Raw genomic sequence first — 72,089 nt, 5'->3', positions numbered from 1 at the left:
CCCCTGTGCCATTTCATCACCCCCTGTGCTATTTAATTTCCCCCCCCCCTTATCACCCCCCTCCTCCGTATCATTTAATTTGACTGTGCCATTATATTCCCTCTCTTGATCCGCCCAATGCTACTTCATTCCTCTCCCATGAACCCCCTGTGCCACATTTTTCCCTCCAATGATCTTTCCCTGTGCCATTTCATCCCCCCACTTTATCAACCCATGTGTCACATTATTCCCCCCCCCATGCACCATTTATTTCCCCCCTTTATCCCTCTTGTGATCTCCGTGCCACTTTATCCCCCCCCAGCTCTGATCCCCTTCTGCCATTTTATCCCCCTCTTCTGATCTCTGTGACACTTTATCCCCCTCTCTGATCAACCCCTGCCACTTTATTCCCCTCCCTGTGTGAAATAATCTACCCCTGTGCCACATCATTTCCTTCTGTCCTTCTCCCCCTGAGCCCCTGTTGTACTCCTCACCTGGCCAGCAGGTTCAGGTGTAGTGGCTCGGAGTAACATGCACTGCTCACTGATTTAAAGCGACCAGTGAGGCTGTGGGCACTGACGAGTGACGCTCCTGACGTCACACAATGGAGATTGTCAGGAGCATCACTCATTAGTCGGCATCCTCCACTGCTCACTTTAAATCAGTGAGTAGCACTGGTGGATGTACAGAAGTAGAAGACCGCTGTTTCTGTTCTGGGACTGCTGCAGAGGGGTGCAGCGGGGTCTCGAGCTGCAACACTGCAAAAAAAAAAAAAAAAAAGTGTGAAAAAATAGTTAAAGATCATTTAACACCTTCCCTAATAAAAGTAAGAATCACCCCCCTTTTCCCATTTAAAAAAAAAAGTGTAAATAAAATTAAACATATTTGGTATCGCCGCGTGCGGAAATGTCCAAACTATAAAAATATTTCATTAATTAAACCACATGGTCAAGTCCAAAACAGCGTATTTGTGGTCACTTTTTATATCATGAAAAATTGAATAAAAAGCAATCAAAAAGTCTGATCAATATAAAAATGGTACCACTAAAAACTTCAGATCACGGCGCAAAAAATGAGCCCTCATTTTTCCGTACACGGAAAAATAAAGTTATAGGTGTCAGAAGATGACAATTTTAAACGTATACATTTTCCTGCATGTAGTTATGATTTTTTTTTTACAGGTAATACAAAATCAAACCTATATACAGTCATGGCCGTAAATGTTGGCTCCCCTGAAATTTTTCAAGAAAATTAAGTGTTTCTCACAGAAATGGATTGCAGTAACACATGTTTTGCTATACACATTTATTCTCATTGTGTGTATTGGAACTAAACCAAAAAAAGGGAGGAAAAAAAGCAAACTGGACATAATGTCACACCAAACTCCAAAAATGGGCTGGACAAAATTATTGGCACCCTTTCAAAATTGTGGAAAAATAAGATTGTTTCAAGCATGTGATGCTCCTTTAAACTCACCTGGGGCAAGTAACAGGTGTGGGCAACATAAAAATCACACCTGAAAGCAGATAAAAAGGAGAGAAGTTCACTTAGTCTTTGCATTGTGTGTCTGTGTGTGCCACACTAAGCATGGACAACAGAAAGAGGAGAAGAGAACTGTCTGGGGACTTGAGAACCAAAATTGCGGAAAAGTATCAACAATCTCAAGGTTACAAGTCCATCTCCAGAGAACTAGATTTGCCTTTGTCCACAGTGCGCAACAGTATCAAGAAGTTTGCAACCCATGGCACTGTAGCTAATCTCCCTGAGCGTGGATGGAAGAGGAAAATAGATGAAAGGTGTCAACGCAGGATAGTCCGGATGGTGGATAAGCAGCCCCAAACAAGTTCCATAGATATTCAAACAGTCCTGCAGGCTCAGGGAGCATCAGTGTCAGCGCAACTATCCATCAACATTTAAATTAAATGAAATGCTATTGCAGGAGACTCAGGAGGACCTCGCTGCTGATACAGAGACATAACAAAGCAAGACTACATTTTGCCAAAATGAACTTGAGTAAGCCAAAATCCTTCTGGGAAAACGTCTCGTGGAAAGATAAGACCAAGATAGATGTCACGCGAGCGCTCCGGGTGCTGCTGCCTTCCCGGAGCGCTCATGGCGTTCCTCTGGCTGCAGCGCTCCGGACGGCATTGCTGACCGCGAGCGCTGCTCTCTGGTCCCCGGAGGGGATGTGATCCGAGGCACGGCTCGTGTCCGCCCTCGGATTGCGCCCCGTCTCTCTCACCTCTCGCTCCCGTCTGCTTCCTCCCGGCACGCGCGGTCCCGCTCCCTAGGGCGCGCGCGCGCCGACTTGCTTAAATTTAAAGGGCCAGTACACCACTAATTGGTGCCTGGCCCAATCACGCCCTAATGTATAAAAACCCACTTCCCCTTCCTCTCCTCGCCGGATCTTGTTGCCTTGTGCCCTGAGAAAGCGTTATTCTGTGTCCCAAGCCTGTGTACCTAGACCTTCTGCTGTTGCCCCTGACTACGAACCTCGCTGCCTGCCCTGACCTTCTGCTACGTCTGACCTCGCCTCTGTCTAGTCCTTGTGTACCGCGCCAGTCTCAGCTGCCAGAGAGGTCGAGTCGCTACTGGGGAACACGACCTGGTAGTTACTGCCGCAGCAAGTCCATCCTGCTTTGCGGCTGGCTCTGGTGAACACCAGTAACTGCTTAGAACCGATTCCCCAGTACGGCCCGCGTCATCGCCTCTCTGGTACAGGGGATCCACCTCCAGTGTCATCACCAGCCGCTAGCCCGGATCCTGACAATAGAGCTTTTTGGTAAAGCACATTATTCTATTATTTACCGAAAATGGAATGAGGCCTTCAAAGAAAAGAACACAGTGCCTACAGTGAAATATGGGGAGGTTCAATGATGTTTTGGGGTTGTTTTGGGTGCCTTGAATGTGTACAAGACCATTAAATCTGAGGATTACCAACGGATTTTGGGTCGTACTGTACAGCCCATTGTTAGAAAGCTGGGTTTGCGTCCAAGATCTTGGGTCTTCCAGCAGGACAATGACCCCAAACATACATCAAAAAGCACCCAGAAATGGATGACAAGTTTTAAATGGCACTATTGTTTTAAATGGGCACTGTCAGAAACAAAACTTTTTATATGTTTATCTTGGCAAAACATTAACCTTTCTAATATACTTTTCTAATATACAAAATTTTATTTAAAAAAAAGACCATTAGGGGTCCCCATACCATTCAGAACATAACCTTAACCAACTGCAGCATCATCTTTGTCTCAGCTGAAGTACAGGAAGTAGGGGCGGGACTCGCACTCCTCTATGCAAACTTCTGTTTTGTCTATCAGACTTGTGCCTAAAAACAGAGAGGAAGGGATTACAGAGTAGCCTTCAGTGATTGGATAAAGAGACACAGCACAGCACAGTAGACTCGGGGATGAAAAGAATGCATGGTAAATAAAGGCGGGCTCAGTGCTTGCCTCAGACATGCTCCTTCCTGAGCAGTGGATGTCAGAATGAGTGAGCAGCAGAACAGAGGGATTTTGTGAGCCAAATACAGAAGCTAGAAACATAAAAAAGACATGTAAATCATCTGTATGACCTAGTGAGTAACGTATAAAAGCATAATTTTTTTTCTGTGATTTGACAGGTTCTCTTTAAGTATATATGTTAAAAAGTATAGCAGATGCACACAGCTGAGGAGTCATATTGATGCATCCCTTATGATAAACATATGGTGAACTCCGCATATGATTGAGAAAGTGTTCAGATGGGTCAGAGGCCCGCCTTTCTCTAGGTCGGTCATTTTGTTTCTTAAAACAATTATTAACCCCTTAAGGTTAAACCCAGGGTTTTTCAGTTTCTGCACTTTAGTTTTTTCCTCCTCACTTTTTAAAAATCATAACCCTTTAAATTTTCCACCAAAAATCCATATTATGGCTTATTTTTTTTGCGTCAACAATTCTACTTTGCAGCGACATTAGTAATTTTACCCAAAAATTCACGGCGAAACGGGAAAAAAATCATTGTGCGACAAAATCAAAGAAAAAACGAAATTTTGTAACTTTTGGGGGCTTACGTTTCTACGCAGTGCATATTTCTGTAAAAATTACACCTTATCAATATTCTGTACGTCCATATGGATAAAATGGTACCCTACTTATATAGGTTGGATATTGTCGTACTTCGGAAAAAAATCATAACTACATGCAGGAAAATGTATACGTTTAAATATGTCCTCTTTTGACCCCCGATAACTTTTTTCTTTTTCCACCTACAGGGCGGTATGAGGACTCATTTTTTTCGCCGTGATCGGAAGTTTTTATCGGTACCACGTTTTGATCAGACTTTTTGATCACTTTTTATTTATTTTTTAATGGTATAAAAAGTGACCAAAAATAAGCTTTTTGGACTTTGGAATTTTTTTACGTGTACGCCATTGACCGTGCCGGTAAATTAAAGATATATTTTTATAGTTCGGACATTTACGCACACTGCGATACCACATATGTTTATTTTTATTTACACTGTTATATTTTTTTTTATGGGAAAAGGGGGGTGATTCAAACTTTTATTAGGCAAGGGGTTAAATGACCTTTATTAACACTTTTTTTTTGCAGTGTTATAGCTCCCATAGGGACCTATAACACTGCACACACTGATCTCTTGCACAGATCACTGGCGTGTATTAATACGCCTGTGATCAGTGTTATCGGCGCTTGACTGCTCATGCCTGGACCTAAGGCACGGAGCAGTCATTCGTCGATTGGACACCAATGAGGCAGGTTAGAGCCCTCCCGGTGTCCTGTAAGCTGTTCGGGATGCCGGATTTCACCGCGGCGGTCCCAAACAGCCCGACTGAGCAGCCGGTTTACTTTCACTTTCATTTCAGACGCGGCGGTCGGCTTTGATCACCGCGTCTGAAGGGTTAATACAGGGCATCACCGTGATCGGTGATGTCCTGTATTAGCCGCGGGTCCCGGCCATTGATAGCCGCCGGGACAGATCCGATATGACGCGGGGACACCGCGTGACCCCGCGGCATATCGCGGGAGCCGGCGGAGGACGTACATATACGTCCTTCGTCGTTAAGGGGTTAAGCTGGTTATTGCCTCTAGAGAAGTCTTATGCAAAGTCTTAAGGTAATGTGTAATGTATAGTGCCTTTAGGAAGTCTTTAGTTTGCACAATGACTTGCGAAATCTATGCTGACATCACAGGGAACATCTGTCATAAACAATAAGCATAAAGGGGTACTCCCGTGGAAAACTTTTTTTTTTAAATCAACTGGTGCCAGAAAGTTAAACAGATTTGTAAATTACTTCTATTAAAAAATCTTAATCCTTCCAGTACTTTTTAGGGGCTGTATACTAAAGAGAAATCCAAAAAAGAAATGCATTTCATCTGATGTCCTGACCACAGTGCTCCTGACCTCTGCTGTCCATTTTAGGAACTGTCCAGAGTAGGAGAAAATCCCCATAGCAAACATATGCTGCTCTGGACAGTTCCTAAAATGGACAGCAGAGGTCAGCAGAGAGCACTGTGCTCGTGATGTCAGAGGAAATGCATTTCTTTTTGTGATTTCCTCTGTAGTATACAGGCCCTAAAAAGTACTGGAAGGACTGAGATTCTTTAATAGAAGTAATTTACAAATCTGTTTAACCTTTTGGCACCAGTTGATTTAAAAAAAAAGTTTTCAACAGGAGTACCCCTTTAATAAGATGTTACTGCAAAAAGGAGTTTATTGTAAACCAGCTTGTACATAGCTGAGACAATACTCGGATGCCTATATAAGTATTCTTAGCATATTAAGAACATTTCCCAAAAATTTCGGCAGGTGTCTTGCAACAATAAGGCCACCAGAGTGTGGTATCAATGAGTGGCCAGCTCCTGGAGAGCCAGCAGGACAGGCCAACGATCCTCTATGTCAGTGGTCTCCAAACTGTGGACCTCCAAATATTGCTAAATTACAACTCCCAGCATGCCTGGACAGCCATAGGCTGTCCGGGCATGCTGGGAGTTGTAGTTTTTCATCTAATTTTAAAAAGTATAACAAAATGATCTAGTGCAGTGTGTTATTATTCAACCTCTTAGTTACCACAAGGTACAATTCCTTTACCCATAGTCATACATGTTGCTGTAACTTTGATATTAACTTTGCTTTAAAAATGCTCAAAAGTCCATAGATACACTCCTAGGTGACCTAACAGTGTTATACAGGGGTTATAGGGCTCTTAGAGTTATACACACATTTATGGGCAATCAGTGATGTACAGGTTCAGACAGAACTAGTTAGGTCAAACCAGATCATTGGGGAACCAGCAGGACCAAACTTTTATAACGTCTGCTCTAGTTAGAACTCATTGTGTTATATATTAAAGTGTACCTGTCTGATGCCACAAAAAATTGTGTTACTCAGTACCTAATCCTGACCATGTACATCTATTTTTTATGCCTCTATCATCTATAGTTATTATAAAATCCATCTTTTCATTAGCTCACAGTGTTAGAAATCCTCTCAGGGGAAGGGGCGTGTCCCCCCTTGTAGTGCTGAGAGGTGATTGGTGTGTCTGTTCATGCAGCTTTGTACATGAATCATCGCTTGTCCATGACTCATGGACAAGCCTGATGCTGCTGCAGGACTGTTTTGTGTCCTAGTAGGTATGGAGACCCCTAGTGGTGGGATTTTCAGGAGCCATTTTCTTTATGAAATATTCAAACTTTTTTAGACAATCATATATTACAAAAGGTCTTGAATTTTTATAATTAACAACATATATCTTTGGATCTGACAGTGCCCATTTAAATTATTCACATGCATGCATATGTACAGACTATAACAAGCATTTAGGCCCCTTTCACACTGCCGTTGGTGCCCAGCAGTGTGACGGCTGCTGCAGAATAGCGGAAGAAAAATTACAGCATGTGCCGTCTTTCTCCCGCCATTCCTAATGCGTCCCGGCGGCACCCATAATAGTAAATGGGAGCCGCCTGGACCTGTTATTTGCCGTTGCTCCCCGTTAAGAGAATGGCCGTTAATGTCAGAAGAAAAAAAAAAGTGACTTTGACAACCGTTCTCGACGGGGAGCAACGGCAGTGTGAAAGAAGCCGTAAACAGTAACAAAAAACAATATGCTAAAAACCATGCAGCATTAGATGTCTCAGCAGTGCCACCTGGTGTCAAAAACAAACTCTACATCACCAGCAACATTGTCTGATCTGGTACATTTGGTCTGAAATTGAAAAGAAACAATACCTGTTCTGGATTAGCCTAAAGAGACAAAGCTAAACTACAAAGAATAATATATATATATATATATATATATATATATATATATATATATTTTTTTTTTTTTTTTTTTTTCAATATCTAACTTAAAGTGTGGCCTCAAAATGGTCCTTGTCACATAGTAAATTCATCATAATTCGATCATCAGTTCAATAGAAATTGGAATTTATCAGGACTTGAAAGCAAATAACTTCCGCATGAAACTGGTAAATTTTTGCACAATGGTTTAAATTTTTGTCCACAACTAAGGAAAGTAGGACATTTTGGGGACAAATTAGGCTTGGGCAAAAAAATTGCGACTTTTTAACTCTAGTGTTCTTGTTTCAAGCATTGATAAATACAGTTATAAAGATATTTTGCACTTTTGTTTTTTCCTCCTCACCTTTAAAAAATCATAATTCTTTCAATTTTGCACCTAGAAAATCCATATGATGGCTTATTTTTTGAGCCACCAATTCTACTTTGTAATGACATCAGTCATTTTACCCAAAAATCTACGGTGAAACAGTAAAAAAAACTTTTTGTGCGACAATATTGAAAAAAAAAAAACAAAGAAAAAAACATTTTGTATCTTTTGGGGGCTTCCGTTTCTACGCAGTAAATTTTTCGGTAAAAATAACACCTTATCATTATTCTGTAGGTCCATACGGTTAAAATGATACCCTACTTATATAGGTTGGATATTGTCGTACTTCTGGAAAAAATCATAACTACTTGCAGGAAAATTTATACATTTTAAAATTGTCATTTTCTGACCCGTATAACTTTTTAATTTTTCTGCGTATGGGGCGGTATGAGGGCTCATTTTTTGAACCGTGATCTGAAGTTTTTAACGGTACAATTTTTGTATTGATCGGACTTATTGATTGCTTTTTATAAATTTTTTCATTATATAAAAAGTGACCAAAAGTATGCTATTTTGGACCGTACGCCATTGACCGTGCGGTTTAATTAATGATCTATTTTTATATTCGAACATTTCCACATGCGGCGATACCACATGTTCATTTACACTGTTTTTGTTTTTTTTAAATGGGAAAAGGGGGGGTGATTCAAACTTTTATTAGAGAAGGGGTTAAATGATCTTTATTCACTTTTTTTTTTTCACTTTTTTTTGCAATGTTATAGACTCCATTTCCTCCCAATGTTACTTTATTTGTTACAGATTTTTTATTTTTAGCTATTGTTTTTTAGATAATTTAGTTTCAACTTACTGGTCTAAGTTGAAATCTGTTCCCTAAAATGATTACGTAAAATATTGGCCTGTAATTTAAAATCCTGATCCAGAATACAGATCTTCCTGATGCGCTGGTATTGTCCAAAAGGGACATTTTTGGTCCACCTTGGGTAATGACAGCTAGTATATTTAAAAAATGTTTACCGTATATACTCGAGTATAAGCCGAGTTTTTCAGCACGATTTTTCGTGCTGAAAACACCCCCCTCGGCTTATACTCGAGTGAACTCTCCACCCGCAGTGGTCTTCAACCTGCGGACCTCCAGAGGTTTCAAAACTACAACTCCCAGCAAGCCCGGGCAGCCATCGGCTGTCCGGGCTTGCTGGGAGTTATAGTTTTGAAACCTCCGGAGGTCCGCAGGTTGAAGACCACTGCGGCCTTCGACATCATCCAGCCCCCTCTCACCCCCTTTAGTTCTGTACAGTACTCACCTCCGCTCGGCGCTGGTCCGGTGCCGCAGGACTGTCCGGTGAGGAGGTGGTCCGGTGGGATAGTGGTTCCGGCCCCAGAATAGTCACGTTGCCTTGACAACGACGCAGAGGTACGTTCATTGCCAACGTACTTCTGCGTCATTGTCAAGGCAACGCCTCTATTCCGGGCCGGAAGCGCGGAGAAGAGGCGCCCCCAGTGAAGATAGCAGCCCGGAACCACTATCCCACCGGACCACCTCCTCACCGGACAGTCCTGCAGGACCGGACCAGCGCCGAGCGGAGATGAGTACTGTACAGAACTAAAGGGGGGCGAGAGGGGATGGATGATGTCGAAGGCCGCAGTGGTCTTCAACCTGCGGACCTCCGGAGGTTTCAAAACTACAACTCCCAGCAAGCCCGGACACCCGATGGCTGCCCGGGCTTGCTGGGAGTTGTAGTTTTGAAACCTCTGGAGGTCCGCAGGTTGAAGACCACTGCGGGCGGATGATGACAAGAGGATGATGAAGGGGGGGGGGTGTGGGATGATGAAGGGGGGGTGTGGGATGATGAAGGGGGGGTGTGGGATGATGAAGGGGGGTGTGTGGGATGATTACAAGGGGATGATGAAGGGGGTGGGGATGATGACAAGGGGATGATGAAGGGGGGTGTGGGATGATGACAGGCGATGATGATGAGGGTCTGGATGATGACAGGCGGTGATGATGATGAGGATGTTAATGATGGGGGTCTGGATGATGACAGGGGGGGATGATGTATTTCCCACCCTAGGCTTATACTCGAGTCAATAACTTTTCCTGGGATTTTGGGTTGAAATTAGGGGTCTCGGCTTATACTCGGGTCGGCTTATACTCGAGTATATACGGTACATCCTCTTGTTTAAAATAGTTTTTAGTTAAAATCTGATTTTCCAAATTTTTAAGAATTTCTAAGTTTCTAAAAACTTCTTTTTTCCACTAGAAAAACATAAGGTAAAAACCAGTCCCCATTCATTACATTTAGGAGGGTTAACAAATAACCCTGACTATAGATGACTTCATTAAAAGAGAAGATATTGTGGCAAGGAATAAATAAAATAGCATATCTAAAATACAATCGACCTGAATTTGATCTACTAATTCATCATTTTCCAAAAAATTTCTTATTGCAGCTATGCCCTTGTCCTCTAAAATATTTAAATAGAGGGTGCTGACATTTAAAGTAAAAAAAAAAAATTTGAATTAAACCTGCAGGCTTGTAGTTCAGCAATTAGTTGGGTGGAGTCTTTTAGAAAGGCCAGAAGCTCCATAACATATTGTTCATATAATGCAATAGATGACTTGTTATTGCACCAACACCCAATATAATTGGTCTGCCTGGGGGCTTGTCTTGATTTTTATGTACCTTAGGTAGATAATAAAAGGTGGGTAACTGATAAGATTTTATTTACAAAAAATCTTGTTCTCCTTGATTCAATATATTATGATCAATAGCATACTGTATCAAATTATACAGTATATGGCATAGCATTACACAATGTTAAATCTTACAACATGACGACATACGCTTAAAGGATAGGGGATAAGATGTCTGATCACGGGGCTCCTGCCGCTGGGGACCCATGCTATCTCTCCTGCAACACCCCCATGACATCACGATTCTCCGTCCCCTGCATCGCCCGTCATCAGCCAAAGAGTGATCCTCGCTATGTGCAGCTCAGAAATGGGAGTGCTGCAGGAGAGAATGTGGCAGGACCCCCGTGATCAGACATCTTATTCCCTATCCTTTGGATAGGGGATAAGATGTCTAGGGGCTGACTGCCCCTTTAAGAACGTACGCTGAGCCTTTGTCTGTAAGTGACTCCTCGCTGTGTGTTTAACGTGTACTATGGAAGATTTACTAATACAACAAAAAAATATGGATGGAGAGTGCCATTGATTCATTATCTACTTACCTGATGCGTCTTAACTTGGTCATGTGATCACCAGTCTAACCCACAGCAAGTTACAGGCTCAATGGGGAAGATTTATCAAAACCTGCCAAGAGAAAAAGTAGCTGAGTTGCCCATAGCAACCAATCAGATCGCTTCTTTCATTTTTCCAAGGCCTTTTCAAAAATGAAAGAAGCAATCCGATTGGTTGCTATGAGCAACTCAGCTACTTTTCCTCTAGACAGGTTTTGATAAATCTTCCCCCAGTATGTCAGAATAGGATGTCAGTCCTGGGTCAGTTTACCTCCCGTGAACTATGAGATGACATTGTGGTGGCCCGGTATAGGAGTTGCACCCCTGTACCCTTGATGCACTGTCAGGCAGCCTCCTTGCAGTGTCCCCTGGGCCCCCCTGCATCTATTTCCCTTGTACAGTTATTGTTATGCTATGTAATGTATATAAAATGTTGTAGCTTTAAGAAATGTGTCGTGATTGTAACCCAGTGAGGTACCAGTTACCTAAGGGTGACCTATGGGACCCCCTACTCTCCCCCATATAAGCCCTGGGTAGAGCTAGTTCTCTTCTCTTTGAGTGTTTGCTGAGCTACCGTGAGGTCAAGTCCTGTCAGAGGAGGCCAAAGGAGTCCAGAGGAGGCCAAAGTCTACCACGCAGCCACTAATCCACAAGTCCACTAACCCCCAGGTCCAAGTCAATGCCTGGTAAGCTACAAACGGGGTATAGTCAGTCTCAGTCAAGTCAGTCCAAGTCAAGTCTGTATCAAGTCAGCGTGGCCTCCATCCAAATTGTCCAAGTCCACTATAAGTCCCAGCAAGCCCTGTGGTCTCTGAAGTCACTGGTCACCTCCGTGGGCCTAACCAAGCTGTATAGACTGTTACACCTGTCTGACTCAGTAAAGCTGCCCTTGTTCCGTTACTTGGCGTTGGAGTCATTATTTGCCCTGTGCCTAGCCCAGGATCCAGTGGTATTCCTTCGAGTGGTGTAGAGGATAAACCATGCCCTGATGTCACGAACACAAGGGGTTAATGCCATCTGCCCCTAGGGTAATTCCATCTGCCCTGCATCACACTCTCACCACATCATGATCACCTACCAGATCCCTCCTGCTAGCTCCCAGACCCCTTCCTCCCCTCCCAGCTCTATCTGTATACTGCTGCTGCTATCTCTGGGATCAGGATATATAGTTGATATACAGCTTTGCTGAGTTTGTGTTCACACATTTTGTTTCTTGCTGTTTTTGTTTCTGTTTTTTTATGTGATTTTTCCAAAATTGTGGCAAAAAAGTATAATTTTACCACAACTGTGCAAATAATGGTAAAAATGATCTGTCATTTTTACTGATATTTTTTTTTTAAAAGCAGCAGAAAGAACCAAAATGCAGTAAAAACATGTAAAAATGAAGTAAACATACAATTGTGCGAACACAACCTAAAGGCTTGAAATCTTCACAAAACAGCTCAATTGTGATTATATTACTTTTGCTTCATGGCAATATTTTTTTCTAAATAACACAAATATATAACACAAAATATATCAAAAATCCACATGCTGTGAACTGACCCCGATCCAATTATAAATCTATTGTGTTCACCTGGCTGAACTCCGGCATCAGTAGCCTGATTAGAGTACCAGGTGCAGTGATCATTTGACTTACTCTTTCTCTGCAAAGCCAGGTGATTTATAAGACATAAGGATTTATCAGTCTTTACAGTGATGGATTTGCCTCCAATATGGAGCCTATCCCATGCCTACCACATCAGCATAAACAGGTAAGCACAAGGCATGCATACAAAACTCTACATTATTATGTAATCATAGCCCATACTGCAGTATATAAGAAAAGAAAATTCCCAGAGTGGTACTTTAAAGGTCAGATCAAATTTTACAACAGCCCCCCCCCCCCCCCCCAAGAAAAAAAAAAAAAAAAAAAAAAAATATATATATATATATATATATATATATATAAATATAAATATATATATATATATATATATATATATATATATATAAATAAATAAATAAATATATATATATATATATATATATATATATATATATACGGTATGTATAAATATATTTGAAAATGATCTAAGGTTGTAATATAGAAACTCCATATACTGTCAGAAAAAAATAAGAACTACAAACTGGAATGATCATGTTAGCATTTATAAGGAATTTTTAGAAAATACAAAAAATAAAATAATTTTTGGGCCCGGAACAGAAAAATAACAAACTATCAAATACATTTAAAGATGTTTTCTCAAGAAGACAACTGATACGCCTTATGTGATAATGAGGACCTATCTCTGAGTGCCAATCTACTGTATATAAATGGGTTCCATTCTGGCAGACTCCAACTGACCAATTGCTGGACACAGTTGTAATGAATGCTGACAAGTTTATTTTCTTTCTAAAGGTGTTATTTACAAACAAGTAATATAGTAATCAAGCAACAATAAACATAAGACAATTCATTCAATTTAGCCAGGCTCTATAATAATAAAGCCTAAAATAAATAGAAAGATTCACAATGGAGAACAGATAGTAGGGGTAGAATCTCAGCAAATACACTGCTCAAAGAAATTAAGGAAATACTTTTATTCACATATGCAATATGTCTACTTTATGTTTGCATCATAAAATTTATGAGTTTTTACTTTTGGAAGACACCAGAGGGCTTCAAAGTTCAGCAGCAATTTTCCAATTTTTCACAAAATTTTCAAACTCACTATTTTTCAGGGACCAGTTCAGGTTTGAAGTGGATTTGAAGGGTCTTCATATCAGAAATACCCCATAAAAGACCCCATTATAAAAACTGAACCCCCCAAAATATTCAAAATGACATTCAGTCAGCGTTTTAACCCTTTAGGTGTTTCACAGAAATAGCAGCAAAGTGAAGGAGAAAATTCCCAATCTTCATTTTTTACACTCGCATGTTCTTGTAGACCCAATTTTTTTTATTTTTACAAGGGGTAAAAGGAGAAAATTTATACTTGTATTTGTAGCCCAATTTCTCTCGAGTAAGCACATACCTCATATGTCTATGTAAAGTGTTCGGCAGGCGAAGTACAGGGCTCAGAAGCGACAAGGGGATTTTGGAGAGTACGTTTTTCTGAAATGGTTTTTGGGGGGCATGTTGCATTTAGGAAGCCCCTATGGTGCCACAACAGCAAAAAAAAAAAAAAAAAAAAACACATGGCATACCATTTTGGAAACCAGACCCCTTGAGGAATGTAACAAGGAGTTAAGTGAGCCTTAATACCCCACAGGTGTTTCACAACTTTTTCATATGTAAAAAAATATATAATTTTTTTCACTAAAATGTGTGTTTCCCCCCCAAATTTCACATTTTTGCAAGGTTTAATAGCAGAAAATACCCCCCAATATTTGTAACCCCATCTCTTCTGAGTATGGAGGTACCCCATAAATTGACCTGAAGTGCACTATGGGCGAACTACAATGCTCAGAAGAGAAGGAGTCATATTTGGCTTTTTGAGAGCAAATTTTGGTCGGGGGGCATGTCGCATTTAGGAAGCCCCTATGGTAAAAGAACAGCAAAAAAAAAACACATGGCATACCATTTTGGAAACTAGACCCCTTGAGGAATGTAACAAGGAATAAAGTGAGCCTTAATACCCCACAGGGGTTTCACGACTTTTGCATATGTAAATAAATAAAAAATGTTTCACTAAAATGTGTGTTTCCCCCCAAATTTCACATTTTTGCAAGGGTTAGTAGCAGAAAATACTCCCCAAAATTTGTAACCCCATCTCTTCTGAGTATGGAGGTACCCGATAAGTTGATCTGAAGTGCACTACAGGCGAACTACAATGCTCAGAAGAGAAGGAGTCATATTTGGCTTTTTGAGAGCAAATTTTGCTCAGGAGGCATGTCGCATTTAGGAAGCCCCTATGGTGCCAGAACAGCAAAAACTCCCCACATGGCATACCATTTTGGAAACTAGACCCCTTGAGGAACCTAACAAGGAATAAAGTGAGTCTAATACCCCACAGGGGTTTCACGACTTTTGCATATGTAAAAAGAAAAATTTTTTCAATAAAATGTGTTTCCCCCCCAAATTTCACATTTTTAAAAGGGTTAATAGCAGAAAATACCCCTTAAAATTTGTAATTCCATCTCTTCTGAGTATGAAGGTATGAACTACACTAACTTTACAGCTTCTGTAGCATAGTCAAATAAAAAAATTCCTGGAATACCCCTTTAAGTAAGTAATAGACAGACCCCTATTTTTTATATTCAGAGACTCTATAGCGACAGGGACTGTTCCCCAGGACTGGCGCATGGCAAATGTGGTGTCGATATTTAAAAAGGGGTCAAAAGGTGACCCCCAGGAATTAAAGGCCTCAGGCCTCCTTTCAGATCCACCTCCACCTGGAACCCATGCAGCTTGAAGACCATCTATTAGTCCGGGCTGTGAGGAGTCTCGTCACTGTGTCAAATAGGAGAGTGGCAGTACGGTTAGTTAACTTGTCTGATTCTGCTACTGTCTTACCCAAGTACACTCCAGTGGCCCAGTTGTACCTCCTCGAGTCAAGAAGTATGCTATGCCCTACAATGTAAATCTTCATCTATACCTGAGCCTTAAAAAGAAATGCTCTGTACTGTACTGTGCTCACTCTTAGTTGGCCCTGGATGTGTTGTCACTACACAGCCTTTGGTTGGTAGAAACAAGGCTTTACAAAAATAATGTTGGCACTGGGGGAGATTGATCAAAACCTGTACATTCAGATTGCTTCTTTCTTTTTTAACAAAGCCTCTGTAAAATGAAAGACGCGGTCTGATTGTGGCTATGGGCAACTGGGCAACTTTACCTCTGCACCGGTCTTGATAAATCTCCCCAACTGTGTTTCATCTAGCACCTTAATCCATTTGTTCTAGGGACTGTGAGGGTCTTCATAATCAGAAATGGACCCACCTGTCATCAATGTCTCCTCAATCCCCTTTAAGGACTCCTTAATAAAAGACAAAGAGAAGCCGAGTTTTCAGCTGTTGTGTGCGGTAAAGTTACATAGTTAGTATGGTTGAAAAAAGACATACGTCCATCAAGTCCAACCAGGGGTTTGAAGGGAAGGATGTAAGGGGATAAGGGAAAGGGATGTAGTTTTATAATTCTGCATAAGCATTAATGTTATTTTGTTCCAGGAATGTATCTAACCCTGCTTTAAAGCTGTTAATTGTTCCTGCTGTGACCAGTTCCTGAGGTAGACCGTTCCATAAATTCACAGTCCTCACGGTAAAGAAGGCGTGCCGCCCCTTTAGACTAAACCTTTTCTTCTCCAGACGGAGGGAGTGCCCCCTCGTCCTTTGGGGGGGTTTAACCTGGAACAGTTTTTCTCCATATTTTTTGTATGGGCCATTTATATACTTATATACGTTTATCATATCCCCCCTTAAACGTCTCTTCTCAAGACTAAACAATTGTAACTCCTTTAATCGCTCCTCATAGCTAAGATGTTCCATGCCCCATATTAGTTTAGTCGCGCGTCTCTGCACCCTTTCCAACTCCGCAGTGTCCCTTTTATGAACAGGCGACCAAAACTGAACAGCATATTCCAGGTGAGGCCGTACCAATGCTTTATAAAGGGGGAGTATTATGTCCCTGTCCCTCGTGTCCATGCCTCTTTTTATACATGACAATATCCTGCCGGCTTTGGAAGCAGCAGCCTGACATTGCATGCTATTTTGTAGTCTGTGATCTACAAGTACACCCAGATCCTTCTCTACCAGTGACTCTGCCAGTTTAATCCCCCCTAAGACATACGACGCATGCAGGTTATTAGTACCCAGATGCATAACTTTACATTTATCCACATTGAACCTCATTTGCCAAGTGGATGCCCAGACACTTAGTCTATCCAAGTCATCTTGTAACTTATGCACATCCTCTATAGACTGTACTGTGCTACAAAGCTTGGTGTCATCTGCAAAGATAGAAACAGAGCTGTTAATACCATCCTCTATATCATTGATAAATAAATTAAACAGCAGCGGGCCCAGTACTGAACCTTGGGGTACACCACTAATAACCGGGGACCAATCAGAGTACGAATCATTTACCACCACTCTCTGGGTACGATCCATGAGCCAGTGTTCAATCCAGTTACAAACTAAAGTTTCCAAGCCCAAGGACCTTAACTTACCTGTCAGATGTCTGTGAGGGACAGTATCAAACGCTTTGGCAAAATCCAGAAACACTATATCCACAGCCATTCCTCTGTCAAGGCTTCTACTCACCTCTTCATAAAAGCAAATTAGATTGGTTTGACAACTTCTATCCTTAGTAAACCCATGCTGGCTATCACTTATAATATTATTATCCCCTATGTATTCCTGTATGTAATCCCTTATAAGTCCTTCAAACAATTTACCCACAATGCACGTTAGACTTACCGGTCTATAATTGCCTGGAGAAGACCTAGAGCCCTTCTTGAAGATTGGTACCACATTAGCCTTGCGCCAGTCCCTTGGCACAATACCAGACACCAGAGAATCTCTAAATATCATGAACAAGGGTACAGATATTACTGAACTTACCTCTCTAAGAACTCTTGGGTGTAGTACATCCGGCCCTGGAGATTTGCTTACATTTACTTTACTTAACTTACCTTGTACCATCTCTACATTAAGCCAGTTCAATACATTATATGATGTGTTACCAGCACTGACCTGGCCAATGTCAGCTCCTTTTTCCATAGTGTATACAGAACTAAAGAACCCATTCAGTAGCTCCGCCTTCTCTTGATCGCCCTCGACAACCTCCCCATTATCATTATTAAGGGGTCCTACATGCTCTGTCCTTGTTTTTTTTTGCATTTATATATCTAAAAAAATATTTAGGATTAGTTTTGCTTTCTTTGGCCACCTGTCTCTCATTTTGAATTTTTGCTGTTTTTATTACATTTTTACAGATTTTATTAAGCTCCTTGTACTGTTTAAATGTTATAGCTGACCCATCAGATTTGTATTTTTGAAGGCTATTTTTTTGTTGTTTATTGCTCTTTTAACCTCATTTGTCAGCCATGTAGGATTTAGTTTTAATCGTTTATATTTGTTCCCCTTTGGTATATATTTAGCTGTATAGTTATTTAGAGTTGATTTAAAGATGTCCCATTTACCTTCTGTGTCAGTATTTGAGAACACCTCCCCCCAGTCTATGTCCTGTAGTGCAGCTCTCAGCCCAGGGAAATTTGCCTTTTTAAAGTTATATGTTTTTGCCTTCCCCGCCTGTCTTTGTTTTCTACATTTTAAGTCAAAAGTAACTATATTGTGGTCGCTATTACCAAGGTTTTCCCTCACAGTTACATTACCAACCAGCTCTGCTTTGTTGGAAATGATCAGATCCAACAAGGCATCACTTCTTGTTGGGTCCTCCACAAACTGGCCCATAAAATTATCCTGCAATAAATTTAGGAATTTTCTCCCCTTTGTAGTTTTAGCCAACCCCCGGCCCCAATCTATATCTGGATAGTTAAAATCTCCCATTATTACCACTGTACCTGCCCGGGCAGCCCTCTCTATTTGTTTATACAGCCGACCTTCTATCTCTTCAGTGATATTAGGGGGTCTGTAGATTACACCAATACTATTTTTTCAGTATTTCCCTCCTTTTGTAATTCTACCCACAGTGATTCCACCTCCTCAGAATCATCACACACTATGGCATCGTTCACACTGACTTTCATACCACTTCTTACATACAGACAGACTCCACCACCTTTTCTGTTCATTCTATCCTTGCGAAACAATGTAAACCCCGGCAGATTGACAGCCCAGTCATGCGAGGAGTCCAGCCATGTCTCAGTGACCCCAACTATATCAATATGTTCCTCCAGTATCAAGGCCTCAAGCTCCCCCATTTTATTTGCTAGGCTTCTGGCATTTGTGAACATACACTTTACATTTCCATTAAGTTTTACACATATAGTCTCACTAATGGGATTTTCAGAGTTATTGGGGTTAATGTCATTTTTTGAGTTATAAGGGCTAATTGTACTATTTAAGTTATTGGGGCTAATGGGATTTTTTGAGTTATTGGGTCTAACGTTATTATTGAAGTTATTGGGGCTAATGGGATTTTTTGCGTTATTGCGTCTAACGTTGTTATTAAGTTATTGGGGCTAACGGAATTTTTTGAGTTAATGGGGCTTATTGTAGTTATTGAGTTATTGGGGCTAATGGGATTTTTTGAATTATTGGGATTACAATTTTTCGGGCTACATTTATTTTTACAGCTGGTTTGTAACGCATGAATCTCCTTATCCACTGTTCTTAACCTCCCCCCACAGGACTCCTCTCCACCCACCATTATGTCCTGACCCCTCTCTAACCTATCCATCCCACTGTCTGCTTTCTTTGCTTTATTATCCTCCCCCCACTCACCTAGTTTAAATACTCTGCCACCCCTTCCAGGATTCTCTCCCCCAGCACAGCAGACCCCCTTCCATTCTGGTGCAAATTATCCGTAGAATAGAGTTTGTACCCCAATGAAAAGTCAGTGATTGTGATTGTGTTAAGAAATACAAAGTGCCATAAGTAGCTACTGAAAACAAATGCAGGTGTAGAGGTGTTAGCACTGCGTGGGTCTGGCCAAGTGGTGTCCACAGCTGTATCTTAAGCATCCCATCTACATAAGTTTTGCAGCTACACAGTTGACTCTGTCACCAGCTCTTAATCCACTCAAACAGAATACCATTTGAGCTGTGAGAAGGACTTGTGTGCATGTTATTCAGCCAAATGTAGTAAGTCCACTAGTACCATCTACTCCGGTCGCAATGGTCGGCAAACAATGGAATGTCTTACTGAATGTTAGAAGTTATAGAAAGTGAGATCATGTCAAAAGCATACTTGCCTTCTCTGCTTGAAGGTCCTAAGACCGCCCAGACAAGACAGCAAATCTGTCCTCATTAACCCCTTCCCGACCTATGACATACCTGTACGTCATGGGTGGCAAGGTGTTCCCGACCCATGACATACAGGTACGTCATGAACATTACTGCTGCTACTCGCGGTATCCCGCAGCGCCCGGAAAGATGGTGGCTATCACTGATAGCCAGCCATCTTACCATGCAACCACGGGGGGTTTCATCCCCCACCCCCCCCAGCGATCGCTGCTATCAGCTGGTCAAATCTGACTAGCTGATAGCAGCGTTTCGCTATGAAAATACTTAGCAGCGCGGTGTGTGAGTTCCGATCACGGGGATCGGGACACACACCGCTCTTCTAAGTGTCCCTGACCCGTCCCCCGGCGTCACTTACCCGTCCGAGCGGTGTCCCGAGCGGTCCCGGCGTCCTCCATGCGGTCCCGGCTGCGCTGCGTCCCGGAGGTGAGTTTCCAGCAGCAGGGCGGCATCTTCATTGGCAGCAGTGAGATCGCTGTAAAGCGATCTCACTGCTGCCTCTGAGAGTTTCAAAACTGCAACTCCCAGCATGCCCAGACAGCCTTTGGCTTTCTGGGCATGCTGGGAGTTGTAGTTTTGCAACATCTGGAGGCCCACAGTTTGGAGACCACTGTATAATGGTCTCCAATCTGTGCTCTTCCAGATGTTGCAAAACTACAAATCTCAGCATGCTCAGTCTGTCCAGGCATGCTGGGAGTTGTAGTTCTCTAACATCTGGAAGAGCACAGATTGGAGACCATTATACAGTGGCTCCAAACTACTGGTGTATAAGATTTTTGGAACAGTGGTCTGTGAAAATGAAAAATTTTTTTTTTGATTTGCACAGTCCACTGTTTCAAATATCTGTCAAACGCCAGTGGGGTGTAAATGCTCACTGCACCCCTTATTACATTCCGTGAGGGGTGTAGTTTCCAAAATGGGGTCACATGTGGATATTTATTGTTTTGCGTTTGTCAGAACTGCTGTAATAATCAGCCACCCCTGTGCAAATCACCTCAAATGTACATGGCGCACTCTCCCTTCTGGGCCTTGTTGTGCGCCCCCAGAGCACTTTGCGCCCACATATGGGGTATCTCCGTACTCAGGAGAAATTGCGTTACAAATTTAGAGGGTCTTTTTTCCCTTTTACCTCTTGTGAAAATGAAAAGTATAGGGCAACACCAGCATGTCAGTGTAAAAAATTAATTTTTTTACACTAACATGCTGGTGTAGACCCCAACTTCACCTTTTCATAAGGGATTAAAGAAGAAAAAGACCCCCAAAATTTGTAAGGCAATTTCTCCCGAGTACGGCGATACCCCATATGTGTCCCAAAACTGTTGCCCTGAAATACGATAGGGCTCCAAAGTGAGAGAGCGCCATGCGCATTTGAGGCCTGAATTAGGGATTTGCATAGAGGTGGACATAGGGGTATTCTATGCCAATGATTCCCAAACAGGGTGCCTCCAGCTGTTGCAAAACTCCCAGCATGCCTGGACAGTCAATGGCTGTCCGGCAATACTGGGAGTTATTATTTTGCAACAGCTGGAGGCTCCGTTTTGGAAACAGTAGCGTACCAGACGTTTTTCATTTTTTGGGGGGAGGGGGGCTGTGTAGGGGTATGTGTATATGTAGTGTTTTTTACTTTTTATTTTAGGTTAGTGTTAGTGTAGTGTAGTGTTTTTAGGGTACAGTCACATGGGCAGAGGTTCACAGCAAGTTTGCCGCTGGAAGTTTGAGCTGCAGCGCAAAATTTGCGCCATCTCAAACTTGCAGCACTCACTGTAAACCTCCGCCCATGTGATTGTACCCTGTACATTCACATTGGGGGGAGGGGGCAAACATCCAGCTGTTGCAAACTCCGAGCATGCCCTTTGGCTGTCCGTGCATGCTGGGAGTTGTAGTTTTGCAACAGCTGGAGGAACACTGGTTTGGAAACACTAAGTTAATTAATAAACTTTCAAGTGTTTTGCAACCAAACTTAGTGTTTCCAAACCAGTGAGCCTCCATCTGTTGCAAAACTACAACTCCCAGCATGCATGGTCTGTCAGTGCATGCTGGGAGTTATAGTTTTGCAACAATTGCAACAGCTGGAGGCACTGAGGTAGGAAACGGACAATGTTTCCCAACTAGTGTGCCTCCAGTTGTTGCAAAACTACAACTCCCAGACTGCCCAGGCATGCTGGAAGTTGTAGTTCAGCAATATCTGAAGGATCAGATGTTGCCGAACTACAACTTCCAGCATGCTTGGGCAGTCTGGGCATGCTGGGAGTTGTAGTTTTGCAACATCTGGAGGTCCACAGTTTGGAGACCACTGTATAATGGTCTCCAATCTGTGCTCTTCCAGATGTTAGAGAACTACAACTCCCAGCATGCCTGGACAGACTGAGCATACTGAGATTTGTAGTTTTGCAACATCTGGAAGAGCACAGATTGGAGACCATTATACAGTGATCTACAAACTGTGGGCCTCCAGATGTTGCAAAACTACAACTCCCAGCATGCCCAGAAAGCCAAAGGCTGTCTGGGCATGCTGGAAGTTGCAGTTTTGAAACTCTCAGAGGCAGCAGTGAGATCGCTTTACAGCGGTCTCACTGCTGCCAATGAAGATGCCGCACTGCTGCTGCAAACTCACCTCCGGGACGCAGCGCAGCCGGGACTTAAATTCCATGAGGGGTATAGTTTCCAAAATGGGGTCACATGTGGGGGGTCCACTGTTCTGGCACCATAGGGGCTTCCTAAATGGGACATGCCCCCAAAAAACCCTTTCAGAAAAACTCACTCTCCAAAATCCCATTGTCGCTCTTCCCTTCTGAGCCCTCTACTGCGCCCGCCGAACACTTTACATACGCATATGAGGCATTTCCTTACACGAGAGAAATTGGGTTACAAATTTTAGGGTGATTTCTCTCCTTTTACCCCTTGTAAAAATTCAAAAATTGGGTCTACAAGAAAATGCGAGTGTAAAAAATGAAGATTTAGAATTTTCTCCTTCACATTGCTGCTATTCCTGTGAAACACCTAAAGGGTTAAAACACTTACTGAATGTCATTTTGAATACTTTGGGGGGTGCAGTTTTTATAATGGGGTCATTTATGGGGTATTTCTAATATGAAGACCCTTAAAATCCACTTCCAACCTGAACTGGGCCCTGAAAAATTACGATTTTGAAAATCTTGAGAAAAATTGGAAAATTGCTGCGGAACTTTGAAGCCCTCTGGTGTCTTCCAAAAGTAAAAACATGTCAGTTTTTTTATGCAAACACAAAGTAGACATATTGTATATGTGAATAAATATGTAATTTATTTGGAATATCCATTTTCCTTTCAAGCAGAGACTTTCAAAGTTAGAAAAATGCTAAATTTTCAAAATTTTCTTGAAATTTTTAGATTTTTTACCAAGAAAGGATACAAATATCAGTGAAATTTTACCAATAACATAAAGTAGAATATGTCACGAAAAAACAATCTCGGAATCAGAATGATAAGTAAAAGCATTCCAAAGTTATTAATGTTTAAAGTGACAGTGGTCAGATTTTCAAAAAATGCCCAGGTCATGAAGGTGAAAATGGGCTGGGTCATGAAGGGGTTAAAAGGGTTATAATTTACCATCAACATTGAATTGGTAAGGGTCTGACTCTGGGTACCCCGTTGATCAGCTATTTCAATGGCTTGTGAAGCTTGGGTTAGCACTGCAGTGTCTTCTTTGTTCCCATTGGGGGAGATATTCAAAAACTATTGTAATTTCTGTTACAGTGATATTTTTTTTTCTCCCCACATTTTCAAAGGTCTCTTGATCGGCTTTGAAATTATGAAAATATATGAGAGCTCATTTTCCTGCCACTTTTGTTTTCTTTATTTTGTTGCCGCCATATTGGCTTTTTTTTGCACCAAAATTGTTGATTTTGGCGCCAAAGTTTACATCTCGGAAAATTCTGGGGGAAACATCTCACGGAACATTCCATGATTACTAGTTCCCAGACAAGCGATAACTGTACAAATTTAACATTTTTAGGGCTTAAATGTGAGTTCAGGTGCAGTGTCCATGAAAAAAAAGAAAAGTCTTTTTTTTTTAATTACATTTTCCCACTAATAATTATTTAATTTTCAACAATTGATTAGAGGGGTTCTCCGGTGCTTACACATCTTATCACCTATCCAAAGGATAGGGGATAAGATGCCTGATCGCGGGAGTCCCGCAGCAGGGGACGCCCGTGATCATGCACGCGGCACCCCGTTTGTAATCAGTCCCCGAAGCGTGTTCATTCCGGGTCTGATTACGGGCGACTACAGGGCTGGCGGCGTGTGACGTCACGCCTCCGCCCCGTGTGACGTCACACTCCGCCCCTCAATGCAAGCCGACGGGGCGAACACGCTCCAGGGACTGATTACAAACGGGGTGCCGCGTGTATGATCACGGGCGTCCCCAGCTGCGGGACTCCTACGATCAGGCATCTTATCCCCTATCCTAGGGGATAAGATGTGTAAGCACCGGAGAACCCCTTTAAATAACACTTCCCCCCCCCCCCCCAAAAAAAAGGGGCAAAAAACAACCACAGACATTTCTGTGATTTCTACACTAGCAAAGAGCTGTTGTGAAATTTTTGATGTAAAATGGACTCTCACCCCTTTGAAAAAGTCATGTAAAACATAAAATTTACTAGCCACGCCCACTTTTGAAAAACTAGTGTGACTAGTGCAAACCTTGGATAATTCTCAGGTAAAAGCCTTTGAATATCTGATGTAAACTTTTTTGCGCAAAAATCCTGGTGTCAAATTTTTGACATGAAGAGTTTTGAATATGACCCCCATTGTGTTTCACACTGGTTTGTAGGTGCACGCTCCATAATATTTATAGCAGCCGTGCTTGGCATTGCAGCAATGTCCCCTTCATTTGAGCTAATAAGCGATCAGTAGATCATCGAGATAGAGTTAGATTTGAATGTAAACAAGCGAGAATAGACAACAATTATTTAGTTTACAGATGTGAAAAATTTTTGGGTACCTTTCTGATAAAGGCAGAAAACCCCACAATGCTCCCTGAAATAACTTGAGGCTGACAAAAGTAATAATGAATAAAAATTCACTGAAAATGAACTGATAAAATCAGACATTGCCTTTGTATGGTAGTTCAACAGAATCATTTAAAAAAACTAAATAATGAAACTGCCCTGGACCAAAATGATGGTTCCTGAACTTTCTGGAATGCTCAATAAGGGCTGGGTTCACATCACGTTTTCCCCCATACGGAAGCGCATACGGCAGGGGGGAGCTAAAACCTCGCGCTCCCGTATGCCTTTCTATGTGCTTCTGTATGTAATTCATTTCAATGAGCCGGCCAGAGTGAAACGTTCGGTCGGCTCATTTTTGCGCTGTATGTGCTTTTTCCCCGGACCTAAAACTGTGGTCAACCATGGTTTTAGGTCCGGTTGTAAAAGCGCATACGGCGCAAAAATGAGCCGACCGAACGTTTCACTCTGGCCGGCTCATTGAAATGAATTGCATACGGGAGCGCATAGAAAGGCATACGGGAGCACGAGGTTTTAGCTCCCCCTGCCGTATGCGCTCCCGTATGGGGGAAAACGTGATGTGAACCCAGCCTAAGACTTCTGCACTTGTTTCCAGGTATCTTGGCCACTCTTTATAAGATATTGCTTCAGGTTTCTCAGGTGTGAAGGTGTCTTCTCCAGGCTGCAGGGTTCAGCTCCTTCCACAAATGTTTAATAGGATTCATATCAGGCCTCATAGAAGCCACTTCACAATAGTCCAGTGTTTTGCTTTTAACCATACTTGGGTGTTTTTATCTGTGTTTTGGGTCATTATCCTCTTGAAGGACCCATGACCTGTGATTGAGACCCAGCTTCCAGCACATGTCGCTCCAGAATGCCTTGATAGTCTGGAGATTTCATCGTACCCTGTACAGATTCAAGGTGCCCAGTGCCAGATACAGCAAAGCAGCCCTATAATGTAATCGAGCCCCCTCCATGCTTCACAGTAGGTGCAGGGTTTTTTCTTTGTATGCTTCATTTTTGCATCCATGAACATAGATGATATGACTTGCCAAAACAGCCGCAGTTTTGTCTCATCTGTACAAAGGACAAACCACAAAGCTTCTGGGAGAATGTCATTGGACAGATAAGACAAAACTGCTTTTTTCGTACCAATAAAAACAACAGGACACGGCACTAAAATGGAGCCTCATGTAGCTACATATAGAGAAAAATAAGAAAGTTGGTCAAAATAGGGCAATTTTAAACATACTTATTTTGTTAAAAAAACTTTTTTTTTTTTTTAATGGAGGACAATAATATATAAAAGGTGTAAAGCGTTCATTTTCCCACCATAAATAATATTTTGTTTGATTGTGCTGTACATTTTATGGTAACATGAAAGTTGTCATTACAAAGTGCAATTAGTCACACAAAAAAACAAGACCTCATATGGGTCTGTGCCCATTAATTTGAATGGGTAGCAAAATCTGCTACAGCAAATCTGCAGCAGATCTGCAGCAGAAATACGCTTGTGTGAACGTACCCTTATGGCTCTTAGAAGTGATCAGAAAAAAATTACAATGCAAAAATGAAAATTTACTGTGTCCTTAAGGGGTTAAGGATTGCTGGACTTCACTTAAAGGCATTATCCAGGAAAAAAGCCATATATATATATATATATATATAGATATATATATATATATATATATATATATATATATATATATATATATATACATACCGCATTTATCGGCATATAACACGCACTTTTTAGGCTAAAATTTTTAGCCTAAAGTCTATGTGCGTGTTATACGCCAATACACTTCCAGGAAAGGCAGGGGGAGAGAGGCCGTCGCTGCCCGCTTCTCTCCCCCTGCCTTTCCTGGGGTCTAGAGCGCTGCTGTCGGCCCTTCTTTCCCCCTAGCTATTGGCGCCGCTGCCCCTTCTCTCCCCCTGGCTATCGGCGCCGGCAATGGGGCGCCGGCACCGATAGTCAGGGGGACAGAACGGGCAGCGGCACCGATAGCCAGGGGGAGAGAAGGGCCGGCAGCAGCGCTCTAGACCCCAGGAAAGGCAGGGGGAGAGAAGCGGGCAGCGACGGCCTCTCTCCCCCTGCCTTTCCTGGGGGTATATCGGGGTATACACGCGCACACACGCACCCTCATTTTACCATGGATATTTGGGTAAAAAACTTTTTTTACCCAAATATCCTTGGTAAAATGAGGGTGCGTGTTATAGGCCGGTGCGTGGTATACCCCGATAAATACGGTATATATATATATATATATATATATATATATATATATATATCAACTGGCTCCAGAAAGTTAAACAGATTTGTAAATTACTTCTATTAAAAAATCTTAATCCTTTCAGTACTTATGAGCTTCTGAAGTTAAGGTTATCCTTTTCTGTCTAAGTGCTCTCTGATTATACCTGTCTTGGGAATCCCCATAGCAAACCTCTTCTAAACTGGGTGGTTCCCGAGAAACGTGTCATCACTTTGGCGGTTTTTTAATCCTTTTTAAATCCTTTTGGCGTTTTTTCACTTTTTTTGCATTTTTCAGATCAATGGTAATTGCAGCATGATGAGCCACTGGCAATTTTTTGGTCATAATCGTGGTGTTTTTCTCCCATAGAAGTCTATGGGAGTGAAAAAACGCCAAGAAAAACAATATGTGTGTTTTAACTTTGGTGTTTTTGCAGGCGGTTTTTATTCTTTTTTGGACTTTAGCGATCCAAAAAATTGACGGAGACACCTTTATTTAATAAAATTTCGTAGGGTTCCATTAAAAAAAAAAGATACAGTTGTGAAGGAAAAAATTGTATCTAACGAAATGTATCTTTTTTATAACAAAATTTTTATTACTTTTTAAACAGGGATCAATTTATGTAGGCGGCAAGGACCTAAAATTGTAGCCGACAATAATAAAAATGTAGTGTGTGTGTGTGTTTTTCCCTTTTTTCTTTATTTTTTTATTTTTTTTTAGGCAGCACTACAGCTCCCAGCAGGTAACACACTGTTTCGTGATGGGAGTAGTAGTACCTGTACTAATAGACAGATCGCCCGTTGCGATCCTCCTGTATAATGTATAGAGGCGGCCGCTCTTCTATGGTCCCCTGCACTGCCGTATATATATACACCTATTCATATTTCCCGCAGAGAACTGTGATTGGCCAGATGGTTCTAGCCAATCACAGCTCTCTGTGGGATATATGAATATGTGTATATATATATAGCCGTGCAGGGGACCAGAGAAGAGCAGCCGCCGCATCTATACATTATACAGGAGGATAACAGCGGATGTCAGGAGTGACATCTTCTGTAATCTTTCCTTAACTGCAGCTACTACTACTCCCAACATGGAGCACACTCTGCTCCATGCTGGGAGCTGTAGTACCTGCATTAATAGACAGATCGCAACGGGTGTCAGAAGTTACACTCCCTCCGATCTGTCTATTAATGCAGGTACTACAGCTCCCAGCATGGAGCAGTGTGTTCCATGTTGGGAGTAGTAGTACTTGCAGTTAAGGTAAGATCACAGCAGGTATCACTACTGACATTTGATGCGATCGTCCTGTCTATAGCAAAGATGCAGAACGGCTGTATACAGCGCTCAAATCTCTTCTCTGTACTCCGGCCACTCACTCATTCATATTTTCCTCAGAGCGGTGATTGGCTGCAACCATCCGGCCAATCACAGCTCTGGGCGGAAAATATGAATGATGTTCTATTCACATCACTGGCCGGAGTATAGTGCAGAGATGCGAGCGCTGTATAGAGCCGCTCGCATCTCTGCTATATTATGTTGATCGCATCGGGTGTCACGACTGATACCCGGGGTGATATGTCTATAGTACAGGTACTACAGCTCCCATCATGGAACAGTCTGTTCCATGCTGGGAGTAGTAGTACTACCTAACAAATTTTTTTTTAAAATAGAGAAAAAAGTGAAACACACACTTTATTAAAAAATAATAAAAAATTTTGTTATACATTTTTTTTCTTTTTTTTTGGTACCCAACAAATTTTGGGTACCAAAGAAAAACTGCCAAGGTGCAATTTCCACACAAATGAAAAAAACGCCAGACGCAGGAAATTGCACTGGTGATTTTTCTGGCGTTTTTTTCTACCCAAAAAACGCAGCACAAAAAACAAGTAGAAACTTAGCCTTAGGGCTCATTCACATCACGTCTGTTTTGTTGCTGGACTGAAAACCGTGGTTTGCCGCGGTTTCGGTCCAGCAACAAAACCGGATAGGGCCATTCAAATGAATGGGGTGCGGCACGGATCCATGAAACATGGTGTGAATTCCCCCTTAGAGCACTGAGCACCCTGTCCTTTGGTGTGTGGAGGCTTGATGGACATGTATATCTCTCTCTCCGTGAATAAAGAATCATTGGGGAGTCCTGGCTTCTTTTTCCTTGTGTGGATTTCATATACTGTTTCTGCAACACAGCACCGCACCGCCTGGACCCCATTGTAGTGGTCTCCATGGTCTCTTTACGCCTTCCTAACCCTACATCACCCACTACTATTGCCATTTGGATACAGCTAAAAGCAGTGCCAGGGACTTCTCTGGTGTGCACCTACCTAGTATATGCCATTAGTTTGGGATCGGTGGGGGTCTGACCTCTGGGACACCCACGGATCAAGATAATGAAGGATGTAGTGATAATGTATTGCAGTGTCCCCTTGTTTCTCCTATGCACCCCATATGATCGATCATTTGGGGGGTCCCAGCAGTCAAAGCCCCTTTGATCATAAAGGGATGACATATCCTGATAACCTAAGGGTTCTGTATACCTGGCACAGATGCCCCACCCCTGCCTGGCACAGAAAGCAGCTCCTAATTAATGTGTACATCCTCTGCCCCCTCAATCCTCCATTATCCCCCCCCCCCCCCATCTCAGTTTACAATGCAACAAGTGAGACTAGGAAATCCCAGTCCCTCCACCTCCTCCTGACACCTCCCTCCCCGGGGACATCACGTGGGGTCGCCTGGGCCAATAGGCGGCCGCCGTCCCGCAGGTACAAGATTCAAACTGTGCCCGTCTCCTGGAGACGACAGCAACACCGGGGAGAGGCGAGCACCGGGCCGCACCGGGGACATGGAGCACCGCATCATAGGCCCGGGCCCCTACAGAGCCACCAAGCTGGTGAGAACCGCGGGAAGTGGGGGGCTGCGCCTGCATAGGACATAGGGCGCACGCTGCATAGGAATGCATTGTGTGGTATCAACTGGGTGACGTCACTACAGTGGGCGGATCCTATTGGCTGGGATTGTACAAATCTATAATAATCTATATATACTAGTGCAGGGTGTCTCCAGCTGCTGCAAAACTACATCTCCCAGCATGCCCGGACAGCCAAAGGCTGTCCGGGCATGCTGGGAGTTGTAGTTTTGCAACAGCTGGAGGCACCCTGGTTGGGAAACACTGTACTAATGCATAGTCATCATCTATGTACTAATCTATAGTTATGATCTATGTACTCATCTTAAAATCTATATACTTATCTATAGTTATGATGTATGTACTAATCTATAGTCATAGTCTATAAACGAATGTATAGTCATAATCTATATCACGGTTTCCCAAGCAGGGTGTCTCCAGATTTTGCAGAACTACAACTCCCAGCATGCCCGGGCAGCATTTGGCTGGAGCTGGAGGCACACTGGTTGGGAAACACTGATCTAGAATTTGTAATTAATATTTTTTTTTTGCTTGTTTTTAAAAAAAAATAAAAAATTTTCAGGGGGGGTGCAGATTTTTTTGCAAAAAATAAAAAATAAAAATTAGAACTCTGATCAATTCTGAGTTTATAAACAAATGCATTGATTTCTTAAAGACCCAGTTAGATAAATGACGCAGTTGAAGAAATGTTTACAACAATTCTGCTGCATTTGGACATAAATGAATCTGTCTGTACTGTTTCTGCATCAGTTTGTGCGGATTATGTTATCGCAGAACAAACTGCGGACCTCTAGATGTTGAAGAACAACAACTCCCAGCATGTCCGGGTATGCTGGGAGTTGTAGTTTTGCAACATATGTGGTTCTGGGTTACTGTAGTAGAAGCAAAACACTAATGTATTCAAGATCCGCAGCATTTATACAACAAAATACACAACGGTGGAAATATTGCAGATTTAGAATTCTCTCGCCTTTGAAAATAGGGAAAATCTGCCCTTAAAGGGGTACTCCACTGGAAATCTTTATTTTTTATTTTTTTAAATCAACTGGTGCCAGAAAATTAAACAGATTTGTAAATTACTTCTATTAAAACATTTTTAATCCTTCCAGTACTTATCAGCTGCTGTAAACTACAGAGGGAGTTCTTTTCTTTTAGAATTTCCTTTCTGCCTGGCCACAGTGCTCTCTGCTGACACCTCTGTCCATGTCAGGAACTGTCCAGAGTAGGAGCAAATCCCCATAGAAAAACTCTCCTGCTCTGGATAGTTCCTAAAATGGACAGTGGTGTCAGCAGAGAGCACTGTAGTCTGGCAGAAAGGAAATTCAAAAAGAAAAGAACTTCCTGTGGATCATAACATCAGCTGATTTTTTTTTAACAGAAGTAATTTACAAATCTGTTTAACTTTCTGGCACCCGTTGATTTAAAAAAATGTTTTCCAGTGGAGCACCCCTTTAATCTGCAGTGTTTCTGCAGAATGAAATGACGGGGGGTGGTTTTAAATCTGTAACGGTGAGTTCACGCGTACAGTATTCTGCGCAGGTTTGATGCTGCAGATTTCAATGTGAACTAAATGACTGAGCACAGCTTCTAATCTGCGGTTACAAATCCTGCGCAGGATACTGTACGTGTGAATACACTCTTATGCTGTTTAAACTTATGCGCAGATTTGGCGCCATTTTTTTAACGCAGCATGTGTGTATCGGCCCTGTGTGAACATATACCGGAGGCCCTGTCATAATGAGTTAGACGTATCTGTCAGCATCACGTTAAAAAGGGAGACCGACATATACTGTAGCGTGCTTCAGCAGGCCCCGTTCTTTTTAATGGGGTTACCTACCCTCCCAGTTTGGGGAGCTCCCTACAGTATAGGTTAATTTCATGTAGTCTTACCTTGCTATTGTAACTAACACAAGCTAGAGGGCACTGCTGTAAAGAAAGACCAATTATGTCAGCATGTACTGTGGAGGCTAGTGTTCTGTCACTATAGCAACGCGGGGTCCTGATGCCTGTGGGTCCGGAGGTGCTGGGAACCAAGAAACCCAAAGTCACTCAATAGCATACATAGAAAGACAAAAAGGTACCCGCACTCACCGCAAGGAAACAGCAGACCGACTTCTATGGCATCTCGGACAGATCCGACTTCAGGCTGACAGCAGGGCGCTCAGTGTGGAGGCGACTGCCGGCAAGGTTTCGCGCAGATCGCGCTTCTTCCGGCCTCATACGAGGCCTGCAAGTTTTCGCGCAGATTTCGCTTCTTCCGGCCTCATACGAGGCCTGCAAGTTTTCGCGCAGATCGCGCTTCTTCCGGCCTCATACGCGGCCGGCAAGGTTTCGCGCAGATCGCGCTTCTTCCGGCCTCATACGAGGCCGGAAGAAGCGCGATCTGCGCGAAACCTTGCCGGCAGTCGCCTCCACACTGAGCGCCCTGCTGTCAGCCTGAAGTCGGATCTGTCCGAGATGCCATAGAAGTCGGTCTGCTGTTACCTCGCGGTGAGTGCGGGTACCTTTTTGTCTTTCTATGTATGTTACCTTGCTATTGTGTTCTGTCATATTAGTGTACACAAGCGGGAAGCTGCTCGAATGGTGTGAATAGGTGACCACATTGACATGAATGGGGCCCGCTGAAGTACACTGCAGTATACGCCAGCATATTTTTTCTTGATGGGACGCTAACGCATACCTCTAATGTGCTGCAGAAAGGCAGTGTGAACGGGGCCTATAGTAGTAGCATATTGGTTGAGTTATACATCTGCCCTTTAGGCTTTTGTGCAGCTTCTGGCCCCAGTGAGAATAGGACTTTGTTTATATGGTGTAATCTATGGCTCAGTTCACACTCGTTGTTTTGTCCTGTCATTTTTCACAGAAAAGCCTAGAAAAATGTTTGTTTGGATCCAGACAAGTGATAAGGTTACCAAAAGGCCTGGCCCAACCGGAAAGCATCCTAGTGATCTATCACGGCTATGGTTCGGGTCTTGAGGCTCCTAGTCGGCCTGGAACTTGCCAGACTCAAAAATGGATCTGTATTATGTTGATCTGAAACTAATCTAAGGGAATGTTCAGACTGTTCAGAATGCTCAAATTTTGGAAAACGAAGCTGGCTGGTCCGCTGCCTGAGGGCCCTCATTGTCTCTAATGGGGTCAGTTGAGTTTCCATCTGGCATCCGTAATCTCACTGGGTGCGAACCAGCACCCCCCCCCCCCCACCCCCCCAAAAAAAAAAAAAAAAAATGCATGCTGCGTATTTTAATGGCAAATCTCTTCATGCTACCTTTTTTGTGAACCTAGCCTTTCACACGGGCCATTTTGATACTATTTCCATGTAAGTTTTGGAGAACAAAGGCAGGGGTAACGCATTTAACTATATTTGTTAACATCATGCGCAACCATTTAGCTATTTTGCCGACCAAAACGTAATTTTCTGCTTTCTTTCCCGAAATATAGGCGTTTTTTTTTTTTTTTTTCTTAAATAATTTATGAAATTCTTTCATCCTGTTTTTGATATCTTTTCAGACCTTTTTTATTTATTTATTTATTTTTTAAAATGCTCTGATGCTCTAAAGTTTAGACATGCGGAACCCCATTCATACAGAGGAATACAAATTTACTTTAAAAAGATGGGGAAAAAATAGGGGAATCATAGTACATGAGGCACTATGTCATTGTTTCCCAACCAGAGTGCCCCCAGCTGTTGCAAAACTATAACTCCCAGCATGCCCGGACAGCCAAAGGCCCCCTTTGTTAGTGTTTCCCACCCAGGATGCCTCCAGCTGTTGCAGCATGCTGGGAGTTGTAGTTTTGCACAAGCTGAAGGCACCCTGGTTGGAAAACACTGCCATATGTGTTGCACATAAACCACACTAAAATCTGCAACAAATTTGCTACGTTTGCGCATGGCTTCACTGTTCCCGTTGATTTTAGTGAGTATTTTGGTTCCTGGCAATGGGATTCATTAATATTCTTCATGTCAGGCCGATCATGTCTGGTTATTCATTATTATGCAGGGAGACAAGCAGCTGCCAGTCCTCTCCGCTCACAGGATCGGGTAGAATTGCAGCATGGCCTATTCTTCCATCCACAGTCATGTGGCAGGCGACCTCCTTTCTCATGTGTGGCTGCAGTGCCATGGTGTGGCAGGACACTTCCCCCTTAGTGCCCTCTGTCCCTGTTGTGGTTGATTTCCTGTCTGTGTCACATGGTGGCTGTATACTGAGGTCTCCACAGATCGTCCCTCAGCTCTACTTCTGCTTTCAATCCTCTGCTCTTGTTACAAGTTTCGGCAGGTTTCTAATGTTTTATGTATTGTGTAGAGGAATGTATTTATTGTCTCCGTACGGGAGATCAAGGGGAATAGAAACGCTTGTTTGTCGCATCATAAAAACTTTGCTACAGTCTTAGATAATGAAATAGAAGTTCTGCACCCTAAGGGCTCATTCACACTGCACAATTCATCTGTAGCCAGGGCCGCAGTGCCCACTTTCAAATACGCAGTGGAAAACCGCTAAAAAAATCTGCGCGTGTGAACGTACCCTAAAGGTATGTTCACATGGGCGGATTTATTGGCGGGTTTCCCGCTGCGTATTTGAAAGGGGGCGTGCTCTTCCTGGCTGTCCGCAGCAGATTTTTCGAGGCGGAATTTACGCTGCAGAAAATCCGCCGCAGACCCTACTGACTTCAATGGGGCTTGCGGCGGATTTTCCACAGCGTAAATTCCGCTGCGGAAAATCTGCTGCGGACAGCCAGGAAGAGCCCGCCCCCTTTCAAATACGCAGCGGGAAACCCGCCAATAAATCCGCCCATGTGAACATACCTTTAGGGTACCTTTAGGGCAAATAAATCCGCCCGTGCGAATGTACCCTAAGGGTGCGTTTTCACATGCATATTTTCTGCTGCAGATTTGCTGTAGCAGATTTTGCTACCCATTGAAGTCAATCTGCAGCAGATCTGTAGCAAAAAAAAAAAAAAAAAAACACCTAGCCTAAGGGTACAAAGAAGCCAGGGCAGTAAACTGGATATAGTTGTATCTGCTTCTCAATGGAGTCTGCCAGGATATTCAACGCTGGGCATAAATAAGAATAAACCCAATCACTGATAACAAAGAGATCTTAAAAAATCATATTACAGAGTTATAGAACTTTCCATTTTTACAGTGATTTTATGTTTTTGTTGGCACATGACCTATGTAGTTTAGTCTGACATGTAGTTGATGGCTTTTTTATCTTTTCACCACCCCCACGATGTAAACCACAGTAACCTTTGCCACTCCTGATATCGGTCACCTGACCTACTGACAAAATCATATATACACAGTCCGCAAGCTGGGCGTCTTACCGTATAACTGATCTAATTTGTTGTTGACACAATTGAGTCTTCTTGTATGCCACTTATACATTGTTTATGAAATGATGTGATACAGATACTTTGCACTATGTGGCGGTAACATTCCAGACAACTGTTTATAGTACACTGGATTAGCATTGGGGGGGGGGGGGGGGGGGGGTTCTTAAACAGTGTAAGCTTAGACTGTCTGTCTAGTTCTGCACCAGCCTTATGATAGTGCCGCAGGCTGTTAAAAAACTTGGTGCATCTTTAGACTGTTAGGTTTATACTTTCTATATGTTGACTTAGTTTGTGGTGTATATTTGGCACATTTAACCCCAGCTACTATTGAGCATGGCAAAAAGGTGTCTGAAGTGTGGCGCAAGAAAAAAAAAACAAGAATTTTTTTTCCCCCATGGCTTTAACATTTCTGGTTATTATTTATTTATTTATTTTTTTGAGCAACCAGATTTTTATTGCAGTTTTATTTATTCCCCTACTGTGTCAAATATTGCCTAATGTAAAGGCCTCCTGCACGTTAGCTTATGTTCCCATAGAAGTGAAGCATATGGGGGCACAGTATGAATAAATAGGGAATGCCTACAGTTCTGTTAGGTAAGGTCACGCAATTGAATGATAAGATGTGTTGCAGAATTCACCCTTTTGCATTGCAAAAATGTGAAATCCTAACAAATAGATCACATAGGGCATGCTGCAGATTTTAAAATTTGCACCATATTGTAATATTTAATTTAAAAAAAAATAATAATATACAAATATAGCCATTTGAAAAAAATGGGTGTACTGAAGTACATGACAAGATAGGGCTAGTCATTAGGATTCTTCAAATACAGTTTTTTAAAGATTTTTTTAAAATGATTATTAATAATCATTATTATTATTATTATTATTTTTAGTAGTAGTATTTTGATCTTTTTTTAATGCAGAGATATGAGACTTATTATGCAAATGAGGCTCAAATGCCTAGGGGGCATTCCCCAGCGCAGCAGGAGCCATGCTATGTCCAGCCCATGCCTGCCTGCACCTGCTTACATCATTTGACTGACAGCCGCTAGATAAAAAGGACATGAGCTGGACTTTCTTGGGCTCTTGCCATGCTGGGGAACACCCCCAGGGCACTTGAGCTTAATTTGCATAATAACATACAAATGTCTGTTATACATAAATGTATTATGGATGAAAGTCCTGGCCCGACCGTGGGTCTAAAGAGCCACACTGAAGTCTTCACAATGATCTATGTATGTATGAATGCAGCCTAAGGTCAGGTTCACACTTGAGAAGTTCTGGATGGAAAGCTTCCGTCCAGAGCTTCCGAGCATGGCCAAAGCAGACATTGCCGTCCCCATAGACGAAAATCTGTGGATTTCACCAGAACATTGAGCAGGTTCAATGTTCTAGCAGAATTTTTTTATCTGAATTTTCTGTTGGAAATTCCTAAGTGTAAATGGGTTCACGGAAAACCCATTCACCTGCATGTTAAGCATCATGCAGCAGAATTTCTGACCCAAATTCTCGGCCCAACTGATTCAGTCCTATATTGGCCAAGAAATGCATAGGTCTAATACAGAATCTGGTTTATGTAGTTTATCTGTGTGCACCAATGTGTAAGTGGTCCTTTCTGATGGAGTATAGAAGCTAGGCATGGTCAATGGTGGACCTCTTGGATAGGTCACAAGCCTGAAGGTCATACAGCCCTGGAATTAGATGTCAATGTTTCCAGCAATCTAGGAAACGCCCTGGCCCCCGACCTTGTGGACTTCTGGAAGTTTTCTCTGGGGTCCTGTTATGGCGCAGTTGTATATTGTGCGGCTCTACCTGCAGGGGTCATCTTCATGGTCTATTAGTTATTTACAATAGGTGCAGAACAGGGTGTTACCCAGAGCAGTCTATGGAGAAATCTTTAGTATTCATGGCTCAACTCAATTTCACGCTAAGAGATTTCATGTTTCCTTTTCTCTTAAAGAAAATGTACGGTAAGCTTGAGAAAGTGATCACACGACCCCGGGGAATGGATCATCATTTACAGTTATTTGGGGGCTTAAAGTTTAGAAGCTTAGAAATTTACTTTTTCAACTCTCATGTAACTTATTTCAGTACATTGTTTGGCAGGATATATATATATGTATGTGTGTGTGTATATGTGTGTATATATATATATATATATATGGACTTAGTGGATCTAAATTTGAATGACAATATTGGGGTACATTTATTAAAGATTGCATAGATGTTTTTTTTTAGTTATTTTGCTTAATGTTTTGTTTACGTGCAACACATTTATTAACAAGTCACACAGCCTTTATAAATTTGTCGCAGCCGTTTTCCTCCATTCTGTTTTCCACTTTGAGATTTTGCTTGTGTAATCAAAAGCTGTAAACCAGGGTTAAGCTGGAGTAAATGTATGGCATTTTTTGATGGTGTGCGACATTTTAGAGACCTATATAAGCAAAACAAAATCTACTAAATGCTTTTATAAATGCCCCCCATTGTGGTGTAATTATTTGTCTTATCTTTAATTGTTTCATTTTTTTTAATTTAACTTTTATTTAGTTTTTTTTCCATGAGAAATAAGTACAAACATGCTCCTAGCAAAGGGGACAAACACCGTCCATCATAGGGAGTTCAAGCAGAAATAGGATGACAAATTTGTTACATAGTAGTAAGCAAATCCTAGTAAAACAAGTACCAGAAAAAAGAAGGTACACACAGATTGAAGAACGCAAGCATAACTAAACAATGATATCAACCCATGCAAACCATTGTTTGATACAGCTTTTTGGAGCGCCAGCACTAGAGATGAGCGAACTTACAGTAAATTTGATTCGTCACGAACTTCTCGGCTCGGCAGTTGATGATTTTTCCTGCATAAATTAGTTCAGCATTCAGGTGCTCCCGTGGGCTGGAAAAGGTGCATACAGTCCTAGGAGACTCTCTCCTAGGACTGTATCCACCTTTTCCAGCCCACCGGAGCACCTGAAAGCTGAACTAATTTATGCAGGAAAAGTCAGCAACCGCTGAGCTGAGAAGTTTGTGACGAATCGAATTTACTGTAAGTTCGCTCATCTCTAGTCAGCACGTTTAGCTGTTAGCCCTTCCATTGTGAGATTATAGGGAATTGTAGCTTTAATAGCAGGAAGATCTGGCTCATCCACCGACTTCCAGTTTCGAGCATTAGAAGTTTTTTTCACCGTAAGGATAGGATATAGAAGAGTTACTGAATTAGATGGAATCTGTTCCAGAGCCAGAAACAATAACGCTACTTCAGGACCCCACAAGAATGGAACATGAATCAATTGGTCCAATAAATGTTCAATTTTATACCAGAGAGAACGAATGTGTGCACACGTCCACCAAACATGCATTAGAGTTCCCTCTGCTTCATGATAAAGAATTTGGGTAAATTTTAGCAAATCTAACAAATCTATTTTAGCAAATAGAACTATATAATAATTTCCGTGACTCTTCAAAATGGTTGGCACATTTAGAGTGTTTCTTGTGCAAGTTTAAGACATACCCCCATTGCTCATTGTTCGTCAGTAAATACCTGTGCCAGATCCTTCTCCCATCTTAATTGGAAGGTATATCGCCCAGGTTCGACAACAGTGAGCAACTAATTTAACCAACAGTTATACCCTTAGTGAATGACCCCCCCCCCCCCCCATTCGAAAAATGTTATTCGCATTTAGTTTTAGAAAAATCTTTGTTAGAAATGGCAAACTTAGATGCTATGGTTGAAAAAGAAACAGCAGCAGAATTGGCGGCTCACCTCGGCCTGACACACGTATCCGCTTCCGGACTGGCCGGTTGTGCCACCGGTCCAATAGGAAATACTAGGAAAAGGAATGTCCAGCGCCGGATAAAGTCAAACAGGAGCTTTATTTTAGACAATCACATGGAGCACACAAACACCAATGCGTTTCGGGTCAAGCTGGATCCTTAATCATGGCAACCATGGCATGCCATGATTAAGGGTCCAGCTTGACCCAAAACACGTTGGTGTTTCTGTGTGCTGCATGTGATCGTCTAAAATAAAGCTCCTGTTTGACTTTATCCTGCGCTGGACATTCCTTTTCCTACTATGGTCGAAAAAGGTACAATACCACTGGAATCTACAATATCTGCAACAGTAGATTTACCTGCCGCTAACCAGAAACAAAAATCGAAATCACGAAGATATTCTCCCACAGCACTTAATTGTATATCAGAGATTACGAACTGGGCATAGAATTAGAGATGAGCGAACTTACAGTAAATTTGATTCGTCACGAACTTCTCGGCTCGGCAGTTGATGACTTATCCTGCGTAAATTAGTTCAGCCTTCAGGTGCTGAGATGGGCTGGAAAAGGTGGATACAGTCCTAGGAGACTCTTTCCTAGGAATGTATCCACCTTTTCCAGCCCACCGGAGCACCTGAAGGCTGAACTAATTAACGCAAGATAAGTCAACTGCCGAGCCGAGAAGTTCGTGACGAACTGAATTTACTGTAAGTTCACTCATCTCTACATAGAATCTTACGAAAAAAATGCAGCAGCACTCCATTGTAGATGGAAAAAAAGTGGAGTTAGGCTTTATTCATCAGGTGCAGTACACAGTGTACTGCACCTGATGAATTAAGCCTAACTCCACTTTTTTTCATCTACAACGGAGTGCTGCTGCATTTTTTTTGTATATTTGGGGACCCTGCCCGGGTTGGACCAGCTTGCACCTGCAACTCATATGGGAGTGCGGTTCTCCTACAAGACAGTACATAGAATCTTAGTGACAGGTATCTTACTCCACATCTTAATAGCTGCAGTTGAATAGGAAGAAGCAGGAGGGAAAGTCGGGTTGAAACGAAGAGACCAAAGAAAGTTACAAAGAGAAGGGGATCCGAGCATCTCAGATTCCATGTCTACCCAATGAGGGGTATCGACTTGCCATCAATACTTCTTAAAGTGTACATGTCAGATCTCCCCTAGCATTAGCAAATCTACATCTATTGACATATAAACATATCAAAAGTTTTTGTATCTGACAGTGCCCGTTTAAGTTGGTCAAGCATAATTGCATGGTAGCAAGCACATAGATTAGGGACTCCCATACCACAGTTTCTAACAGGTTGATATAATAAATGTGCGTTAACTCTTGGACGTTTATTCGCCAATATAAACTGCAAAAAATTTTTTTTTGTAATTGTGCTATGTAAGTGGCAGGGAGGATAATAGGAAGGTTTCTAAATAAATAAAATACCTTGGGCAATAGCATCATTTTGGTCACGGCAACGCGACCCGCCCATGATACTGGTAGTAAGGAAAATCCTTCTATATCTTTAGTTAATTGAGACTTTAAAAGCGAGAAATTAACAGCAACCATCTTGCTTGGCAGGTTGGTTATGATAATGGCCACATATGGAATCTGGCCATCAGCCCAAACAAAGGGGAAGTTAGATTTCAAAACACACTCCATATTGTACGGGATATTGAGAGCTAAAATGCTAGATTTGGAGGTATTCATTTTATAATAGCACGCCTGGCTAAATTCATCTATAATGTCTATAACAGCCTGTAACGATGTCTGAGGGTGATGAGGGTGAGGACTTCCTCAGCAGACTGTCCAATACGGTGGGTAGTGTTTCCTATACAGATGCCTGTGATAGCCGATGACATCCTTATATGCTGGGCTAAGGGCTCCATGATCATAGTAATGGCACCTGGCAAGGGTGTCCCCTCTCCCCCTTATATTTACCATGGGAGAACTACTGAGAGAGCACCATAGGTAAAAAATTTAGCAGAAGGGGATGTATATAGGGCCATTATAGCATTTTCTAGTCTAGGAGGTACCTGATACTTCCTCAACATCCCTCTCAGATATTCCCCACTCATTCTAGTGAATGGTTCGGGTCTCCCCTGACTGACCAAAACTTTTGACGTGTCTCTAGGACACTGTTTCCCAACAAGGGGGACAAAGGCTGTCTGGGCTTGCTGGGGTTTGTAGTTTTGCTACAGCTGGAGGCACTCTGGTTGGGAAACACTGCCCTTGGACATGTCAAAAGTTTTGGTCGGTCAGGGCAGACTCCACTGCTCAGGAATGGGTGTTTCAGAGGTAAGCACTGAGCCGCCCTCACTTACGATGCATTCACTTCCTCCCTGAGTCTGCTGTGCTGTGCTGGCTCTCCATTTAATTCTTGCAGGCTGCTCTGTAACCCCCTCCTCTCTGTTTTCATGCTGCAGTCTGATAGGACAGGAGTGAGTACAGATGAGTGCTAGTCTCTCCCTCACTTACTGGACTTTGTCCGAACCTGGGCTTCAGATGATGCTGCAGCCGGACAGGATTATGTTCTGGATGGTATAGGGATTCCTAATGGTGTTTTTTTATAAGCCAGGATTTCTATAAAAAGGATATACATATTTTTTTTATGAAGTATATTAGGAGGGTTATAGAGTACCTGTTACTAAATAAACTTTTGTAATCTAACTCGGGCTATGTTCCCTAACTACGCCTAACACCCCCTGCCCTTAAACATTTTTTTTATAGCTTTAAAAAGCTGTGTATCTCTCCTTTCTTCTTGCTCACATAGTGTGAGCTGCCGGCAGGAGGATGTGGTTGTGCCGAGGAGTGCAGGGGGGAAGGAGGGGGAGTCTGCATTTGCAGAGCCCCGCTTGTCCTCACGGCACAGGTCGCCGCTTGTCCTCACGGCACAGGTCGCCGCTTGTCCTCACGGCACAGGTCGCCGCTTGTCCTCACGGCACAGGTCGCCGCTTGTCCTCACGGCACAGGTCGCCGCTTGTCCTCACGGCACAGGTCGCCGCTTGTCCTCACGGCACAGAGCCTATCTAATTATCAGGCAGGGAGCTGCTCTGAGCCGATCACGTGCTCAGTCAGCGGTCTGCGATTTCGGACTCTCTGCCAGCCGGTGTGAGTCTGAAATCAATGCAAAAGCTTGCGGCCAGGGACTCCTAGGGAGACCCCCTATTGGCCACATTTTCAAAATGTAAAAAGACCTAAAAGGAAGCATTTGTTTATTTATTATTATTTTTTTTTTTTATAAAATCCTATTAGAAAGTTGTTTAATATGGAATGATCTATAACACACACACACACACACACACACACACACACACACACACACACACACACACACACACACACACACACACACACACATATATATATATATATATATATATATATATATATATATATATATATATGTGCAATCTCCACCACAGCACAAATAATCAGAGGTCCAGGATCAAGTGGAAAGGCTTCCAAGTTTATTCACACCATAAATGTGATAGCGGTGCAACGTTTCAGCAAACTGCCTTTGTCAAGCATGCTTGACAAAGGCAGTTTGCCGAAACGTTGCACCGCTATCACATTTATGGTGTGAATAAACTTGGAAGCCTTTCCACTTGATCCTGGACTTCTGATTATTTGTGCTGTGGTGGAGATTGCACATTTATGGACTGCTGACCTGCCAGTTGGCTGACCACGTGCACTTACAGAGGGGGTCTTTGCTGGCTCTTTCGCTTGGAGTTATATATATATATATATATATATATATATATATATATATATATATAATTGATGACAGGTACTCTCTAATGTTTTGCCAAAATGTACACCATAGAAAAAGTTTTGATTCTGACAGTGCCCATTTAACTCTGCTCCTCTTTTGCCTTTTATTTTAGTGGAATGAAACTATAGAGCTTTTCCGCTCTGGGATGACCCAGAAGAAGCACCGCGTGCACTTTAAGACCTACGATCGCTGTTTTACAGCCTCCGAAGCTGTAGACTGGTTACATGAACTGCTCCAGTGCAATCAAAACTTTGGGCCAGAAGTAACTCGCAGTCAAACAATCCAACTCTTAAAGAAGTTCCTGAAGAACCACGTCATTGAGGATGTGAAAGGAAGATGGGGTAAAGAAGACTTTGAGGATAATAGCAGCTTGTACAGGTGAATTGTGTGAATGCAAATGAACTCCATGTCCTGGTCTTTGACTTTTTAGGATCCTGGTGCTCGCACCCTCTGTTTTTAATTTGCATACAAAGCAAAAATGAAACTTTCACAAAATGTGGAGAAACTAAAAAAACAAAGCAATAAAGGGATTAGTTTCACAATGCTGATTGTTGTTTTCATAATATAAAGAGTTAACCCCTAAAGTGTCAGTTAAGTGAAGCTGTCCCGTGCCCTCTTCACATTTCGGTGTCAAGTGGCACCACTAACCCCTGGCAGTCAGGTTGCCAAGGCAACTGTATGATGCCCAGCAAGTTCCGTGCATATTCTTATTAGGGGTTTGTTCAAACTACAGAAGATGAAGGCAGGATCCTTTTGGACATTCCTCAGAAATTCCGCCTGGCATTATACTCCTATGTTTATCCTTCTACTGAAATTTCATACTAAAAACGCATTAAAGGAAATCCTGTCATCAGTATACCCCGCACTAACTTGTTGGTACATGCTTGAAAATGATACTTGCCCTTCCCTAATCCGTGCCTCCGTTCTGACGATATTCTGTTGTTTTTTTTTTTCCTTTTTTTCTTGATATGCTAATCAGGAGCTTGGTGTATTAGTATATAAAGAAAAAGAGGAATATCACTGGAATGGAGGCATGGATCAGGGAACTCCGTAGTGGGAACATACCTTAAAGGGGTATTCCGGGCAAAAACTATTTATCCCCTATCCAAAGGATAGGGGATAAGATGTCTGATCGTGGGGGGGCCTGCTGCTGAGACCCCCGCGATCTCCCTGCAGCACCAGCATTGTATGCGGGTGCTGAATCTCCAGTTTCGAAAACCTCCGGGTTTCCGGGACTGGGGACGTGACATCATGCCACACCCCTCCCCCCCCCCATTCATGCCTATGGGAGGGGGCGTGACTGCTGTTTTTTGCCCGGAATACCCCTTTAATAGAACGCATGTAACTAACTCACTAGGCATTGTATGATTGTCTTGGCAACCCGACCACCCATCATGAGCTGCGTCTCTCCACGCCAAACTCTGGAGATTGTGTACGTTCGCATCACTGCATGAATCCTTTACTTGAATGCGGTTCCCGCTTCTGTATAGAAGTGAATAAAGAGACACATGCACATCCACCTCTTTTTTGATTAGATAGAGGCCACCCCATCAGGTGGGGCAGGAGTTAGGGGACCCTCGCATTCAACATTAGTGTGGGTCATCTGCATATGCTATAAATGTGTAATGAGAATACCGCTTAAAGGGCTACTTCACTGACCCAGTGAACCTTTTGTTTCGAACTCTCGGAGCGGGTGGCGGGATCGTGATAACACGGCCACGCCCCTTGTGACGTCACATCAGGCTCCCTCAATGCAAGTCTACAGGGGGGGTTGTGTAACATTCTAAACAAACACCGGGTGCTGCACAGAGATCGCAGGGGTTCCAGCAGCGGGACCCCCGTGATCAGACATCTTATCTCCTATTCTTTTGGATAGGGGATAAGATGTCTAGGGGCAGAGTACCCGGAGTAAAGTGAGAGGTAGATCAGATATAGTGCTAAATTCTTAATTCAGGGTTGATGACCTTACTGTAGACTTCGGGAGCTGGTTAGACCATTCTAAGAGCGTTTGTTTTCATAACTCCAGTATCATAATAATTTTTTTTTTCTTATTGCCTGGTGTCCTCTACTATCTGTAAATGTACTCCTACTTTAGTAATCTATGTGGTAACTATGGGGGGCATTTACAAAGAGTTGTGTGAATTCTTTACTATTTTAGAGCACAAAAGTTGCAGTAATAGTTGGACGTGTACCAAATTTATCAAACAGTGCATAGACTTAAAATATCGCTGATGCAACTTAAAAAAAAAGTCGCAGATTTTGTGCAGACGTGCGACTTTTGTGTGAAAAGTCGCATAAACCCTGACTCAAAAAGCGGCACAGAAAATGTAGGGCTCGGCTGAATTGACCTGAGAAACCATCTATTTCTGTGATCGTGCGAACATTTTGCAACATTCACACTTAGTAAATCAGTGACCGTTGCACAAAGTGCTCTAAATAGGTAAAAGTCATAGAAACATTTCTAAAGCAATTGTCGCACACAAAGTCGCATGGACCCATTGTGGGACATTTTGTGTGACAACGCCGTTTAAAGAGCTTTCTAAATGTCTTGATAAACCCCCCCCCCTTATGTGTTCATGGATTAGTTGGAAAGTCACATGGGATATCTTACACTTGCTTGTAACACTTCTGGTTCATCATTGAAGAATTATATATAATTTATTTCATTTTTCTCTCTTTTGAATATAGGTTTCCACCAACGTCACCACTTAAACCATATCCAAAAAGACCTCCTCATAAAGTGGACCCTCTCCCATTCCCCCGCTGGACTGATGAAGTCTCTTTGACTTCACGCACTGATGTTCCTGTGAAACCTGTTGTCATGGTTTGTCTCATTTTCTTCCTTTTTGAGATGTCTGATAACTGTATGTAAATACTTGTGATGTTGGCCGTCTACACCCTAATGCTCTGAACTCTGTAAAGGGTCCCTTTGCAAATCTTAGGCGATGCATTACAATATGATAAGAATGGATGTCCATATGCATGTGATAGATAGACCTGTTACAAGCAAGTTACCTCCCCCCCTGCTGTATAATATATCACCTTCAGGGACAAACATTTACCACATTCCTGCGGTCATTGAACCAAGAAAAAAAAATACTCTTCTTTCGTTGTATAATTTTCATCCTAAAATGCCACCTGCTGCTTTATATCTTCATGGCTGGTGCTCTGTAATGCTAATGTATTCATTCCCAAGTGAAATAAGGGGACGTGTTAATCAAATGCAATTCCTCTTGATCCACGTATGTGACTCTTCACTCTTCAAGCACAAGACAAATTGCTCCAGTTTCGAGATGCTTTTGTGACTTACCTACTCCTCAGGTGTCTGCAGAATGCTGGAGCATTGGGCACTTTAATCATATAGCAGAGCTGAAAAGATTGGGGTCCAGGAACTCTAGTTAGGAGGCAGGGCTTCTATGTATACTAAGGTTTTCGGAACACTTATAATGTATTCAGACCCTTTTACCTTTATCCCATTTTGTTATATTGTTTTTCCCCATCATAATGAACTCCATTTCCCGTAATCACAAATTGAAAACAGAATGTTAGAAATATTTGCTAATTTTTTAAAAGCAGGTTTAATTTTGGCGTCCAATTTAATTTTTAGTTTTAGTCATAGTTTTTTGTCTGAAAAACAATTTTAGTTCTAGTGGTATTTTAGTCATCTGTTTAATTTGTCTCAATTGTATTTTAGTTAAAAGGGTACTCCGGTGAAAAACTTTTTTTTTTTTTTTTTTTTTTTTTTTAAATCAACTGGTGCCAGAAAGTTAAACAGATTTGTAAATTACTTCTATTAAAAAATCTTAATTCTTCCTGTACTTATTAGCTGCTGAATACCATAGTGGAAATTATTTTCCGTTTGAAACAGAGCTCTCTGCTGACATCATGAGCACAGGAACTGTCCAGGGTAAAAGGAAATCCCCATAGCAAACATATGTTGTTGTGGACATTTCATAAAATGGACAGAGATGTCAGCAGAGAGCACTGTGCTCATGATGTCAGCAGAGAGCACTGTGCTCGTGATGTCAGCAGACCGTTCTGTGTTTCAAAAAGAAAAGAATTTCCGCTGTAGTATTCAGCAGCTAATAAGTACAGGAAGGATTAAGATTTTTTAATAGAAGGAATTTACAAATCTGTTTAACTTTCTGGCACCAGTTGATTTAAAAAAATAAATAAAATTTCACCGGAGTACCCCTTTAACAAATATTCCTCAGATTTGAGGTACTACCAACAAAGCCACTATACAAGGAGGAAATATTATTATCCCCATACATAGTAACATAGTTCATAAGGTTGAAAAAAGACCAGAGTCCATCAAGTTCAACCTATATCCCTAATGATTCCCTACTGAGTTGATCCAGAGGAAAAAAAAAAAAAAACTCATACTAGAGGTAAAAATTCCTTCCCGACTCCAAATATGGCCTCAGAATAAATCCCTGGATCAATGTTCTGTCCCTATAAATCTAGTATACATAACCAGCGATGTTATTATTTTCCAAAAATGCATCCAGAGTTCACCATGACCACCTCCTCAGGCAGAGAATTCCACAGTCTCACTGCTATTACAGTAAAGAACCCCCATCTGTGCTGGTGTAGAAACCTTCTTTCCTCTAAACGTAGAAGATGCCCCCTTGTTATAGATACAGTCCTGGGTATAAATAGATGATGGGAGAGATCTCTGTACTGTCCCCTGATATATTTATACATAGTTATTAGGTCTCCCCTAAGCCTTCTTTTTTCTAAACTAAATAACCCTGATTCTGATAATCTTTCTGGGTACTGTAGTCCTCCCATTCCCCGTATTACCCTGGTTGCCCGTCTTTGAACCCTCTCCAGCTTCACTATATCTTTCTTGTACACTGGTGCCCAGTACTGAACACAGTATTCTGTGTGTGGTCTGACTAGTGATTTGTACAGCGGTAGAATTATTTCCTTGTCGTGGGCATCTATGCCCCTATTGATGCACCCCAAGATTTTATTAGCCTTGGCATCAGCTGCCCGACACTGGTCACTAAAGCTAAATTTTTATTTTTTTTTTGGTACCCAACAAATTTTGGGTACCAAAAAAACCTGCCAGGGTGAAATTTCCACACAAATGAAAAAACGCCAGACGCACAATATTGCACTGTCGTTTTTTTTTTTTTTTTTTCAACCCAAAAAATGCAGGACAAAAAAACAGGTAGAAACTTCCGAGCAATGGAATTTCCGAGCTGAATTTTCCGCCGGATTCGGCTTGAAATTTATGCAGTGGGAACGAGGCTTAAGGCTCGATTACTGGAACTTTGCTGCTTTTAACTATAAAAACATGAAAGAAAGAAATATAAAGTATATGAAAACGTGTTTTTAAAACTTCTACTTTTTCTGAGAGAAAATCCTGTGACTAGTTAGAGATTACTCTGCCCAGCCCACCAGTTTGTTGTGTTACAGAGTCTATGGCTATCTGTATAATATATTATACTGCTGTAAAGTGCAGTTCTTCATTGTTTCTTGTGGTCAAGCTGCTGTTATGGTCCTGGCCCAGGAGAGTCTTACGGCTCTGAACATCACTGTCTTATAACATCCCTGGTGCCAGTAATGCCACCTACAGCTGAGGGATGGTATTTTTTTTTTTTTGCAACGTGTGCTGCCAGTTTCAGTGCAAAATAGTATTATCTGCATCCAACAGAGCCCCGTGTGATGTGCAGGCCACTGTGTGCACAGTACAGTGGTCCCTCAACATACCATGGTAATCCGTTCCCAATGGACCATCGTTTGTTGAAACCATCGCATGTTGAGGGATCTGTGCAATGTAAAGTATAGGACAGTGGTCTACAACCTGCGGACCTCCAGATGTTGCAAAACTACAACACCCAGCATGCCCGGACAGCCGTTGGCTGTCCGGGCATGCTGGGTGTTGTAGTTTTGCAACATCTGGAGGTCCGCAGGTTGAAGACCACTGTTAGAGGAAGTTGTACTCGCCTGTCCCCGCCGCTCTGGACCATCACCGCTGCCCGGGATGTCACCGTCCATCGCTGTTGCCGCGTCCCCGAGGTGTCCCCGATGCTCCGGCAAGGCCTCTGCTTCCCCGGCATCCGCGCTCTCCGACGCTGCCATCACGTCGCTTTGCACGCCGCTCCTATTGGCTGACGGGACACCGTGCGCAGCAACGTGATGACGTCGATGGAGAGCGCCGGCCATGCAGGGGATCCTGAAGAGGACACACCTGAGCCCCGAGGACAGGTAAGTGATCGTCAGCAGACCACACGGGGCACCATAAACGGCTATCCGGCGGCAGCTGAAGCAGTCAGCGCTGCCGGATAGCCGTTTATGCGATGGCCCCGACATACGAAAGCATCATATGTTGATGCTGCCTTCAACATGCAATGGCCCCTGAGAGGCCATCGTATGTTGAAATGATCGTATGTCGGGGCCATCGTAGGTCGAGGGGTCACTGTATATAGAGCGGACTGTAGTCTAGAAGAGCTTTGCCTATAACTGGATCCCTTATTTTCCCCAGAATTCTGAGATGTGGTATAAACGTCACAGCATTGCCATCGGGGAAGTGCCTGCCTGCCGGCTTGTGTATCGCAGAGAGTTAACGGCAGCAAACATTGAGGATATCTGGAAGTCTAGGACGCTACTACGGTAAGACAGCCATGTAAAAGCATTGTTCTAGTGATATTGTACCATTGTTCTAGTGCTATTTTCTTTTGTATATAACTACAGTACATGTAAAATATAGAAACATTTAGATATTGGGGGTGTCACTTTGTCTATTCTACATTCCAATGGAAGTTAATGATTATTGCAGCTGTACATGCCGGTCAATGCATTCAACCGAAACCCTTCGCCATGCGTTCAGTAATGGCTGTGCAATATTGCCAAAAAACGCTTGAAAAAATGCCAGTGCAATATCGTGCGTCTGGCGTTTTTTTCTGGCGTTTTTTCATTTGTGTGGAAATTGCACCCTGGCAGGTTTTTTTGGTACCCAAAATTTGTTGGGTACCAAAAAAAAAAAAAAAGGATGCAGTACCAAATTTTTATTCATTGTTAACAAAGTGTGTGTGTGTGTGTGTTACTTTTTTTCTCTATTTATTTTTTACACTTTTTAGGTAGTACTTCTACTGCCAGCATGGAACACACTGTTCCATGATGGGAGTAGTAGTACCTGTAGTAATAGACATATCGCCCCGGGTGTCAGTCCAGACACCCGATGCAATCGTCCATAATATAGTAGAGATGCGGCTGTATACACCGCTCGCATCTCTGCTCTGTACTCCGCCGGCCACACACTCATTCATATTTTCCCAGAGTGGTGATTGTCCGGATGGTTGCAGCCAATCACCGCTCTCAGAGGCAAATATGAATGAGTGAGTGGCCAGCCGCAGTATAGTGCAGAGATGCGAGCACAGGAGAAAGCCGCTCCATCTCTGCAATAGACAGAACGATCACAGCGGATGTCAGTAGTGATACCCGCTGTGATCTGTTCTTACCTGCAGGTACTACTACTACTACTACTCCCAATATGAAGCACACTCTGCTCAATGCTGGGTGCTGTAGTACCTGCATTAATAGTCAGATCGCAGAGAGTGTAACCTCTGACACCTGCTGTGATCTGTCTATTAATGCATGTACTACAGCTTCCAGCATGGAGCAGTGTGTGCTCTATGTTGGGAGTAGTAGTACCTGCAGTTAAGGAAAGATCACAGTGGACGTCACTCCTGACACCTGCTGTGATCCTCCTGTATAATGTATAGATGTGGCGGACGCTCTTCTATGGTCCCCTGCACTGACGTGTGTATATATATATACATCTATTCATATTTCCCACAGAGAGCTGTGATTTGGCTGGTACCATCTGGTCAATCACAGCTCTTTGTGGGAAATATGAATAGGTGTATGTATACGTCAGTGCAGGGGACCATAGAAGAGCGGCCGCCTCTATACATTATACAGAAGGATCGCAATGGGCGATCTGTCTATTAGTACAGGTACTACTACACCCATCATGGAACAGTGTGCTCCATACTGGGAGTAGTAGTACTACCAAAAATAAATGTAAAAATTAAAGGAAAAAAAGGGAAAAACACACACACACACACTACATTTTTATTATTGCCGGCTGCATGTTTAGGTCCCCGTCTGCCCACATAAATTGATTCCGGTTTAAAAATTAATAAAAATGTTCTTATAAAAAAAATACATTTCGTTAGATACAATTTTTTCCTTCATTACTGTCTCTTTTTTTTATTTTATTTTTTTAATGGTACCCAATGAAATTTTATTGAAAAAGGTAACGCCGTCACTTTTTTGGATCGCTAAGTCCAAAAAAGAATAAAAACCGCCTACAAAAAATGCCAAAGTTAAAACCCACATATCGTTTTTCTTGGCATTTTTTCACTCCCATAGACTTCTTTGGGAGAAAAACACCACGATTTTGACTAAAAAATCGCCAGTGGCTCAACATGCTGCGATTTTGGAAAACCGCCAAGGAGCTGAAAAACGCCAAAAAAGTGTGAAAAACACCAAGTGGAATAGGCTTTCTGCGATTTACATCTAACATCTGTCCGCGTTGGCGTTTTTCTTGGCGTCCCCCCCCCCCCCAAAAAAAAACAAATAGAAACTTAGCCTCAGCAGGTGGTTATAATGTAGCTGAATTTTAACATCTTTGTTACAAGTACAAGTTTGAATGCTCACAGACACTGGCTATGTTCACATCCCACGATAAAAAATGGTTGGAAAAAAAAAAGAATCAGACCAAAAAATTGTCTGAAAGCAAAAATTACAAAAAAAAGGGACCAAATAGTATTTTGGTTTGATTCTTTTAGCCATTTTTGAGTTTCAAAAAACAGCTGGAAAATGGGAGCAGAAAAAAATTAGGCTACCGTATTTTTCACCATATAAGACGGACTTTTTCTTCCCCAAAACTGGGGGGGGAAAAGTTGGTGCGTCTTATACGGCGAATACACCCCTATCGCGGCGGTCCCTGCGACCATCAACGGCCGGGACCCGTGGCTAATACAGGACCTCACCGATCGCGGTGATGCCCTGTATTAACCCTTCAGACGCGGCGATCAAAGCTGACCGCCGCGTCTGAAGGGAAAGTGACACTAACCCGGCTGTTCGGGATCCCCTGTATGGTCGGCGCTCTCCTTCCTCGTCATCATGTCGGCGTGCGTAACGATGTGATGGCGGCGACGGAGAGCGAGGATACCCGGCCGGCAGCAGAGACGTTCCGGAGCGACGGGGACACGGCGACAGCGATGGAGCGACATCCAGGGCAGCGGTGACGGGTCCGGAGCGGTGGGGACATGTGAGTACTACCTCCTACGCAGTGGTCTTCAACCTGCGGACCTCCAGATGTTGCAAAACTACAACTCCCAGCATGCCCGGACAGCCAACGGCTGTCCGGGCATGCTGGGAGTTGTAGTTTTGCAACATCTGGAGGTCCGCAGGTTGTAGACCACTATTGGGTACAGAATCTTTATTTTTTTAGATTTTGCACCTATAAATTGGGTGCGTCTTATACGCCGGTGCGTCCTATAGGGCGAAAAATACGGTAAGTTGATTTGCATGTGGCATGCAGGTCAGAAAAACTATATATATTCATTCCTCTGTATACTTGTACATGGTGATTATGTCTGAGGTATATGTGGTGTGGACATCATAAAGAGACCTTTGTCATGAACATTGCCTGAGATCTCTTGTGTTAGCAGGACTTTGTCCGGACAAATTTTTTGATTCACTGAAAGAAGAAATCTGGAAGAAGACGAAATTGACAAATTTTTACCTTCCATATGATTAAGATAATTATATGAAACACATTATTTCCCTTGGTCAGCATAGATCTCCACTTGGTTAATAGACACTAGATGTTTGCAAATATGTAGTATATTGTTTGGTCAGTATTTTGGTTAGAAAAATTTACGGCATATATAATTTTTAGTTTTTTTTTTTTAGCCAAACATAGAAGTGAAACTGACATAGAAGAGAAACTAATAATAGAAAGACTTGCAGCTTTTTATGCGTCGTGTAAACCCATTCCTGCTTGTGGCTAAAAATACTGATCACAATATTACATGTGAATGCAGCCTGACAGTAAATATTCATAGATACGGTGCATGAGGAATCGAGCATGTCCACGAAATGGGGTGAACACAGTCTCTGTACACACCAAAAATATTGGGGCGGATAAACCATTGCAAATGCACCATAACACTGGCATAGATGCCGTGTGCCACAAGGGGGACTGTGGTGTAACAGGATGCATTTGTGGCTTGGTAGAAAAAAGGGCATGGACTGAAATGTCAAACAAAGCTGGGGTAAAGTAAGCCAACTAACATGTGGTTTAAAGTTTTGACAACAGTATCTACAGATGCAGCAAATTTATCAAACAGCCTGAGCAGAAAAAAATCGCTGTCACTGCGTCCCCGTGGTGTCCCTGACGCTCCGGACGTCTTCTTCCCCGGGATCCACGCTCTCCGTCGCCGTCATCACGCCGCTCCTATTGGATGACGGGACGGCGTGCGCGACGACATGATGACGACAAAGGAGAGCGCCGGCCATGCAGGGGATCCCGGCACGGAGCAGACACCGAGGAGGCAGGTAAGTTCCCTCCCTGTGTCCTGTAAGCTGTTTGGAACGCTGCGATTTCACCGCGGTGGTCCCGAACAGCCCGACTGAGCCGCCGGGTTAGTGTTATTTTCGCTTCAGACGCGGCGGTCAGCTTTGATCGCCGCGTCTGAAGGGTTAATACAGGGCATCACCGCGATCGGTGGTGTCCTGTATTAGCCGCGGGTCCTGGACGTTGATGGCTGCAGGTATGCGCCTTATAAGACGCACCAACTTTCCCCCCCCCCAGTTTTGGGGAAGAAAAAGTGCGTCTTATACGGCGAAAAATACGGTAAATAAAATAAAATAAAAATTCTTAGACTATCTCTAGTATACATGTTTCAGATGTAATGTCTGTAAGTTATACATAGTTGCAGGGGTCCTTGGGACATCATAGGCCCATAATGTACCTTTTTAATATGAAAAAGTAATGAGTGTAATATGTTGGCCCAATAATAAAAAAATAAAAATAAATAAAAAGATATATATATATATATATATATATATATATATATATATATATATAATTTTTTTTTTTTTTTTTTTAAAGTAAATGCTGTACTTCTAATGCAAACCCTGCTAATAATTTGGCTATGGATCCTTGAAGTGACGCAGAGATCTGATCTCACAAGGGATAATGTGTCTCCCTATTATTATAGGATTAACTGTGGTGTTTTGTCAGGGCCCTGCAGGGGCTTAGCTGCTGGCTTATTTGTCCTAGATGTATTATTATTATTTGATATCAGATTAATCTTGATAGATCCAACACATTGCGCCGTTCTTGTTAATGGGTTCAGACTGACCTGTCCCTGTTTTGCAGTTTACAGAAGATCTTCGGGCTTGATTCTCTGGATGACGTGATGGACGCTAAGCAGACAAATGGGAAGCACATAATGCACAATGTGTACAATGTCAACAAACAGGGGATTGTGGTGATGGATGACAGATCAAGTGAGTGCTGCATTCCACCCTATGTTTACAACGGATTTAAGGGCTTGTCCAGAACTTTCAATTGATGGCCTAGGATACATTATCAATCTATGTTTTTTTGTGGGGGGGGGGGGGTTGTTCAGCCCTCAGGAGCCTACCGATCTGCAGGAAAAGCATGTCCAGCAATGTGCATAGCTGAGCTGCATTACCAGGCACAGCCACACTTATTATGGATGTGCTCACAGCACCATTCCCTTTGTTCAGCAGATTGGTAGGGTGGGTGTCAATTAAAATTTCAAGACAACCCCTTTGAATAATTAGAATAACATTTTGAGATACAATTTGGGTTGTATTACTATAAATCAGAGTCCTCATACCAGGGAACAGAGACGATAAAGGACAGATCCTGTTTCATCCCTATTGGTTTTGCACCTAAAGATATATCATGGCCGTGCCTATGTGCGATCTGTAAATATACTATTCAGTATGCTGGTTATCTTATGGAAACTGACCGTATTATCGTATTTCTGCAGAGGAGCTTCCCCATTGGCTGCTGTCAGCAATGAAATGTCTAGCAAATTGTAAGTATATATTTGGGTATATATTTTTTTTTACAGTTTTTACCACATTTTTGTACAGTTATTACATGTATGGGGTTAGATGACTTAGCTTTTGCAAATTGTTACTTATCTATATATTAATGCTTTTATCCTTTCTATTCATTTGTTGGTGAGAAATCAAAGCATATTATAAGCAGTTATCAAATAGCATTAGGAAGCCTGCTAGTAGGCCCAAAAAACAAAAAAAATTTCAATAAAAAGGAAAAGAAAACACTTGCCTCACAAAAAACAAGACTATATGACCACATCGATCGAAAAATAAAAAGTCAGAAAAATACTTTTTTAGAATGCATTGAGATACAGTGATTCCTCAACTTACAATGGCCTCAACATACAATAGTTTCAACATACAGTGGTCTTTTCTGGACCCTCGTAACTTGAAACCAGACTCTACATACAATGTCCAGACAGTCCAGATCTGTGAAACCTGTCACAACTGGAGGAACTGACCAATCAGAATTGGCATTTTACCGGTAAATCACCTGTATTACTGAAGTACATGCACTGACTGGCTGTCTGGTAGCGCCCCCTACAGTACAGGGAGGAACTACAAGTTCTGTAATACTCCTTACCTGTGCCAGGGTTAGCTGCTCTTTTGGACACCAAGTAAGGGCGGCTCCATTTGGGACACTGTGTACTGTACAGGACCCTGAAGAAGCTCCTGTCCTCTACATAGACCATTGTTTCCCAACCTGGGTGCCTCCAGTTGTTGCAAAACTACAACTTCCAGCATGCCCGGACAGCCAACGGCTGTCCAGGCATCCTGGGAGTTGTAGTTTTGCAATAGCTGGCGGCACCCTGGTTGGGAAGCACTGACATAGACAGTGATTTACAGCTCCCAGCAGATCTTTCTTTCTTTTATATGTAAGGACTTGCTTTATCTATATTAGTTATCTACTTATTTATCTTTAATCCTCACTTTTTCCTATTTTTGGATGACATTTTGGGGCTTGAGAACCAATTACCAGGTTTCCATAGAGATATGGTCTCTACATACAATGGTCGTCCCAGAACCAATTAATATTGTAACTTGAGGGACCACTGTGTGTGTGTGTGTATATATATATATATATATATATATATATATATATATATATATATATATATATATATATATAATTATGACTATTTTATTTTTTTTATAATAAGAAGCGCTCTCTGGCCATGTCTACACGGCGGAAATCCGCAGAAATATTATGTTCAGAATTTCCGCTGCAGCAGAGTCCCAATGATTGCAATGGGATTCTGCCGCACCATGCACACGATGAAATTTCTGCAGCAGAAATCCTGATTTCATTTTCAATTTCTAGCGTTGTTCTGCGTGCAATAAAACCATTCAGTAATTAAGCAGTTAAAACATTTTAGTAGGATGAATTAATAATGGGCATTCTTAATATTCCTTTATGTGAAAAGGTGTTGAAAAGCATGCCTGTGTGTGTCATTATTATTAATAATAATTTTTTTTTATTATTCATACTTTATTAAATTCATTTTTTCTTTGTTTAGGGCCAAATTGCTCTGAAGTGAAGCAGTCAATGTACTTGGGCTTTGAAAGAGATGTCTTTAAGACCATCTCCGATTATTTCAGTTCTCTCCAGGATCCTCTTCTGACATTTCCGCTGTTTGATGTTTTTGTGAATATACTTGGTAAGCCAATGAATGGGATATTTCTGAAATAACGTCCCCCAGAGTTGCTTCATTGCTGTACATTGTTATTCTTGAAGTAATATGGTTCTCATTGAGAAGACAAGCTTTACTCTCTGAGCTCATGCCATGAATTGTCTTTCTATAGGACCCGTCTTGTTTCAGTACAGGGATTGACATGTAGTTTGTAATTATCATAGACCCTTTAGTGTACATTATATAAATCCTCTGTGGTGACATGGGAGACTGAGGCTGCACTACTGAGAATATGACTCCAATTTCACGATGCTGTCGTTAAAATGATATGTCATTGTCTGAGTCATCAGACTCGTGATTGATCAGTAGAATGAGCCGGGCGACATGTGTGCTAAGGCTCTGTGTCACGTGACTTTGGCAGTCTCCTAATATAAGTCTGTGGGACCATCTCACTAACATAAATGCCGAGCACTTCTCTCTCTGCCTATTCTACTGATCTTTTTTTTAAATAATGAAATAAGCCGAGTTTAAGCCGAGTTTTTCAGCACGATTTTTTGTGCTGAAAAAGCCCCCCTCGGCTCATACTCGAGTGAACTCTCTGCCTGTCAATCCCTTCTCTGTGGTCTTCAACCTACAGACCTCCAGATGTTGCAAAACTACAACTCCCAGCATGCCCGGACATGGTAGTTTTGAAACATCTGGAGGTCAGCAGGTTGAAGACTACTGCGGCCTTGGTCATCATCCAGACCCCCCTTTAGTTTTCTACTCCCCTCCCCTCTGTGGGAAGGAATGGTGAGCTGGTCCGGGCAATCTATGCTGCAGGGACAGTCCGGTGGGGAGGGTTAGTCGTTCCGGGCTGTCCATTTTCACTGGGAGGCCCTCTTCTCCAGGCCGGCCCCGGCCTAGTGACGTTGCCTTGACGACGACGCACAGGGACGTCCGTGCGCAGCAGACGTCCCTGCGCATGAACGTCCCTGTGCGTCGCCGTGAAGGCAACGTCACTAGTCCGGGGCTGGCCCGGAGCGGACAAGAGGGCCTCCCGGTGATAATGGACAGCCCGGAACGACTAACCCTCCCCACCGGACTGTCCCTGCAGCATAGATGGCCCGGACCAGCGCACCCTTCCTTCCCACCGAGGGAAGGTGAGTAGAAAACTACAGGGCTGTCTGGATGATGATCAAGGCCGCAGTGGTCTGCAACCTGCGGACCTTCAGATGTTTCAAAACTACAACTTCCATCATGCCATGTCCGGGCATGCTGGGAGTTGTAGTTTTGCAACATCTGGAGGTCTGCAGGTTGAAGACCACAGAGAAGGGATTGATGGGCAGAAAGTTCACTCGAGTATGAGCCGAGGGGAGCTGGATGATGACAGGGGGGATGATGACATGGGGGGGGGGGGATGATGTATTTCCCGCCCTAGGCTTATAGTCAAGTCAATAACTTTTCCTGGGTTTTTGGGGTGAAATTAGGGGCTTATATTCGGGTCGGCTTATACTCGAGTATATACGGTACACTTATGTGATTTTGCCAAAGTTCCATTGTTTTGCACTAGTTTACTCCAGGGTCAAAAACCTTAATAAAGCAGGTTTTCATCCCCCTTTTAATTCAAAAGCTCTGGTGCTTTCTTGCACAACCTATGAACATGTGTGGCAAGCAGCCATGTTTTTTGTAATCTTGTCCATATTAACTAATGAAGGGCACTGTGTATAGTATAATTTCTACTTATAGGTTCTGTTTTGTATCACAACATTATTTGGATCAAAGAGCTATAAAGAGATGTTGAACTTGCAGGGATTTATAAATATACATATTTCTGCCCTCTGGTATATATATGACATTTAACTTTCTATAAGAGGCTATGTATTTTGCATTTTTTTTCTTTTTTTTTTTTTTCTTTTTTATTGAGTTAGTTTTGTCCAAACTATATAACAACATCCAACACAAAGCTGATATATTTTATACATCTGTACATTGTTTATGTCTTATTATATGTTAGCCTGAGTGACAATATTCCCTCTGGTATCTACCGTACACCTCCCCCTCCCTCACTCATTCATTGTGATTTATGCTGTCACAGGTCTTCTGCAAAAGAGACTTGTAGCCATTGAAGCTCTTCAAGTTTGCTGTCTGCTTCTGCCACCGGAAAATCGCAGGAAACTGCAGCTGCTAATGAGGATGATGGCGAGGATAAGCCTGAACAGAGAGATGCCACCGCTTTGTGATGCTACAGGGAACCGAGCGCTGGTATGTTGAGTCTGAATAATTGAAGCCCCTTGACTGCTGTGCCCAGCAGTATCTGTGTCCCCTTTGCGAGGGGGTGGCGGAATCTGCTAACCAAAGATTCCCATGTTTCAGCTTTATTCTTTTTATCCCAGAATATGTGTTTTGTGTGATATACAATACATACTATCTATCTATCGTATGTATGTGTGTGTGTGTGTGTGTGTGTGTGTGTGTGTATATATATATATATATATAATTTATTCTCTCCCCCAAAAAGCCAAATAAAGTGGCACTCCAGCATTCCAATGTAAACGTGTGATTTATTTACCCATCCAAAAGTGACCAGAAAATGCAACGTTTCAACCTTCTGAATGAAGTCTTTTTCATGGTCAGGCTTGTAAAAGACCTCATTCAAAAGGTAGAAACTTTTTTTACATTTTTTTTATCATTTTGGAGAGACTGTTGATCAGGACTCTCACTTATCCATGTACATTGCTGCTTGTTCTATCCATTTGGAATATATATAGATATTACATTTTTTTTCTCTAATTTCAAAAACTTTATCAGTATTTTTTTTATAGAGGGTACTCATTAACAGCAGTTAAAGGGGTTCTCAGCCCACAAACATCTTATCCTTTATGTAAAGGATAGGGGATAAGCTGTTTGATCTCCGTGCAGCCCCTGGCATTCTAAACAATATGTCTAGAATGCTGGGTTTCCGCTGCCATAGCGTATTCTTTGGATAGGGGATGAGATGTCTGTGGGCGGAGTACAACTTTAAAATAGATGCAGCAACTTACTCTTGCTCCACCCATCTGTTCCAGTAGCTGCTGTTTTAACAGGCAGTGATTGTCAGTGTGACACTCCGTGCCCTGACGTCACCCCAGGCATTATGAAAAAAAACATCCAAGGATAACACTTAGGGGTGCTTTGCCCCTAAACATCTTGTCCCCTATCCAAAGGATGAGGGATAAGATGTCTGATCGCGGGGGTCCGGCCACTGGGACCTCCCCTCAATCTCTGGTGTGGCACCCCAGTCATCCAGTTCACAGAGCAAGCTTCGCTCCACAGACATCATGCCCCCTCCATTCATGTCTATGGCAGGAGGTGTGACAGCTATGTACTAGCCGCCAAGCCCCCTCCCATAGGCATGAATGGAGGGGGCGTGGCATGAGATCACGAACATGGAAGCTCCAAGCTTTTGTGTTCAGCATGCCGTGGTGCCTGCCCAGAGATCGCGGGGAGGAGTCGCAGCAGTCGTACCCCACACTATACTTTGGATAGGGAATAAGATGTTTAGGGGCAGAGAACCCCTTTAAAGTAGTTTTGAGTCGCTTGTTATAAAGGGTAAATCAGGTAGTCATGATCTCTTCTGATGCAGATGAGAGAAGATTCATTGGTAAAGCTGGCAGCCACGAATGGTTTTCAGAATAAAAGATTTCTCAGGTTTATCCTTTTTTCATAACAGGGGTCTGAGGCTTCACTTCAGAGACTTCCCACATGTATCTATGTTAGAAGGTCATTTTGGCGGAAATTTTTTAATTTTTTAGATCATTCCGTATTTGTCACCTGCAAAGTATATATCTATAACCCTTTTTTTCTCGATTTCATTGTTGTCAGATGGTGCAGACCTTTTCTCGTTGCGTCCTTCGTTCTAAAGAGGAGGTGGACCTGGGTGAACTTTTATCCACTAATCTTGTAACCTTCATGATGGATAATTGCCAGGATATTTTAACTGTTCCAACATCGTATAAAAACTCTGTAGAAGATTATGTGGCACACCAAAGAAGAGTCCAGGTATTCAGAATGATTCCTTACCACATAGTACCAGCCAGCTTCCCCATATTTGTCTATGACTTTTGACCATTCCTCTACGTGGTTTCAGATAAAGTACCCAGGAGCTAACATTGACAGTACACTTCACCCAGCCTTCATCCAGCCACAGGGGACAACACAGGGGTATGAATATCAGAAGCTGAGCAAACCCCAAGATCCGGTGAAGGTGGTACTAGAAGAAATTATAAATAACAAGACATTGTCCTCCAAGGAAAAGAAAAAGAAGCTGAAACAGGTTAATATATTCTTATTCATGTCCATGACACATCTATATATATATATATATATATATATATATATATATATATATATATATATATATATATATATATATATATTCTACACATATATAGGGATAGTGTGTGATTTTACTATTGAGTTTCAATGTCTTGACCGAATTGTCATTTAGGATAATCAATTCCATGATGTTCAGCTGCCACTCCATCCATTTGGGGGGTCATCTGTCCGTTCTTGGGATCATAAGGTCCCAGAGGTCAGACCCCCATGAATCAGCTAGTTATCATGTGACTAAGGGGTTACTTTGCATATTGGGAAAGCCCTTTAAAGGGAATCTGTCACCAGTGTCACCTGCTCTAACCTGTTGGTACCGACAGGTAGTGCAGGTGACACTGAGGACAACGGTACTTACCTTGTCCCATTCAGGGGATCTCCGGTAATCTCCTCAGTTAGCTCCAGTTCCAGGCACCCGGCTTGGGGCACGGAAGGAGCTTAGTTACGTCACCACTGCTGTTCCTAGGACCCGAACCCAGCAGAGAACAGCAGCTGCTTGGGTCATGGGTGGAACTTAGTGACGTAACCGCTGCTGCTCTCTTCTGGGTCCCTGGAACAGCAGCGGTGACGTCGCCATGCTCTACCCATGCCCCAAGCCGGGTGCACGGAGCTGGAGTTAACAGAGAAGATTGCCGGAGATCCCCCGCACGGAACGGGACAAGGTAAGTACCATTGTCATCAGTGTCACCTGCACGGTCGGTACTGCTAATTTATATATATATATATATTTTTTTTTTTGTTCAGTTCCAGAGAGCCCACCCTCAAGTCTACAAGGAACGTCTTCCCACGCCTGAGAGCGAAGCCGCAGTATTTCCAGAGAAGACAAGCCTAAAGTCTCAGCTGTCATTTTTTACATTAAAACGACCTTTCCAGTCATTTCAGAGGACACGGAGCTTTCGCATGTAAGTGAACTCTGATCCCACCTTGGATCTAGGTGATGGTTTACAATTTATACTAGTGCTACTGTACTAGCCTGGCTGCGAGACACAAGATCTGATGACCACTTATCAGTATTTTATCACTATAGGTCACTTGTTAACAAGAACTTGCATTTTGATATGCAGCATACATTTCAAGACTTTTTGCTATGGATTCTTAATAGAACTACTGAAAATCCTAATATTTTACCTTTCATTCTCGGGGAACATTTCAAAACTTACTTGACAGTAATATATATATATTTTTTTTAAAATTGTGTACATACTTGAATTTCCTCAATACACTGGATGACTGAAAAATAACATAGCACTGTATATATACTTTTATTTTTGTCTTTATACGTTTAGTGTCATGGGTAAACATTTTATTATATTATGAAAAGTGCCTTTTTGTAAATTTTATTCTTCCTTTAAAAAAATAACAGAGTGATTACTACTGAAAAAACTGCAGGACAGCTCATGCCAAGTACTGTACATTAATCCAGCAAGAAGCAGTTCAGTAAATACAACAATCCAGCACCGATCAATAAAAATACCATGTTTTCACTATTTCTGATCAGGGGTACCATTTTTATTTGGGGCTTGCTTCTGAAAGGTTCTCTACCCACACATGAGTTTTACTGTATATACTTTTTAAATTTGATAATCAGGTCCCATTTTTGCCAGATTAAAGTAATTTACAGAAATATACTTAAAGAGCACCTTTTCCATTCCTGAGCTATGAGGGTTTATAGTTTGTCTGACATTTCAGGAATAAGTCAGAGGGGCGTGGACTTAATTTTAATTATGGAAGTGATGGATGGCATTATACAGTCAGGGGGTGTGGATGTTGTACATGATGAGGTTTATATACCTACATCCCCCCTCGACTGTATAATTCGGCCCTTTACCTGACAATTATTAAAATTAAAGCGGTGGCCCTGTGAAAAACAAGTTATCCCTTATCCACAAGTAGGGGATAGAAGTGTCTGATCGGCTTAGACCCCCGCAATCTCCTGCTGGTGTTCGGGCATCCCCGGTGCTCCCACAGAAATAAATGGAGCATATGCTGTCTGCAGCACCAGCTCTCTCATTTTGCAGTGCAGAATAAAACAGCAAAACAAAGTGTTTTACAACTGTACAGTCAATGGAGCGTTTGAACAGAGCCACCTAGTGGCCGTTTTTCAATCACATTAAAACATATAGACAGGGATTTATCAAGCTCCGTAGTGTGTTTTTTCCATGTACCTATATTATTTTTAAGTCGCATATGCGACTTTATGCATATTTCCTGCGACTTTTCTGCGCAGCGTATCGGGTAAGCAATATTTCTTCATTGACCGATGTAAGTCTTTTTTTTTTTTTTATTACATTGGTTAGATATTTATCATGTGCGGTAGTCGCAATATAGTAGATTTTTATGGTCGCAATGCATTTTTAGGCCGCTTTGGTAAGCAAGGACAGAGGTGGAGTAAATAAATCTCCTACCTATGGCAAAATGGAGCTCCATAAGAATCTAGCATGTATTCCCTCTACACACTGTTAAATTAAAGGGTTAACCTGGCATGCTCCTTTTAATTGTTACGTTTACTCTTTAAAATGTTGTTAGCTGTTTTTTTCTTTTTCTTTTTTTTTTTTTTTATTATAATCTGAAAATGTATACTTGCCTAAAGGACATGTCTCATATCCGTACATTTAAAAAGCTTATCCCCTATCCGCAGGTTAGGGGATAAGTTTTAGATTGCGGGGGGTCCTAGCGCTGTGGCCCCCCGCGATTTTCTGTATGGAGCCCAGTCTCCTCCATTGATCTCTATGGTAGAGCCATTTGACAGTCTTCGGCTCTTCCATAGAGCTTAATGGGGGGGGGGGTGGCACCCCCCACTTCGGGCGGGGGTCGTGACGTGCCGCTCTGTAAGAGAGCCGGGGCTCCATACAGAAAATCACAGGGGGGGCCACAGCGCTCGGACCCCCCCGCAATCTAAATCTAAGACCATCGCAGGGTGCCACAGCACTCAGACCCCCACAATCTAAAACGTATCCCTATCCTGCGGATAGGGTATACGTTTTTGGGAAATTCTGGACATGAGACGTCCTATAATGTATGATTTTTAGATATACTTTTGCTTGACCACCCTTTTTGTTTTCTAATATTTAATTTTTCATATCTAATGTAAATTTTTTACTTGTTAATTAGTATTTAGACTAGGGATCGTCCGATTATCGGTTTGACTGATATTTAGAGATGAGCGAACTTACAGTAAATTCGATTTGTCACGAACTTCTCGGCTCGGCAGTTGATGACTTTTCCTGCATAAATTAGTTCAGCTTTCCGGTGCTCCGGTGGTCTGGAAAAGGTGGATACAGTCCTAGGAGACTCTTTCCTAGGAATGTATCCACCTTTTCCAGCCCACCGGAGCACCTGAAGGCTGAACTAATTTACGCAGGAAAAGTCATCAACTGCCGAGCCGAGAAGTTCGTGACGAATCAAATTTACTGTAAGTTCGCTCATCTCTACTGATATTATCGGCCGATATTCACGATTTTGGACGGTATCAGCAATTAACATGCCGATAATCCAATAATGTCCTGCCCCCCTGCGCTCCGCACCGTGCCCCCCACCGCCCCTTCCCACCACACCGCACCACCCCTAAAACCCCCACCGCCCCCCCCAACCGAGACCGCCACCGCCGCTGCCCCATTGCCTCCCCCATCCCCGGTTTTATAACTACCTGTTCCCGGGTTCTGCGCTACTTCTGGCTCCTGCGGCGTCGTGCGTTACGCTGTGCGACGAGTGACTGTAGAAATAGCCGATAACTTATACCGGAATATCGGTATAAATTATCGGCTATCAGCCTGAAAGGCCACAGATTATCGGTATTGGCCCTAAAAAATTGATATCGGTCAATCCCTAATTTAGACTGTGTAGAAATTTGAAACAATGCAAAGTCAGTGTTGACTCCTTTATCGCCCAGTCCATGCACATTTTGACCCCTCTATGAAATTACCCTATAAATACTCAGTTTGTGTTACAAAGTTTGCCAACACGTCTTACTTGACTGATCACTCCCCTAGGGGCTGCTGATGGACTTACACTTAAAAAGCGTAAGCCTTCAAGCAAAAACACATTTTGTACTATAGTTAAAGGCCATCTGCGGCCGAAAACAACTTATCCCCTATCCACAGCATAGGGGATAAGTGTTTGATCACGGAGTGTCTGAACGCTGGGACCCCCGCGATCTCCTGCACGTGGCCATGGCTCTGCCGTGGCTTTCCCGTGCAGGAGGCATGCCGGTCGCAGCATAAGGTTGCAGCAGACACGCCTCATCCATGTAGTTCTATGGGAGAGGTGGGGGGGGGGGGCAGCGTTTCTGCCTCCCTGCCTCTCCCATAGAACTGTATGGGGAGGGGGTGTACCGTCAACCTCTCCAGGTCTACGCTATGCACATTAGTGCTCTCACTGAGCACTAATGCGGGCGCCCCGTCTAGGTTACCCCGCGATCACACTCTTATCCCCTATCCTGTGTAATAATGCTGCAGATGTCTTTCCTGAGACATCTGTCTGGGTCATGAAATATTCAAAGCAGGAGAACTTTACAAAGGAAATGTCCTCCTAATCAGGGCCATTCCCTGCACAGACAGCGGTTGCTGAGGAACACACTATAGTCAAAGAGGAATGAACTTCAACTATATTAATGTTGAAGAAACCCCAAAATAAATACTAAATGTTGTTATACATTTTTGGAAAAAGAACATTTAATTTCATAGAATTCAGTCATAGGGAGAACGCACATCAAGTGTTCTCTTCTTACTGAGCTCTGGCGGGAGATTGTTTTCTGTCTGGCAACAGTGCTCTCTGCTGACATCTCTGCTTGTCTCGGGAACTGCACAGAGCAGAAGAGCTTTGCTATGAGGATTTGCTTCTACTCTGGACAGTTCCCGAGACAGGTGTCATCAGAGAGCACTTAGACAGAAAAGAACAACTCAACTTCAGCAGCTCATAAGTACTGAAAGGATTAAGATTTTTTAATAGAAGTTATTTACAAATCTGTTTAAGTTTCTGGAGCCAGTTGATATATATTTCAACATTTTTTTCCTGGATAACCCCTTTAAGATCAATATAAATGGATCGTATGGGACACGTACTATATGTTTATACCTGCAAATGCCAACATAGCTTTTCAGGCAGACTTACTGCTTTGCTATTGTTTTATTTGAGTACAGGCTTTACTATATGGAAGTTATCCTAAAACATTGGTTTACCTTTAGCCATGTGGGCAGAAGGTCCAATCACTCTTTGAGCTAAACTGTGCAATTCCATAGAGAAGTGGTCTCCACGCTTCGGGCCTTCAGCCGTTGGCTGTCCGGGCATGCTGGAAGTTGTAGTTTTGAAACAGCTGAAGGTCCGAAGCTTGGAGACCACTGCCATAGACCTGTTAATGAGCTGCTACTGTATATAACCTAAGAATCCAGTCCCATTCTTGCCCTTACATAGGATGAAGAACACAAGAAATCTTGTGAAGTGCTTGATAGAAATAAAACTGTATGGGGGAGATTTATCAAAACCTGTGGAGAGGCAAAGTTGCCTATAGCAACCAATCAGATCGCTTCTTTCATTCTTAACAAGTGTGAAAAATTAAAGAAGCGATCTGATTGGTTGCTATGGGAAACTGGGCAACTTTGCCTCTCTACAGGTTTTGATAAATCTCCCCCTATGTCTTTGTGTAATAAACTTTATACTACGGAAAATGCTGCTTCAATGAAACTGGGAATACAACCACCACCTCAAAATGTAACTGTTTTAACTTGGGTGGTTTTAATGTTAGAGTACGTTCACACCAGCGTATTTTGCTACAGATTTCCTGCCGCTGATTTTACTATCCATGGACTTTAATGTGAACGTTCGCTTAGCTGTCCCGTATTTTAGACAGTATGTTATGTCCATAGACCAGTAAATGCAGCTTGTTGTAAAACACCCTGGCCCAGGTTTACTAATACTGTCTAACTATTAGACAGTGCAAACATACGCAGAAATTCTTCAAATACGCCAGATTTATGAAAGTGTGCCTGTCATTAGCAAAAACCTTTTTATATAATGTAGAAACCATATGTATATGTGTGTATGTGTGTGTGTGTGTGTGTATATATATATATATATATATATATATATATATACTTGTAATATAAAAATATGTATATTTTTGTCCCTGCAGCTATTACCTGTGTGTCTCTGTGAGGAGTCAAAATACAGAAAGTGAGGGCAGGACAAGCAGGGCTCTTTGCAGGCTCCTGGCTTGTCAACCATCCTGATGTGTGTACTGGTAGCGTGTCCATAGCCTCACTGCACAGAGCCCCGCTTGTCCTCAGTGTACAGATCCCTGCTTCTCAGTGTACAGAGCCCTGCTTGTCCTCAGTGTACAGAGTTCTGCTTGTCCTCGGTGCACAGAGCCCCGCTTGTCCTCAGTGTACAGAGCCCCGCTTGTCCTCGGTGCACAGAGCCCCGCTTGTCCTCGGTGCACAGAGCCCCGCTTGTCCTCCGTGCACAGAGCCCTGCTTGTCCTCGGTGTACAGAGCCCCGCTTGTCCTCGGTGTACAGAGCCCTGCTTGTCCTCGGTGCACAGAGCCCTGCTTGTCCTCAGTGTACAGAGCCCCGCTTGTCCTCGGTGCACAGAGCCCCGCTTGTCCTCGGTGCACAGAGCCCCGCTTGTCCTCGGTGCACAGAGCCCCGCTTGTCCTCGGTGCACAGAGCCCCGCTTGTCCTCGGTGCACAGAGCCCCGCTTGTCCTCGGTGCACAGAGCCCCGCTTGTCCTCGATACACAGAGCCCCGCTTGGGTTACTTCCCACTTGTTGGTATGACCCCATTTGCGGCTGTCACCCGATGCAGTCTGCACCCCCCCCCCCCCTAGCAATGCCACTGATCCAGACCAAAAGAAAAAACGTATCCCCTACTTACAGGATAGGACATAAGTATCTGATCACGGAAGATCCCAGCAGTCAAATTCCCGGCAATCTCCAGAACAAGGCACCAGCTCCATGAAGACACAGACGGGACTTTTGCACAGGGCGGCATGCAGCCTAAGACACTTGTAGGTAATATTGTTCTACTGGAATGTCATGTTTATTTTGATGACAAATTAAGCTCTATGAAGCTTTCTAGAGATGAGCGTACTTACAGTAATTTGATTCGTCACGAACTTCTCAGCTCGGCAGTTGCTGACTTTATCCTGCATAAATGAGTTCAGCTTTCAGGTGCTCCAGTGGGCTGGAGACTCTCTCCTAGGACTGTATCCACCTTTTCCAGCCCACCGGAGCACCTGGAAGCTGAACTAATTTATGCAGGATAAGTCATCAACTGCCGAGCCGAGAAGTTTGTGACAAGTCAAATTACTGTAAGTTTGCTCATCTCTAACCTTAGCTTTCTATTTATTTTCTTGCAGAGAAGTGGGGCTGGGGTCTACTTTTACTTGGATATCACTGATGCCATGTGATCACCACTACAGATAGAAGTGGGATCCACTGTTTCATCTTTCTTTTGCTGTGACGGCTAAGCTTAGGCCCTCGGTATGTTCTCCGTCTCTACATTCCCAGGTTCCAACAATGATTGCTCATTTAGCTCCCTTAGAAATTGTCTCTAGGAAATATGTATTAGATAGGGGGTATAGATTGTGCTCCCAACTTATGTAAGCAGGGCTGGTGCAAGGATTTTTGCCACCCTAGGCAAAAGCCCCTTGACTCCGCCCATTGGTCCACCCTTTCACACACCTCATCTTACTACTGGGGTGACACACTGTAACAAGCCCCCTCCTCATGTAATAAGCTTACTACTGCGGTGACACTGTAACATACCTCCTCCTCATGCTGCTGGCTGAGTGAGTGGTTCGGATGCTGGTTGTCTTACTCTCTTATGGCCAGCCCTGAATGTAAGTGGTGACAACCTCTGTACAATGCTATTGAGTACACTGCTACCATATAAGCAAAATGAAATAAATAAGGCTCATTGCTTTTAATTCAAACAGCATATGACCTATTTTTATAATTGTGAAAAAAGAAGAAAAATGCAACTTATATAAAGAATGTTTTATGAAAATAAAAATGTTTCATTTACATATAGAGTGGATGTATAGTCATCGCCTTTCCGATGAAGAAGGGATGTCATTGTGCTGTACTAGCCATATAATACCAGTGGAGGGCAGCATTGTTAGTCTTATGTGGCCATATAAAGTGTAGTTCAATCTACAGCTGCTGACATTTAGAATACGTAAAATTTGTATGTAATAATTCTGGCTGAGACAGTATAATAAAGAAGGTGAAGTTATGGGAATATCTAGGCTGTAAAAAGACTAAATCACATCAGGAAATCGAGAAACAGATTACTAATGTATGTAAAATATGTATCCTTCATCCAGACCATACAAGTTTTATGGACAGCATCCTTGAAGCATGCTCAATAAACTTATGGATGATACATAATAATCATAGACCACCATAACTCAAAATGGCCAACCCCTCTGCCAGCGTCCATACACACTTACTATATTAGCTACACCTTGCTAGTACCAAGTTGGACGTAGCCATTGGAGATGAGTGAAGTTACAGGGGTTCGAACCTCGTGGCTCTGCGGTTGCTGCATAAATGAGTTCAGCTTTCAGGTGCTCCGGTGGGCTGGAGAAGGTGGATACAGTCCTAGGAGAGAGTCTCCAGCCACCGGAGCACCTGAAAGCTGAACTAATTTATGCAGGATAAAGTCAGCAACTGCCGAGCCGCGAGGTTCGTGACGAATTGAATCACTGTAACTTCACTCATCTCTAGTAGCCATCAGAAGATGGGTCCACTGTTGTCATAAAGGAATTGACATGGTCAGCAACAATACTCAGGTAGGTTGTCATGTTTAAACCATGCCCAAATGGTGCCAAAGTGTGCCAAGAAAATATCCCACCACCACCAGCCTTAAACGCTGATACAAGGTAGGTATGGATCCATGCTTTCATGTTGTTTACACCAAATTCTGACCCTATCATCTGAATGTTGCAGCTGAAAGTGGGACTCCTAAGACCAGTCAACACCCTTACAGTCTTCCATTGTACAATTTTGGTGACCTGTGTGACTTACTAATGCACCTTTTTATCACATTGTGTAGCATTAAGGTTTCACCTGTGAGGCCGGCAATATATGAACCAACCAGGGTGGGGCTTGTAGCCTGTCTCTCCCCCCTCCCATTGTATGTGTGTTAGTCACACTGGAAGTAACCTATGGAGCAGTCTACAAGTCGGACCTAAGGCTGCTGTAATTTGGTTCCTGGCTTTGTTCATCTGGCACAGGTAGGCTAGTGTTAGGTCCTGCACCATATGAGAAACCTTGGCGTGGTGTGAAGGCTCAGGTGTGTCCTTCATATAAGGATATACTGGCTAATATCTCATTTTTACATCAGTTTTGAGGGTTAGCTAATGCCATTGTTTGCATCTACCACAGGAGTGAAACCATAATGTGGTCCATAAGTGCAGGTCCTCCACTCCAACTTAGGTGCACAACTGCACTTGGGGCTGAGCACCTCACTAATGTAGTTGTTTACTGTGTGAATTGTAGCCTCATTTACCCGTTCTTAGCTGACAGGACTGGCACCCGGTGTGGTCTTCTGCTGCTGTAGCCCATCTGCTTCAAAGTTTAATGTGTTGTGTGTTCAGAGATAGTATTCTGCATACCTTGATTGTAAGAAGTGGTTATTTTAGGTACTATTGCCTTTCTGTCATCTCGAACCAGTCTGCCCATTCTTCTCTGACATCAAGGCATTTTTATCCACACTACTTACTGGATATTTTCTCTTTTCAGACCATTTTTTGTAAACCCTGGAGATGGTTGTGTGTGAAAATCTCAATAGCTTCTGAATTTCTCAGACCAGCTTATTTGGCACCAACAACCATGTTCACGTTCAAAGACACCTAAGTCCGCTCTCTTCCCCATTCTAATGCTCAGTTTGTACTTTTGCAAATTGTCTTGAGCACATCTATATGCCTAAATACATTGAGTTGCTGCCATGTGATTGGCTCATTAACTATTTGTGTTAACAACAAGCAATTAAAGGATAAGTATCATGAAGAAAAACTTATCCCCTATCCTTCGGATAGGGGATACGTTTTTCTTCATGATACTTATCCTTTAAACTAATGAAGTGGCCAGTGAGTGTATAGTATATAAGGGCATAATGTCCCTTAGTGGCTGCCCCATTTTTTTCCAATTAGTAAAAAGCTGTGTAGGACCCCTCTCTCCAGGGAATTGCATTGTCAGCAAATCAAATGAGGGACATTTTTGACCAATGGTTCATGGAAAGCAACATAAACAGCAGAATTTCAGTATTGGGGGGCAAAATCAGACACCATATTAGGATGCCCATTTCGATATTTGCTATTGGGCCCCCTTTCTACTATGTACGCACTGATAGTATCCCATAACATAGCATTTTTTGGGTCCTGGAAACTTTTACAGCCTTACCGTCTGCATGCTCACTGAGGGAGAGTTATTTATTTATTTATTTTTTTAAATCAGATAATTTTTATTAAAGATTTTACAAACATTTTAAATCAACATACAGACAATAAACCCCACCCACCCCACAAAGAAACAATCTGTCTCTACCCCTATACAACGCATAATGCACGTTCAGTAAGCCAAAGTTTCATTAACCTTCAGACCCAACAGTCTGTCTCTCTCACACCACTCTCTCAGAACTGCAACAAATGGCCTCTACATGCCAACATTCCAGTAAAGCCACAAAGAGAGGGCACAGAGAAGAACGCAAGAAGTAGAAAGAAAAGAGCCACACACAGCACTCCGTCAGGCAAACCAGCACCACATTCCAAAGACAGGTTTAAAATGTACAGTCATCTAGAAATCAGTCGACGGGGGGTCAAAATGGTTCACCTAGGGTCCCCAGATACCATCAAATTTCCTAATAACTTTCCGCTTAACATATATCCCTTTCTCCAAGCGCACTATCTGCGCTATTCTTGTAACAAGATCAGCTACTCCCGGAGGAGACGGTCTGATCCAGAACTGCGCTATAAGTTTCCTGGCCTGATATAGCACAGGAAAAATTCCCACTTCTCTCAAGGAGGGTTCCTGATCGCAGCCTATAAGGCCAAGGAGACACTTGCACTCAATGTTACCCCATAAATGGTTTCGATAAGTCGTATCACATCATTCCAATATGCATGTAAGACAGGGCAAGTCCACATCATATGCAACAGGTGAGCCTCCA

General features: G+C 42.6%; 1 protein-coding gene and 1 long non-coding RNA gene across 3 annotated transcripts in view; one reads left to right on the top strand and one right to left on the bottom strand.

Moving 5' to 3' along the window:
- The window catches only part of LOC130291821 (uncharacterized), a 14,818-nt gene extending 3,880 nt beyond the window's left edge, over positions 1-10,938 (bottom strand). The window contains exons 1-4 of one of the 2 annotated variants that reach the window (XR_008848041.1): positions 10,841-10,938; positions 3,191-3,310; positions 1,456-1,495; positions 615-737 (exon numbers count right to left, since the gene is read on the bottom strand). This is a non-coding gene — a long non-coding RNA (uncharacterized LOC130291821). Of the gene's footprint in view, positions 1-614; positions 738-1,455; positions 1,496-3,190; positions 3,311-10,840 lie in introns of those variants that run through there. The other variant, XR_008848040.1, reaches the window with a different exon arrangement.
- Positions 10,939-29,731: 18,793 nt separating this feature from the next.
- On the top strand, positions 29,732-67,889 carry DEPDC1B (DEP domain containing 1B). The gene is made up of 12 exons (XM_056552454.1): positions 29,732-29,881; positions 42,925-43,190; positions 45,501-45,636; positions 49,309-49,436; positions 54,223-54,353; positions 54,866-54,913; positions 56,459-56,599; positions 58,650-58,816; positions 60,416-60,592; positions 60,681-60,866; positions 61,667-61,824; positions 67,793-67,889. Exons 1-12 carry the CDS (start codon positions 29,834-29,836, stop codon positions 67,872-67,874), a joined length of 1,668 nt encoding a protein of 555 aa, XP_056408429.1. The 5' UTR covers positions 29,732-29,833; the 3' UTR covers positions 67,875-67,889.
- Positions 67,890-72,089: the final 4,200 nt, after the last annotated feature.

This window comes from Hyla sarda, chromosome 1 (assembly GCF_029499605.1).
Source record: "Hyla sarda isolate aHylSar1 chromosome 1, aHylSar1.hap1, whole genome shotgun sequence".
Taxonomy (NCBI): Eukaryota; Metazoa; Chordata; class Amphibia; order Anura; family Hylidae; genus Hyla; species Hyla sarda.
Note: the sequence above shows the minus strand (reverse complement) of the source record. Positions and strands in the feature narration are given on the sequence as shown.

Coding starts and splice junctions, on each gene's coding strand:
- DEPDC1B (XM_056552454.1), top strand. CDS start 29,834: ATGGAGCACCGCATCATAGGCCCGGGCCCCTACAGAGCCACCAAGCTG. Junction 56,600..58,649: donor TGTTTTTGTGAATATACTTG/GTAAGCCAATGA, acceptor ATGCTGTCACAG/GTCTTCTGCAAAAGAGACTT. Junction 61,825..67,792: donor AGGACACGGAGCTTTCGCAT/GTAAGTGAACTC, acceptor CCCTACTTACAG/GATAGGACATAAGTATCTGA.